The sequence below is a fragment of the Arachis hypogaea genome, chromosome 18 (assembly GCF_003086295.3).
Source record: "Arachis hypogaea cultivar Tifrunner chromosome 18, arahy.Tifrunner.gnm2.J5K5, whole genome shotgun sequence".
Taxonomy (NCBI): Eukaryota; Viridiplantae; Streptophyta; class Magnoliopsida; order Fabales; family Fabaceae; genus Arachis; species Arachis hypogaea.
This window is the reverse complement of record NC_092053.1, coordinates 97023298-97090178: the sequence shown is the minus strand read 5'-3', so window position 1 is coordinate 97090178 and position 66881 is coordinate 97023298. Positions and strand designations below refer to the sequence as shown.

Here is a 66881-nt window from a genome sequence, read left to right as displayed (position 1 = left end):
TCTATTGTTTATTTGCAATTCAACTGATAAACATAATTGACTTCCTGACTAAGATTTACAAGATAACCATAGATTACTTCAAACCAACAATCTCCGTGGGATTCGACCCTTACTCACGTGAGGTATTACTTGGACGACCTAGTGCACTTGCTGGTTAGTTGTACGAGTTGTGAAAAGTGTGATTCATAATTCGTGCACCAGTTATTTTTGTAATCCTCTTTCTTGGACCTTTGTCAGGTCTCTTTCAGAGATTACTTTTATAACCTTTTCTTTTGTAGGAGATCGACTTCATTAGGTCGATTTCTTTCTAGGCTATTTTTGTAATCCTCTTTCTTGGACCTTTGTCAGGTCTCTTTCAGGGATTACTTTTATAACCTTTTCTTTTTGTAGGAGATCGACTTCATTAGGTCGATCTCTTTCTAGGTTATTTTTGTAATCCTCTTTCTTGGACCTTTGTCAGGTCTCTTTCAGGGATTACTTTTATAACCTTTTCTTTTTGTAGGAGATCGACTTCATTAGGTCGATCTCTTTCTAGGTTATTTTTGTAATCCTCTTTCTTGGACCTTTGTCAGGTCTCTTTCAGGGATTACTTTTATAACCTTTTCTTTTTGTAGGAGATCGACTTCATTAGGTCGATCTCTTTCTAGGTTATTTTTGTAATCCTCTTTCTTGGACCTTTGTCAGGTCTCTTTCAGGGATTACTTTTATAACCTTTTTTTATTTTGGGCTGACTTTGTTAGGTCGAGCGCTTCTAAGTTAAAGTAATCCTCTTTAATAGGGTTGGCCAGACCTCTTTCCAGGGTTTACTTATAACTTGGGTTGACTTGGACCGACTTCTGGACGTCGGCCAGTCTTTAAGTTATTATTTTAGCTATCCGTAAGACCTCGTCAGGTTCTTTTTGGATTGCTTTCGATAACTTCTTACATTATTCTGTGTTCATCTTTGCCGATTTGTAGAAAGTGGTTGTCATCGTTAGATCGTCTTTTGGGTGAATCGCGTTTTCACCTTTATCGGACGGTTATCTTTATCGTGATCGTGCAGTGAAATTGTTTTTTCACTTTCTGCCGATCTGTTGCTTTATAATCGGACGATGAATACTTCAGATTAATGCGTCTTGAGATCTTATAGAATATCTAAATATATTTTATTCAAAGGAAAGTTCAAATATATACATGTGGGAATTTTTTCATCCCTTTAAGTTGGATAGTGTCTGGGTCTCAACTTGGTGCCTCATTAAAAAACCTTTTAAGGAAAAAGAGTGCATCCAATAATGAGATCTGTTACCTTCCTAACTATAGTACATTCTTAGGTTGCAAGCGTGCCATGATCTGGGAAGCTCTCATCCATCGAGATCAGACAGTCTGTAGTAGCCCTTCCCAAGTACTTCTACAACTCGGTAGGGTCCCTTCCAGTTTGCTGCCAGCTTTCCTTCTCCTGGTCGAGTTGTTCCAATATCATTTCGGATTAGGATGAGATCGTTTTCTGCGAAACTTCTCGGCACTACCCTTTGATTATATCTGGAAGCCATTCGGCGCTTTAGAGCTTCTTCCCTGATCCGAGCTCTCTCTTGGATTTCAGGTAGTAGGTCGAGCTCTTCCCTCTGAAGTTGGGAGTTTGCTCCCTCATTGAAATGAACTACTCTAGGCGATCCTTCCTCAATTTCTACTGGAATCATTGCCTCTATTCCGTATGCTAACCGGAAGGGGGATTCCTTCATGGTGGAATGTGGCGTCGTTCGATATGCCCATAGGACCTGTGGAAGCTCTTCTGCCCAAGCTCCCTTTGCATCTTGTAATCTCCGTTTTAACCCGGCCAATATGACTTTGTTGGCAGCTTCGGCCTGTCCATTGGCTTATGGATGTTCAACGGAGGTGTACTGATGCTTTATATTTAAGTTGGCTTCTAGTTTTCTGAAGCATGCATCTGTGAATTGAGTGCCATTGTCTGTGGTTATTGAATATAGAACCCCGAACCTTGTGACGATGTTTCTATATAGGAATTTTTGGCTTCTTTGAGCGGTGGCATTGGCTAGGGGCTCTGCCTCGATCCACTTTGTGAAATAGTCTACCCTTACTATGAGAAATTTAACTTGTCCTGACCCCTGGGGGAAGGGGCCGAGAAGGTCGAGCCCCCACCTTGCAAACGGCCAAGGCGAAGTTACGCTGATGAGCTCTTCTGGCGGGGCGATGTGAAAGTTGGCATGTTTCTGACATGGTGGACATGTCTTTACAAATTCTGTAGCTTCTTTCTGTATAGTTGGCCAATAAAACCCCGCCCGGAGTACTTTTTTGGCGAGAGCTCGTGCTCCGAGATGATTGCCAAAAATGCCGCCGTGTACTTCTTCTAACACTTCCTCTGTGTGGGAGGTCGGTACGCATTTTAGTAATGGTACTGAGATCCCTCTTTTGTACAGGATATTGTTTATAATGGTGTAGTACTGTGCTTCCCTTTTTAGCCTCTTTGCCTCCTTTTCTTCTGTGGGGAGTGTTCCTGCTTTGAGGTAGTTGATTATGGGGGTCATCCATCCTTGGTCCTGGCTTGTTATGGCTAGGACTTTTTCCTCTTCCGAGATTGACGGGTTCTGTAATATTTCCTGGATAAGGCTTCTATTGTTGCCCCCCTGGTTTGGTGCTGGCTAGTTTCGAGAGTGCGTCAGCTCGGGCATTTTGTTCGCGGGGTATGTGGCAGATCTTATATTCCCCGATTTGTCCGAGCTGTTCCTTGGTTTTATCCAAATACTTTTTCATGGTGGGATCTTTGGCTTGGTAGCTCCCTGTTATTTGTGATGTGACCACTTGTGAATCATTGTAGATGTTGAGTTTTTGAGCTCCAATCTCTTTAGCCAGCTTCAAACCAGCTAACAATGCTTCATATTCCGCCTGGTTATTTGAGGCCGGGAACCCGAACTTGAGGGAGAGCTCAACTTGGGTTCCTTGGTTGCTTTCTATTATCACGCCTGCGCCGCTTCCAGTTTTATTTGAAGAACCGTCCACATAAAGATTCCATTCTGTGGGGGTTTCCAGGGCATCTGTGAATTCTGCGATATAGTCGGCCATATACTGTGATTTGATGGCCGTTCGAGCTTCATATTAGAGGTCAAACTTTGATAACTCGACTGCCCATTATAGAATTCTGCCTGCTAAATTTGTTTTCTGCAATATTCCTTTTATGGGCTGATTTGTTCGGACCTTAATGGTGTGAGCTTGGAAGTACAGGCGGAGTCGTCGAGATGTTAGAATAAGAGTATAGGCGAATTTTTCTATTTTCTGGTAGTTCAGCTCGGATCCCTGTAGCGCTTTGCTAATGAAGTAGACGAGTTGCTGCCCACTTTCGTCTTCTCTGACTAGTGCTGAGGCTATCACCCGGTTTCCTACAGCGAGATATAATATGAGTGGTTCTCCTTCTCGTGGTCGAGAGAGGATAGGTGGCTGTCCTAAGAACTTCTTAAAGTCTTGGAAGGCTTGCTCACATTCTGTCGTCCATTCGAACTGCCTTCCCTTTCTTAAAGTAGCATAGAAGGGGAGAGATCTTATCGCAGCTCCTGCTAAGAATCGGGATAGGGCGGCCAATCTCCCATTGAGTTGCTGTACTTCTTTGACACAGGTTGGGCTCTTCATGTTGAGTATGGCCTGACATTTGTCTGGATTTGCTTCAATTCCTCTTTGTGTGAGCATGAAACCTAAGAATTTGCCTGCTTCTACTGCAAAGGTGCATTTCGCGGGGTTGAGTCGCATGTCATGCTTTCTTATGGTGTCGAACACTTGGGCCAGGTCAGACAATAGTGTCTCTTCACTTTGTGTTTTTATTAGCATGTCGTTCACGTAGACTTCCATGGTCTTTCCGATGTGATCCGAGAAGACTTTATTCATTAGCCTTTGGTAAGTAGCTCCTGCGTTCTTGAGACCGAAAGGCATCACAATGTAGCAGTAGTTTACTTTTGGTGTTAGGAACGAAGTCTTTTCTTGATCTGGTGGATACATGGGGATTTGATTGTATCCCGAGTATGCGTCCATAAACGAGAGATATTTATATCCGGAGGAAGCGTCTACCAGAGCGTCGATATTTGGGAGTGGGCATGGATCTTTTGGACAAGCCTTGTTGAGATCGGTGTAATCGGTGCACATTCGCCACTTCCCATTTGATTTTTTCACCAAGAAAACGTTGGCTAGCCATAGTGGATATTTGACTTCTCTTATGAATCTTGCTTCCAGTAGTGCCTGTACTTGTTCTTCCACAGCCTGGGATCGCTCTGGCCCAAGTTTTCTTCGTCTCTGCTGTACCGGCCGAGATCTTGGATAGATCGCTAACTTATGACACATTAGCTTAGGGTCTATGCCCGGCATGTCCGCGGCTTTCCACGCGAAGAGATCGACATTATCTCGTAAGAATTGTATTAGTAATTCCTTTGAATATCCTTTTATGATTGTACCGATATTAGTTATTTTTTCCGAGGTGTCCCCGATCTGGATCTTTTCTATCTCACCCTCTGGCTGGGGACAAAGTTCTTCTCGTCGTTGAACTCCGCCCAGCTCGATTGTGTGGAACTCTTCTCCTTTGCCTCTGAGGTTTAGGATTTCGTTGTAATAGCGACGTGCCATCTTTTGATCTGCTTTTATCATGGCTATCCCTTTTGGTGTTGGGAATTTCATACATAGGTGTGGGGTCGAGACTATTGTGCCGAGTTGGTTGAGTGTTGTCCGACCTATGAGAGCATTGTAAGCTGAACTTACATCGACCACAATGTAGTCTATTTTGAGGGTCCTGGATTGGTTCCCTTTTCCGAAGGTTGTATGTAGCGGTATGTATCCTAGTGGTCGAACCGGGGTGTCTCCTAATCCGAACAGACTGTTTGGATATGCTTGAAGTTCTTTTTCTTCTAAGCCGAGTTTATCAAAGACTGTTTTGAATAAGATGTCGGTAGAACTCCCTTGGTCTATTAAGGTGCGGTGTAGGTTAGCGTTTGCTAATATGATGGTGATGACCATGGGATCGTCGTGTCCTGCGATGATACCGGATGCGTCTTCTTTAGTGAATGTTATTGCCGAGATGTTGAGTGCTTCCTCCTCTCCTTCGACCTGATATACTTCTTTGAGATATCTTTTGCGAGAGGATTTGGAGATCCCACCTGCTATGAATCCGCCATGTATCATGTGGACATGTCTTTCTGGTGTCCGAGGTGATCGTTCTGTTCATTCGGTATCTTCATCCCTTCGTCTCTTTCTTTGATCATCATCTCGGGTGGCCAGGAATCGATCTAACTTTCCTTCTCTCACCAATTTTTCTATGATATTTTTTAAGTCGAAACATTCGTTTGTGGAGTGTCCTCGGACTCGATGGTATTCACAATATTCCTTCCGGTTTCCTCCTCCCTTTTTGCCTTTGAGTGGCCGTGCTGGGGGAATTTTTTCTGTATGGCAGACTTCTTTGTATATCTCGACCAGGGATGCCCTGAGAGGAGTGTAATTATGGTATTTTTTTATTTTCTCCCCTTGTCGATCTTCTTTTCTCTTGGAATCCTTGTCTCTGTCTCGGTAGGAGGCCCCTGATTTTGAGGTCTCTCCTAACCGAGCATTTTCTTCCATGTTGATGTATTTTTCTGCTCGTTCCTGTACTTTATCCAAGGAGGTCAGGTACTTTTTTGATATAGATTGGCTGAAAGGTCCTTCTCGTAGGCCGTTGATGAGTCCCATGATGGCGGCCTCTGTTGGTAAGCTTTGTATGTCCATGCACGTTTGGTTGAATCTTTCCATGTAGTTGCGGAGGCTCTCCCGATCTCCTTGCTTGATCCCTAGCAAGCTGGGGGCGTGCTTGGCTTTATCCTTCTGGATGGAGAATCTGGCCAGGAACTTTTTGGCCAGGTCGTCAAAGTTTGAGATAGACTTTGGAGGTAAGTTGTCGAACCATCTGATTGCTGTCTTCGTGAGAGTTGTTGGAAAAGCTTTGCAGCGAACGGCATCTGAGGCGTCGGTGAGGTACATTCTTCTTCTGAAATTGCTGAGATGATGGTTGGGATCTGTGGTGCCGTCATATAAAATCATATCCGGGAGTTTGAAGTCTTTTGGAATTTTGGTTTTCATGATTTCCCTGGTGAATGGATCTTGTTCTTTGCGTGAATTTTCCTCAGGAACAGTCCGAGGAGCTTTCGATTTGAGGTCGATTTCTAATTGCTGTAGTTTTTCTTCCAATTCGGGACGTCGCCGTACCTCTCTTTGTAGATCCTTTCCGATCTCTCGTTGTTGTTGGGTTTCTTTCTCAAGTTGCTTTAAGCGATCTTGAAGCGCTTCTATTGCTCCCGAATTTGATGAATTTTTGTTCCTGTTAGATTCCGGGGTATCTTTCAGTATAGTGTCCGCGTTTTTGTGCGGCGTTCTATCCTCGAGATCTAAATCGTGGTCGTTGTCATGGTCGTCCGCCATGGGATGACTTCCAGGTCCCCGGCAACGACACCAATGTTTCGAGGGTTACCTGAAACTGGAGGTCGATCTCGGACGAGATCTTCCGTACTGGTCGGAGATGTCGTGTCCGGCTGGCCGGTGGCAGCCGGAGCTGTTGTGTCCGACTTGCTGGACTTGCTGCACTGCTGATCCTTCGTCATCGGAGGGTGGGGGTACCTGCAAGAGACTCCGATGCTTAAGTTAGCACGGGTATTAAGCAGATTTTATGTAGAATCAGAGTATGAGTTATACCTGGGTGCTCCAGTGTATTTATAGTAGTTGTAAAGTGACCTTTCTAGATAAGATAAGTTAGTTATCTTATCTTATCTTTATCTTTGAGTTGAGGTCAGCTTATCTTCAAGAAAACCGCCCTTATCTCTATAGGCTTGGACGGCCTTTGGATTTGGGTCGTGTTCCTCTACTTGGGCCCTTTATGGGCTTTCCTGTCGATTTGGCCGAGTTCTTTAAGAAGAAGTCGGTCCGCTTGACCTGAAGAGGTCGGTCGCTTTGTCGTCAATCATCCCAGGTCGGATGTCTCGACCCAGGGTATGAACAATACTGTTTGATTTAAAGTGTAGAAATCGAACCTTACGATTTGCTTGAGAACAAAAATCGGATCCTTCAATAATCAATCCCTCTAATTTATAAATTTTGAAAAAAAGATCACAACAAAGTCAATAGAGTTGGATTGCACACGCTCTTTGTCCATAATAAAAAAATTTAGCCTATTTTTGCCGATTTGATGATATGTAATATGACAAGGCATTAAATTAAATTTCAAAACCTCATTATTAGTCCAAAGTATAAAGTGCTTCAGACGAAAAAAAAAAGGCTCAAATTGATCCTTGTTTCTGAGTTTTGTGAGACAACACCATCATTCTATCATATCTCGCATTGAGGGATAACAAAAACTTCTTACGTGAATTGTTAAGTTGATGATTTGTTCGTTAAGTATGTATTGGCAACTCTGAAGGGCTGACACGAAGCACTGTATCAATGGTTAGGGCCCATTAGATGCCAAAATGATTAAAACAAATATAACATTATTTGCTGATTGTTCCTTTCATTAAAATCTCTTTTTTCTTCATGTGCCATTACTTGAGTGAGTGATTAGTTTGAAAAATCCTAAAAAATGAGTAAGGGACGAGTTGAAGAAAATCGACGTGACGACCAGAGCTAGAGTGGAAATGTAGGATCTGCTGAGAGTGTGGGTAATTGCAATATAAGGTGATTTGTTGCCCCTATATGTAAATGTGGATCTCATGTTATTCTCTTCATGTTTAAAACAGAACAAACCCCAAATTAATTGATCTTTCATTGTCCATATTTTAAGGTATTGTGAAATTTTTGTTTCAATTTTTATTAAACGATTATGATGTCAATGTTAATAGTGTGTAACTATTGTTGTAGACTGGAAAAGTTCACTGCAATTTCTATACATAGCTTGATGAATATGTTGTCTCTATATATGAAAATTTCGATAATACTGCTCATATTGGTGGTCAAAGGAGATTCACAATCAAAATTATGTGCCAAAGGGACACATCATCAACTTAAAAATCCATTTAAGAAGCTTTCATCAGTCCTCAATATAACGATCCAATTTTCAGTATATCTAAATCATATTAGAAATTGAGTGCTACCAACTTGTCTTCCTAATTATTATCTATTATTTACTATATGAGTCTGATTCATTGTTAAAACGTAGTTATTTTACGAGGTACCTTTTTTTAAAAAACATTTAGATTGATAAACGGGATCATTCATAATCAATTCATAAATAATAATAGGTAAAATATATATCTTAAATAGTTAACAACATTCAGTTATTCAGTCTTTATTAGAGTATAGACCTCAATTAAAACACTCATAGAAATAGCTATATATATATATATATATATAAGGCCTTGACCTGTTCAAAAAGTTTCTAAGCTAGCACCCAAGCTAACCTAGACTCTATACTCACCAAATCTCTCTAAACTACAAAAGTGAAGAAAAGTACGTTTTAGGTCTTCAGAACTCGAGCTAGGTTGAACATCATCAAAAGGCGGAATGACGTCTACCTCTTCTTTGCACGATAATACTTCGTCATAGAACAACTCATTGGCACTCCATCAAGTAGCTACATATCAGGAACCTCGTACGGAGAATCTAAGTAAAAGTTCGTAGATAGACGGGGTGTAGATGTTGGTTGGTCTTATGGTATATACATATAAACAGAGAACGAAGTTTGTCCTAGACTTAGAAGACTACCCAGAAGGGGTAAGAATTGAGAAGTCCTTAGTAGAGTCAGGCTAATTAGTCATGTTAATCACTTCCGTCGTGTTTATCAATCAGTAATATACTTTACAATAAACAGAAAAACAAGAAAAGCAGATAGACAGAGAAAACAGAGAGATACAAGAAATACAAGAAAATAGAGAAACATAAGAAACATAATACAATCATAGAAAATGCATAACAGAGAATGATGTATGATGAATCTACATTTGATGATAAATTTTGGATTGATTTGAATGGATTTCATCATATAAACTCACATTTATTCATCCAAATAGCATACTTTTGTATTTTCTCTCTAATTATGCCCAATTGTAAAAACATGATATTTTGTGCTTATTTTAATCAATTTTATTCCACTTTCATTCCATTTGATACTTTGATGGTTTTGATAAGTGATTTCAGGTGTAATAGGTAGGAATGGCATGATAAGGGTGGAAGAGAAGCATGCAATTGGGAGAAAACATGAAGAAAACAAAGGAGAAGCATACAGTCAAGTGTGCGTACGCACAAGTCCCTGCGCGTGACTTCACTAAAAAGTCACGTGGCTCGCATTTTGGGAGGCTTTTTGGCCCATTTCTGAAGTTTCCGAAGCATATAAGGAGGGCTAGCAACACACAATAGATACCATACATTATAGAATTCACTTAGCTAGTTTTAGGGTAATTCCGATCAACAAAGGGAATTTCAAGTAAGATTACTGGATCAGCAAAGGGAAGAATCTAATTGATTCCAGGAATCTTTCAACAAAATATCTCAACAACAAGATCTAGTTGAGGGATACCTCCAAAACTTGTTGCACTGGAAAAATAAATATCATACAGCTGGAGAGACAAGGCTCTTGGATAGAGTTGAATATGATATAGACACTCAAGCAAAGCTCAACTACCTCACTTCTATCATGCCTGTATTGAATCGGGAGATCACACCATATCAACAGGTCAAGCAACTGGGAGAGGCACAAATAGCAAGAGCAAAAAGAAATGAGGAAAGAATGAAACAAAGATTAATGGAGGCCGGACTTTGGGATGAGAAAGAGCAGTCTGGAGAACAAGAGGAAGCAAGGAGGAAGAAGAAACAAGAGCCAAAGAATAAAGAAAAGAAAGGAGAGTCAAGCAAAGGGAAGGGCCACAAAACTAGAGGTGGTGAAGTTCCTTTCACAGCTTTAGTAAATAAAGAAGATGCATATCTGAAAAATGATGTGCCTTCTAAGTTTTCATGTTCTGCACTTTTATGTTTGGTTAAGTCTTCATGTTCTGTACTTTTATGATTAGTTGTTTGTTTGTGTGTCACTCATCTACTTAGAATGATTGCTTGTTTCAAGTCCTTTAAATTTCAATAAAAGGATTGTTATAAACAAAAACAAAGAAAAGTCTAGCCTAGGAGGAATAGATAATGAATATGGTGGTGTACAAATTGTGATTATGATTAGATTATGGCTTAAGAAATCAAAGAGACTAAGATGCTTGCTTGAGAACTGTTAGTTAGTTATGTTGAGACTCTAAAAATGTGATTATTAACAAGAGCAAAAACAGAGAAAAGAAACAAGAGGAAAACAAAATAAAGAAGCTAGGCATCAATGACTAAACTTTGAGTATGTGTCTGTGGTGTTTGTGTTCAAGGACATACTTGGGTTAGTAAATCTGCAGGGTGCTTCATCACTTGGTAACTTGAGTTAACAACTCGGGATTATCGATTGAAAACTCACTATCAAGAGTAGCCTTGCAACAAAATATTTAGTAACTCAAAGAGATCCTGGACACCACTATTCAAAGATAAATTCAAGTTACATGCCTGTGGTATGAATGTGTTGAGGAATGAGGCTTGAGCAAGTAAATCCGAAGGAGTGTTTGAACACCTAGCAACTTAAACCAACTGGTTTGAGATTGTTGATTGAAACCTTAAGATAAAAAGCCGCCTCAAGATAAGACACTATGCTCAATTGAAATAAGAAAGCTCTGAAAGAAGTAAGAAAATAAGTTGAGGATGATATAACACTGCAATTAGAAAGGAGTCTTACAGATTCAACCAAGTAGTGTTTGAACAAGTATCTTATGCAGAGAACTCATATAAGTTCAAGAGCCATGATTAATTGAATGAAACAAAGAGACCCCATTGAGTAGGATGATGCTAGATCCCTAAGCAGAGATTTCTTCTTTGTTGTTTCTGTCAATCCTTGCATTTCAGTTATTGTCAAAATTCCTTTATCTTTTGCTTGAAGACAAGCAACATTTCAAGTTTGGTGTTGTGATGCATTCGCATTTTAGCTAGATTAGCTAGTTAGTTTAGTTAATTTTAGTTCAATTTCATGCATTTTATTCAAAATAAACAAGCACTTAGATAGATTCTCTCATCATACTTTGATATGTTAAGAACTAAGTGAATTTTGCTCAATTTCATGCAAATAACTTAAAAAAAGTATGAATGAATGAGTGATCAAAAATCAATTGCACAAGAGACAGAGCTTTGATGTATTGTTATTGCTTTGTGACCAAGAACAGAGGGGGAGAACGCCTTTGGCGCTACGTTCTTCTCCAAGAATGCTCTGCAACCAGGAAAGCGTCTTTGGCGCTATGTTCTCCTCCAACAATGCTTTGCAACCAAGGAAAAGTGCCTATGGGGCTACATTCCCCTTCAAGAGCGCTATGAGTCTCCAAGAAGAGCACCCTTTGGCGCTCTGTTATTGCCAAAAGGCGCCTGCGATAGTTTTCGAAGTTGGGATTGAAAAATTTGCTGGTTACGCGTACACGTGGAAGTGAAAATTTTGAAGGTCGCGCACACGCATAGATAAAGCGTACGCGAGAAATGGACAATTCTTGAAGACCACGCGTACGTATGGACGAAGCGTACGCGTGGAAGACCGCCTTTGGCGCGAACACTGCGCTTTTCTAAAAAACGCTGAAGGCCATGCGTACGCATGGATAAAGCGTACGCGTCAGGGTGATGTTTTTGAAGATCACGCGCATGAATGGGAGAAGCGTACGCGTGGAAGAGTGCTTTTTGCACCAACGCTACACTTTTCTAAAAAGCGTTGAAGGCCACGCATACGCGTGGATGAAGCGTACGCGTGGAAGAGCGCTTTTTGCATCAACGCTATGCTTTTCTCAAAAGTGTTGAGGATCACGCGCACGCGTGGGTGACGCGTGGTGCGGAATTTACAACCACAAACTAACCGGCAAGTGCACCGGGTCGTACCAAGTAATACCTCAGGTGAGTGAGGGTCGATCCCACGAGGATTGATGGACTAAGCAACAATGGTTGATTAATTTACTTAGTTAAACAAACAGAAAGGAGTGTTTTGGTATTCAAAAGCATTAAACAATAATTCAGAAATTTAATAAAGCAAGCAGTAAACAGGTTGTGAAATATGTATGGAGAAACAGTTAAGGCTTCAGAGATATCTATCTTCCGGATTGACTTTTCTTACTAACTATTTTAATCATGCAAGATTCAATTCATGGAAAACTATATGTGACTAGACCCTAATTCCTTAGACCTTTCTAGTCTCCTCTAAAATTCATCAACCGCCAATTCCTTGGTCACTTAATTCCAATTAGAGGGTGAAGTTCAATTCTAGTTATATGCCACAAAAATCTTAATTACCCAAATATAAGAGGATTATATGTCACGTATCCCGTTAAGTCCAGATAATTAGAAATTTAGGAGAATATGTTTTCAAGCTGTTGTTCAAGTAAAGAGCTTTTCCAAGTTATACAAGAACTCAATTAGAAAAAGGGTCATACTTCTGTTCCACCCAAATTCATAAGATAAAGAACGAAAACAATTCTTGAAATATAAATCAGTACATGAATTAAAATAGAAAAATAATAGTATCAATCCATACAATAGACAGAGCTCCTAACCTTAATAGTGGAGGTTTAGTTGCTCATGATGCAGAGAGAAAAACTAGGATTCATGGTAAACTGTAAATTGGGCTGAGGTGGAATGAAAAGTGGAATAATGTTCCAATCCCCCAGAAGAGAAGTTTCTTTTCTCTTTTATATCTAATCCTAATTAATTTAAAATCTATTTTCTAAAACTAAAATAATATCTTTTCCTATTTTAAAATAAAAATAAAGTTTAAATCAGAATTAATTAACAATCAGTGTTTTCTGCATTTTCTGCACGTGGTGCATGTCACGCGTACGTGTCGATGGTCTTCTTCACGTGTCACACATACGCGTCAGGTACGCGCACGCGTCGCTGAGCAAATCTCCAAATCACGCGCACGCGTCAGGTATGCGCACGCGTCGCTCCTCGTTGGTCATCTCCTTTAATTCTTGTGCTGATTCCATTTGTGCAAGCTTCCTCTCCATCCTTTAAGCCATTCCTGCCCTGTATAGCCTTCTTCTCTTTTTCTGCGGAAGCTCCATCAAATCTAACCAAATGCTACCTAAAATAAATAGAATTGCACAAGACTCAAAGTAGTATCTATAGTGGCTAAAAGATAATTAATTCTTAATTAAACTCAATCAAATTAAATGCAAATTCACTAGGAAAATATAGGAAAGATGCTCACGCATCAACGCATACGCGTGACAAGTGCCAAAACGCCTGATGATGCGCACGCGTGGGTGACGCGTACGCGTGAATGCACGAGTGCTACGCCTTTCTAAAAAACGCTACGCCAGCCTGGGAGCAGAATTTTTCAGGAACTAAAAAGCCCACTTTGAAGAGTTTCTAAGTGCACCTGAAGAAGCAAGTACACTAGTATAAATAGATGGCATCTTGAATTAGTTGGGGCTTCTTCTGGATTTTCTTTTTCAGCTTCTTTTTCTTTTAGTTCTTTTTGTACTTTTGCACTTTACTTTCTACTAAGACTTTACATTGCTTTCAATTTTCATCTCCGTTTACAGTTTTCTTTTCTCTTACTCTTCTATGCTTAGTTTGATTTCCAACTTTGAATTTCTGTTTGTACTTGGAGCTATGAGTTACTAAACCCCATTTTCACTAGGGGGAGGAGCTCTGTTGGTTTCCAATGAATTAATATTCCTTCTTTTCTTCTCAATTCAAGTTGATTTATCTAAGAGGAAACTCTTGTTCTTCACAAATTCAATTACTATCAAGAGAGGGATTGAATCTATTTGAATTGTGTGATGAACTTGAGAAAGGAGTCATAGAATTTAGTTTTGGAGTTTGTCCTCTCATAATTCTCTTGATTGTTATATTCTGGGTTGGTATGTGAGATGTAACCACCCTGAATTGAAATCCTGGGAATTGTGTGGCATTTGGGATTAGCAATTGATCTTTACCTCTTCTCATGAGCAATTAGATCAAGAGATTGGCAATTGTTTGTGATAAGAAAAATTAAATCACCAAGAGATTGGGATCTAATTATTCACAATCCACCATAGATCTATTTACATGATTGAGAAGGAATTGTTCACCATTAATTCATGAGAAATCAACATCTCTGATCCCTAGTGATCTCACCCATCACAAGTCTTCATTTCACTTTCTTTTAAGTTCCTAATTACCCAACATCCAATTTACAATTCTAGCCATTTACATTTCAGCTCCTACTTTCCTGTAATTTAAGTTTCTGCTATTTACATTTCAGTTCTTACTTTCTTGCACTTTAAGTTTCTATTATTACATTCTCAGTCATTTAATTCATTCTCCTTTACTTTTAGTCATTTTAATTCCATGTCATTTATAATTCTGCACTTTACTTTTATGTTGAATATATCAAGAAACCACAAATTGTTTGCCTAACTAGAGTGCCATTTGACTAAAATTGCTTAATCCACCAATCTCCGTGGGATCGACCTCACTCTTGTGAGTCTTACTACTTGATACGATTCGGTATACTTGCCGGTCATTACGTGAAATTTAATTTTCTCGTATCATATTCGCACGGACAATAGTGGTGAGTATTGTAGACCATTTGATGAGTACTGCAAGCAATAAGGCATTAGACATGAAAAGACACCTCCTAAAACACCTTAGTTGAACAATTTGGCAAAAAGGATTAATAGAACACTAATTGAAAGAGTTAGGTGTATGCTTACTAAAGTTAAGCTACCTAAAGTCTTTTAGGGTGAAGCATTACTTACAATAGCTCATGTGATCAATGTAAGTCCTACAATCACTTTGGATAATGATGTTTCGAATCATGTTTCGTCGGGCAAAGATGTCTCATATGATCACTTAAGAGTTTTTGGATGCAAAGCATTTGTTCATGTTCCAAAGGATGAGAGGTCCAAGTTGGATGTGAAGACAAGGCAGTACATTTTTGTTGGGTATGGTCAAGATGAATTTGGTTACAGGCTTTTATGATCCAGTTGAAAAGAAACTTGTAAGAAGGCGTGATATAGAGTTTATTAAAGACCACACTATTGAAGATATTGACAAGGCAGAGAAGAGTCAATCATGAGAGAGCAGTGACTCCAGTTCAGCTACCTCTTTCACAAGAACTGACAGAGAATCAAGATCAGGAGCATGTGAAGCAAAATGAGCCTTTGGTTCTTGATGATCAGCAGATGGGAGATCCAGTTGATGCTCCAGCTAATAATGATGTTGATAATCAACCTGAAGATCCACCAGGTTTTCATCCTAGGAGGTCTATTACAGAGCAACGACCTTCAACGATGTATCCTCCTAATGAGTATGTGACATTTACTGATGGATATGTGACCTTGACTGATGAAAAAAAACCTGAATGTTATGAGGAAGCTATAGAAGGTGATGACAATAAGAAATAATTTGATGCAATGCAAGATGAAATGAAATCATTGCATGATAATCAAACGTTTGAACTTCTGAAGCTACCAAAAGGGAAGAAAGTTTTACAAAACAGGTGGGTTTATAAGTTGAAGTATGAAGAAAGTTCTCAATTTCCAAGGTACAAGCCTAGATTGGTGGTCAAGGGCTATAGGCAGAAAAAAGAAGTTGACTATAATAAAATCTTTTCACTGGTTGTGAGAATATCTTCTATTAGAACTATTTTGAGTCTAGTTACAAGTCTTGATTTAGAGATAGAGAAGATGGATGTGAAAACTGCTTTCCTTCATAGTGATCTTAAGGATGAAATTTACGTGAAACAATATGAAGGTTTCATGGTAAAAGGCAAGGAGGATCATGTTTGCAAATTGAAGAATAGTTTATATGGCTTGAAACTAGCTCCAAGAGAATGGTACAAGAAGTTCGAGTCTGTTATGGCAAAATAAGGCTACAAGAAGACTACTTCTGATCATTGTATATTTGTTAAACAGTTTGATGGTAATGATTTTATTATCCTTTTTATATATGTTGATGACATGCTTATTATTGGTTAGAATACTTCTAAAATTGACATGTTGAAGAAGCAACTTGCAATGTCATTTGCAATAAAGGACCTTGGGCCAATAAAAAAGATTCTTGGTATAAGAATTGAGCATGATAAAAAAGAGAAGAAACTTTGGCTATCATAGGATAAATACATAGAAGCCATGTTGCATATGATCCAAATGGAGAAAGCAAAGGTCATTAGTACTCTTTTTGCTACACATTTCAAATTGAGTTGTAAGTTAAGTCCATCAAGTGAAGAAGAGAAGAAAGACGTGAAAAAAGTTTCATATACATCAGTCATGGGTAGTTTAATGTATGTTATGGTGTGCGCAAAGCCGAATATAGCTCATGTTGTTGGTTGTGTTAACCATTTTGTTTCAAACCCAGGAAGAGAGCATTGGAATACTGTAAAATGGATAATGAGATATATTCATGGTACTTCTAGCATGAAGTTGTATTATGAAAGTAAGAAGCCTATTCTAGTTGGTTATACTGACTCAGACATGACAGGAGTTATTAATTCTAGAAGGTCCATTTCAGGCTTCTTGATCAACTTTGTAGGTGGAGTTGTGTCTTGACAATCTAGATTGCAAATATGTGTTGCTTTGCCCACTATTGAGGCCGAATTTATTGCTATTACCGAAGTGTGCAAAGAAATGCTTTGGATGAAGAAATTCTTGAAGGAACTCGGGTTTGCTCAAGAGATATATGTCTTGTTTTGTGATAGTCAAAGTATTATACATCTTATTTTGTGAGGTATCATTGGATACTTGATGTTTTGGATTATGAATTGTTGGAACTTGAAAAGGTTTATACATTATACTGATGAGAATGGTTCTGATATGATAACCAAGGCATACCAAAGTAAAAATTTGAAGTTTGTTGCTTAATCGCCGAACTGGCAGTTACCTCCACATAGTTGTGAGAGGAGATTTGTTGGGTTTTGGACTCCCTTTCTATGTGGAAAAAAAGTCCAGATGTTAGTATCAAAGCCCATGGTTGCTCTTTGCTAAGGGTTTGTTTGGATGTTGAAAAGAAAATGGAAGGAAAGAAAATAAGAAGAAAGAAAATAAGAGAAAAGAAAATGAAAAGAAAAGTTGAGTTATTTGTGTGTTGTTTGGATGAATAGAAAATAGATGGAAAGAAAATAGAGAGAAAATTTTCTTTTGTTTGAATGGAAAGAAAAGTGAGAAAAAAGAAAATCATAATAGTATAAAATTACATTAATACCCTTATCATAAAATAAAGTATAAGTATTTTTATTTATTCATATTTTATTATATTTTATAAATATTATAAAATATTATAATTTTATATATTTGATTTAAATTATTTATCTAATATATATAATATTTAAATATAAATTTTTATTATAATAATATATTAAAACTAAATTTATATTAATATTTGTTAATCATAATATAACTAAGGGTAGTATTGGAAATACAAAAATATAACACTTTTCTTCTTGTTTTCTTGTTTGTGATAGAAAGAAAATTTTTTTAGTGGGACCTACATAAAAATTTTCTTTCCTTTCTATTTTCTTTCATAACCAAACAAAGAAAATTATTATTTTTCATCCATTTTCTTTCCATCCAATTTCTTTCCACTCATTTTCTATCAAACCAAACATAGTGTAAGGGTAAAGTAGCTGAGGTGAGTTAGGGATGCAAGAGAGATAACACTAAATACTAAAGAGAAGAAAGAAAGCATTTTCGCACAAATACAAAGTTATCTCTGTAAATCTATCACTGCAGATTCATTAGCTATTGGATTGAACTCAAATTTGGATAATGTGTTCCAGAAACCTGGTTCTTTGTTTTCACCGTTCTGATCTTCAATTCAAAATTTGTAGTTAGAAATATTGGCCACGCAGAAGTATCTTTATTCTTGTGGTATTTTTATCTTCTTATTCTTGTTTTGTAAGCTTTGATGCTTGGATTGTTTGGCTTGTCATAACTCATATGCACGTTTTGTATAGTGAATTGTGACTTTCTTATACCTTATTTTGATCATAGTGAAACTATTTTCCTAGTCTTAGTGACTGATAGTTTTTACTTCTCATATTAAAGAGATTTTCTATCTTAAAAATTTTGATGTATTTTTGTCTTTATTTCTAATTTTTTTATACATTTTTTTGCTGCTATTGGTGTGCTATTGCTGTTGCTATTTATTTGTGAGTGAATATTATTTCTCCTCTAATTCCTGTAAGTAGAAAATTATGTAATTTATTTTTATTAAGATTTTGAAATTATGGTAACGATATAAAGCAACCAACTATCATTAGGTATTTGAAGAGAAATAGCAATAATGATATAGAAGATAATAATTACAATGTCAGCTAAAATCATCATTCCCTCTATGCAAAGACACTCGAGAAAATGGCAAACATACAAAGGCAAAGGGAGCTGTGAAAGGTATGAGATTGTAGAAGTCTTTGGATACAACGTAAGATGTTTCAGCTTGAAATAATCTGATGCAAGACTACTATGTGAAAAACCTTGCTTTATAATAATGTTATAGGATTACAGCAGAGCTTTGGAGAATATTACTTGGCATGGTTTTGGCTAGGGACAGGGGTTTCAAGCAAATTGTAATTGAGAGGGATTCACTATCAGCAATAAAGATGAGGACAAACCAAGATAAGAGCAGTCAGAACCATAATCCTATCATCAACAAATTAAGGAGCTAATGAACAGGAATTGGAGAACCCAATTCAAATATACATTGATAAGCTTGTCAATATTGGAATCGACAGCGTGCAAGACTTGAGCATTTGGCAGAAGTCACCACCTGCTGTTGCCATGGAGATGCCACATCATGGGAATTTTTTTCTTTTTTGTTTTGTTTTGTCAAGATGAAATTTTTTTTTTAATTTGGGTGATGTTTATTTTGATTTCGTTGGACCTTTCAGCCCTCTTATATGATTAAAAAGAAAATAGCCGAATACAATATAGATGGACTGTATTGTAGTAGTTACAATTTACGTGCTTCAATTTATATATTATTGGAAAATTTTCAAATATTACGTTCTAATAATTTTTGTCATCGATCTCAATCATAAAATTTATATATTTATATATAATTAAAATTAACGGTTAAAATTATTGGAAAAGTGGTATTAGTGGAATATATGAAACTTTTCCTATATCATGATTATTAAAAGTTAAAATTAAGAAGCATTAAAAGCTTATAGCATTTTAATCATAACTAATGTAAAATTATTGAAATCAAGATACAATTATTTTGAATAAAATGGTATGGAGACAAGATAAGTCCGTTATAACAAGTCAAATTAGTCCCTGAGTTGATAAACCATAATCCCAAATTCAACGATAAATAAGTTGCCCTCAACGCCTTCGGTGGGCATAGACCTTGGTAGGAGGTGTAATTGTTGGTTCACGGCGAGGATGGAGACAGGAAATGAAGGTCGTGGTGGTGGTTCGTGGCATCCATCGCACGACAATCATGGTTCTAGCGCTTCAATGCAAACGAGGAGGTTGAAGACACATCACGAATCATGTTTCTGTGGGTTGAAGATTGTGATTAAAAAATCCGGATCAGCAGAGAACCCGAATAGATTGTTCCATGCATGTTCAAGGTACCGGGTGAGTGATGCTGAAAAAATTTATGATTTTCATCTTGTTCTGTGTTGTTGGGTGTTTTTTTATTTTTTTGCTCTCTCCTTTCTAAAATTGCAGAAGGGCAATTACTGCAATTATTTTAACTGGGTTGATGATGATGTCTATGAAGAAGTGGGTGTATGTAGTACAAAGAAAGATGCAGGTAAATGGAGGTTGAAGGTGGCCTGGAGACTGGGCATCTTGGAAGCTAAAGTTAGAGCACAGAAACTGCTAATGATTTTTACGTTAGGGGTTGTTGTAATTAGTGTGATACTTTGTTGTTTGATATCTACTTCTAAGTAAATCCAATTATGTTATTTGAAGTTGGAAACAAGACTATGTTCATTATTATAAATTGTGAATTTTGCAAACAAGTCTCTGTCACTATTGATATAAGTTATGTTAAGCCATAAACAACAAAATAAGTAGTGAAACTCAGTAACCTTGGTAATAACTTGCCATTGAAGGCTAATTGTCACATTCCCTTAATAGATAAACACCATAGCAAAGTTATGAGGTTTTGATGACACCACAACACATTGTCCTAAAAGATAAATACCATACAAAAAAGAGAATGTTGTTCCATACAAAAAGATTCAACCACAACACATTTCTAACTAATCAATCATTTTTATCATTCTTCCTTGGGTGTTCGAAGCCTGGAGTAAGTACAAAAGTCATGAAGTTGGTCAGCCTCTTAGCAGTTGCAAAACTTGTTCTTTTGATGGTCTTAACAGAAACAGCCAGAAGTGCAGTTGCAGTAGGTTTAGGAGAGGTCCCAGTTTCTCACATTCTCTAATACAAAGCTCCATCAAGTTAGGCAGCAAACCTCCTTCAACAAAAGAAAATTTTGTTGGCTGTGCTCTATGGAAGAGGCTTTTAATGGAATGCAGCCAAGCCAGTCAGAATGAAGGGCAGTCCCAGTCATAGATTTAGCAATTCTAAAAAAGAAATATATATTGAATTTCCGGGTCTGAGTAATGAAAAACCTGTATAGAACAAAAATGAATTTATATTATAAGAGGAAGCATAGTGCTGCACAATGCTGTCAGATTATCAAGTAGAACATTGTTCTATTGCAATTATCCATATAAAATAGATGAAGTCAACATACATCCGGAGGCCTTTTAAAACAAGCACTGGTTTTCATTGAATGCTTGCATTGCCATATCTACAAATTTTCTTGCAATTTTAGACTCTGCATTTCAAACAGACACAAGTATAATTAGATGGAAACAATGAACAAGTAGGAGGTATTATTAAGTAACATCAACACAAAATTTTCTTATGTTACCTTTGATATCAGTGCACCCCAATTCTCAACTTGGCTCAGCCATGTATTAATATTGACTCTTGATTCTTCCCTATTATAAATGAAAACCAACATTTCATTTAGCACTAACAAACCATATAGTAACACATAATAGAATTTGATGAGGTCAAATGAGGAAGATCCAATGCAAGAGTATGCGGGGGAAAAAAATTTGTCAAATTGAATTAAAAATTGGAGCATCTTCAAAATCTATTACTTCTCTCGGAAGTACCCAAAATGACACAGATCTAAAATAAAAAAAAAATTGAAATCTGATGACATTAGTAAAGTAAGGTGTTACCTTCCTAATTACATTTGCCATAACTTTTGGATTGAATTTGTGGGTCTTTCATCTCTTCAAGAACCTTGGTTTAATTAATATGGATTAAAGAGAAAAAATTCAGACAAACAACACATAAGAGAATTCTATGAGATAAACAGAGTCCAAAAATGAATAAATAAAAAGCAAATTTTTATGAACTCAAATCTGACAGAAATAGAAAACTGAAATGGTGGACTAATGTATTTCATAAAGTACGAATGCACCTCCTCCATAACATGCTAACAGACAGAATCTTTGCATGTTGCAGAAATGGTGGAAAATCAGAATCCCTGAATTAGATCATGCCAGTCTGCAATCAACCATACAAATTTTAAGTGAAATCATAGCTAAAGCACAGATAAATGCTAAGAATGAAAAGATAAATTAAAAATTGAGGGAAAAAATTAGTTTGGCATATTAACAACGGAACGAGAAAGTATAGTACGAAGAATTAGCATTGTAATTGGAGGGCGTGCAGTGAGTTTGGGGAAGATAGGGGCAAAAACAATTACCTATCTCGAATTGAATCCATGGGTCGTTCATCTCTTCCAGCTTTGGACGATATTCTCCAGCTTTGAACACTCTTCAATCGTTAATTGTTGGAGGGAGGTGAGATGGTGAACGCCCTTGCAGTATAGCCTCTAGCGTCTCCAGATTTGAAAAGGCCCTTCGATGTTATCCACCTCTCTAGTTTCTGGCAATTATTGATCCAAAGAGTTGTCAAGCTCGGCAGGAAGCACTCCTCTCCAAAACAATCCAAACAAACCATTTCTGGGTTGGGCATTGTATCAAAACGACATTTTGCTTGTGTGCTACGCTGACAGTTAACGGCACACGCAAGTGACCGTTTGCCAACTCAGCGATGGAGATGACGGAAGGACGAAGGTGACCATGTCGTGTATTTTTTGGGATGATTTCGATTAATTTTATCTTTCGAAAACCAAAATGGAGATCAGAATATTTTTCAAAGACCAAAATAGAGATAAGAGTATCTTTCAAAAACGATTTTGACTATTAACTCAATTTGATTCACATTGGAAACAACTACATTCTGCTACTGAACACTAGGTGGCGCGTGGCACAGAATTCTCAAGAACATATCTTGCTGTAAGGGGAAAAGACTATTCGGATGGAACCGTCGTGCACATCGCAAAACTTTTTGAACAAGCTTTCTTTTATTACTTTTGAACAGAACAGAACAATGTAGCCATAAGGGCTGCTTTTGGTTGATGTATTAAAATAATAAAGACATAGACACAAATACACATGAGTATATAGACATAAAAGACACTCAATTTTTCATCTTATTTGGTAATTTAGACACAACAGAATATACAACTTAAAATTTTACTAAAATGTCAATTTTATTCCCATCATTCTTTTTTATCACTATTTTTATCCAATCTCTTCTTTTAGAGTTATCATCAACATCAATACCACTATAATCTTCAACCAAATATAAAAGCAACAATATGCCAATTTAAATTAAATTTAATAAAATCAACAAAAATTTTAATTTGTTGCATATCTATAAAATAAAATACACAGATAATTTTTTTAATAAAGGAATAATAGAAGAGGAAAAGATCAGAGACGTTCTTTCTGAAAAGGATGAACGACGTTGGTAGAGAGAGGATGTGGAGGGAAGCGCCGTCGAAGCTTGAAGCTGCCGGCGAATCTGGATGACGATGGATCTGGACTCCCGTAACCCGAACCCTTCGAGAGAGAAGGAGGTTGCAAAACCAGAACATTCATCTACATAATCCCATAACAAAACAAGATTTACAATATATATTCTGAAAAAATTTAAAAAATAAAAATAAAGAAGCACAAGAAGATAGAAACAAAACAATGGTAGTATAATGATACTCACATTAACATTAATCAAATTACAACAAATTTAGTATCAAAATTTAACATTCAAACTAAACTCAAATAACCAAATCTCTGTTCAAATATTATTATCTAAAAAAGAAAAAATCCTTGAGGTAAAGTTGAAATAGATAGAACAATGGGCACCTGCAGCACTCACATTAACGGCGAGTCCGAAACGGTGAGGGGGCAATGCGGTGAGAAGGCAAGAGGCAGAAGAGAGACAACACAATGGTGAAAGGAGAGGTTGAGTCAGAGTTCCAAGTGAGGGATGCGGCTAGCAATGGCGGCAAAGAGATTGAGAAAGGCCGGAGGCGAGACAGTGGTCGGACTTCTAAGAAAGAAAGAAAGAAAGAAGGAAGAAGATCTGGAAAGAAGAAGAATGGGGTTGAGGCACTGATAGAGGAGAAGAGAAGGGCCAAATGGTTTGGATAAATTTGGAATTTTCAAAAATACTAAGGATAAATTTGTCCAAAATTTTAGTTTAATTTGTCTCAGAATGAAAATTCGTGTCTCATGATTTGGGAGAGACACAAAATACATGTATTTTATGTACTCTTGTGTGTAACCGTGTCTCTCTCTTTTTTGTGTCTCACAAAACAAACAACACACATGTACTCCCATATCTATATCTTTGATGGACAGGAACACTAAACAAACACTACCTAAGGGCCTCTGTATTCACGAGGAATGTCGACAAAAAGCTTCTCTTCTCAATAGTCCGCTTTCATATTTCACTTTGAAAAGCCTTGGAAGAAGCTCAAAAGTCAAAATACGAGTTGAAACCTATTTTGGCCTCTAAAATTTTTGACCGGCCTCAGTTTCGACCCCCAAATTTATAGTTACCCAATTAACACCCCCAAATATTGGATTGTGCCCCACGCTTGCCCCCGTAGCTATCTCTGCTAACGGAAATCTGATGTGGCACGTTAAGTTGACAAAGTGTGTATCTACATGACACCCAACTTGTTAGAATGGATGTGTGATGAGTGAATGATGTAGCAAAAGTTGAATGAACTCAATTTGCAACCATCTTTTCCCAATATGTTCGAGACTTTGCTGGAGAAATTCAGTTCATTCAACTTTTGCCACGTCATTCACTCATCACACATCCATTATGGCAAGTTAAGTACCACGTGAATACACACTTTGTCAACTTAACGTGCTACATCAGATCTCCGTTAATGAAGATAGCTACAGGGGCAAACCTGAGACACAATCTAATATTTGAGGGTGTTAATTGGATAACTATAAATTTGGGGGTCGAAATTGAGGCCGATCGAAAATTTCAGGAGCCAAAATGGATTTCAACTCGTCAAAACACACTTCAAATTTATACTAATTTAATACGTTCATAAGAATACAATTTTGATTTGACAAAAAATAAATAATACAATTTTACCCAAAAAATAAAATAATATAATTCGTTTTGGGTTATCCAAAATATCCACCCAGCAACAATGATTAAATTCTCACACTAAAGTTTTCAAAAGAGCATGTGAATACTGTCAAGAAACATTTTCATAAACATAGTCAGGATTCAAAATTTAATTACAAAAAAGATAAAAAGAAAAGAAAAGTTTATCGAAGTAAAAAGAATTCCATGTACAGTAGTGCTAATCCAAACATTTCCCGCTTTAGTATTTGAGTACATTGTTTGACAAAATTCTTTGCTACTCCCATTAAGTAATTGTTAGCAGCTAATTCTGAATCAACAAATTATTATTCAGCTAGAGCTAACATCAACTCCTCTTTGCTTCAGATATTCCTTGGCCTCCACAATGTCCTAGATAGAAGCAAAATAAGCAACATTCTTAATCAACAAGCGCATTCATAATAACATTAACAATTGTAGGACTACTTAAAAAATCAGTTCTATTTGGAGACCAGAATTATATTCTAATCCTTCTGCCCCAAGCTTAACATTCCCATAAGTAAAAGGATCAATACGTAGATGAATCGACAACAAAACACCGAAAACATTAGAACCATCAAAATTACATGGTTAATACCAAAACCAGTAAAGAATCGAAGTGAATTACATTGGAGCCCAAGATACAGAACAACATGCGATAGCTGAGGAAGGAATATTTGACATTTTTTGTGGTTCTATTTTCAAGTGAACTTCTTGGATAGGGTAGTTTAGCAAATCTGTTATTATTACTTCCTTTTATTTTTTTATTTTTCTTTACATTTGTTTTAACTTCATTTTTGGAAGGATATCTTCTCCTTCAACAACCTTTTTAATCTCAACAATATCCAGTTTTACATTCTAAAAACAAACAAGAAAAGTATCCATGAAATGGAAACATTTTTCTATCCTGAAATTATTTCAATTCATAGTCGCATCCAAGCATATCTATATATATGCCAGGCACTATGAAATGCACATGCCATGACTAATAATAGAAGACATCAATCTGTAACCAACAGAAGGATAGAATGATACCTTTTGCAACAGCAGAGCTTCTTGAGGACAAGTTGGGAAATTCATTAGACCAACTCCAACCATTAACAGACCATAACATCCTAAAGACACAACAAAATAGACTGGTAGCTGTGCGGACAGAAATAAGGTATAGTCAGTATCATGCAAATTATCATACTAAAAAGACAATAACAATAATGAAGAAAGTAAATTGCCAATGGTATTGGTTCAGTGGGAAAAGATTTAAGCTTTTTGCTTGTAGGCATTAGGCAAACAAATTAACAAGGTCTGTTGCATGCTATGTTGCATTGGTAACGGAATGGTGCGGATTCGAGTACATAAAAAAAAACATTTTTTTTACAAAAAAGTGGAGTATTTATGCGTGAAAAAGTGTGTCTATACATATGATTCTAATGGCTATGAAACTTTGCCAACACTTAAAAAGTGTAGCTAAAATTTAGGTCATACTTTTATTATTTGGCATAACTTTTTAACTTGATCACACTAATGTTTTAGATTTTTCAAATTGAAAAGTGTTTCCAAACAGTAAGTGTGACCTTAATTTTAGCTACACTTTTAAAGTGTTGCCAAAGTTTCATAGCCACCATATATATATATTAAACGATACAAAAATCTAGCTAATTTTATACAATATAAAAACTAAAACTTTATATGATAAACGGAACACATACCAATTTTAACATAAAATAATATAGTGTATAGTGTTGCTCAAACTTTCATCTATAATTAGAAAGCTAAACTACTTAAAATGCACTAAACTAAAATTCATATGATGATAAAAGAGTTATCCTAATAATTTTTTCCTTTCCAAGGTCTGCATTCTCTTGTATATATTTACCCACTCAATCTGGACTAACCACATATTTGCTAAATACAGGAAAATCCTAAACCATATTGCAGAAAATGGAGGGGGAAAAAGAGAATTAAACAAATTAAAATACTTTAAAAGGAAAAGCAAGAGGGTTTTACGGCGTTCAGCAGTGTGTGACTAGGAATGATCAGCTCGAGGTTGTCCGCAAGACACAACAGAGATGACAAGTGGCAACTCACCATGGATCCACCACTTCTGAAAATGCTGATCAAGCTTGCTCACATCACCGTCGGGCCGCTGCTGTTTTGTTGCCATCGATGATTGGAGGACAAGAATGGTGGTGGGTAAGTGAGATCATGGTACCTAGAAGTGTTCACGCGGACCAGAAGCGTATACGTACCAGACTACCAGATACGGATACTTTGGCAATTTTGCCATACCAGTGCAACACAGCTTGCATGTGACCCTTGCCCAAAATTTTCGGAAACCCAAAAAAGAAAACTAAAAAGATAAACAAAGAATCAAGCATATAATGACATAACTACTTACCAGCCAAGTATGACTACGTGGAATTACAGATGATTGTAAGAGGCCAATCCATAATGCAGTGATGGCCACCACCAATGAGAAAATCTTCACAATGTGCTTCATTTATCAATCTGAAAATTGATAGTCTATAAATATTATCAAATGCTTATTACATAGGATATTATGAGGATGTTTGGATGCTCTCTTAGGTGGCTAAAGATAAAAACACACAATTTCTTTGGGAGCTCCATTGCAACAAAAGTAAAAATAAAAAAATAAACAAAAATAAAAAAATCGAAGAACATCCCCTCCATTATCATGAATCCCGTTAATGGTGGTGGCAAGTGGCAAAAGGATAAATTAAGACAACAGATAGAAAAATAGTGGAAGAGAACAATCTAACCAGATAGAGCTTGGAAAAGACCTTGTCAAGTTGAAAACAAATGAAAGTTAATCTGCAACTGTCGCTTATCAAATGTATTAAACTGCTAAAATGGATATATAGCCTAATCTGTGCATGCAATTGCAATTACAATTAACAAATAGGCACATAATAGTGCAGAACAAATTACTACCACCAGCTAAGGTAAAACAAGAATCAATAGTAACTAGAATCAATAAGAGAAAAAGATCCTCTTGCACTACTCGATCAATATTAATTATTTTTCCACTTCCATCAGACGGGATCTTCATGAAGTTCATTTCATTGTTTACAATGACTCAAAGCCCATGCGCAATTTTCCCAGCATCACTTGGAAGTTTAAGCCACTAGTCCCATACCTCAAAACACTTGTTAACCAAATCAAAGCAACCATGCAATCATTCCACCACACATCAATGCAATTGAAAGAAGAGCTCTCATGGAAATCATAATGAGACTGTGTGTGGCCCTTTCCCAGACCCTATGTAACACGGGATGCTTTGAACTATGTGATGATTTGGTACCGTAGCAGAAGTAACAGATTACAGTGTATTCAAAATCCTTATACAGCCTAATTAACAACCAGTGTATTTACTAATCTCTTTTTTAACCTACCTTCTTCCACCATAAAAAGCATATAACATTTTAAAATCATTTCCAAGGACCCCAGCCATGGCTTGGAATCAAGAATAACGAAAATTCAGATCATGAATGAGTTAATTTGATTAAATCTTCCATCAGATGGGATTTCCAGAAATTTATTTCATAATTCAGAATGACTCAAAGCCCATGCGCAATTTTCCCAACATCACCTGGAAGTTTCAGATTCAATCAATCATACAGAACTAATCAAACATAGCTTTAATCGAATTACTAACGAACTAATTCCTAACTTAAGAAAACACGCATCACATGAATTTAACAGGAATTCAATTCCATCGAGATCTAAACTGAAAATTGGCAATATACACCTTCATCAACAAGAACACTCATAACACATCACAAAACCAAATAATTCCATGAACACAATAGTCAAAGCAAGCAATTAAACTACATTACCGGTGGGGAAAAAAACATTGATAGGCAATAACAATAGAGGAAAAGAAATGGCAGAGACAGAGACGAACAATGATGGGGCGGAGGAATGGAATGGCAGCAGAGCACCAAAGACAACGGTTAAGAATGATGTACAGATCGACATAGACAGGATGAGAGAGAGAGAGAGAGAGAGAGAATGTGGGCAAAGGCAGTCAGGCAGCAAGGCAACAAAGACAGTAGGGATGGCAATGGTATCCCATGGGGGCAGGGACCCTCCCCCGTCCCCATTTAGCAAATTGCCCACATCCCCAATCCATCCTCGTCATGGTCCCCATTTATCCCCCCACGAGGAGGCATCCATGGATATTAAACTTTAAAAAATAAAAATAAAAAGTAAACAAAACCACGATAAAATTCCTTACAATTCAACTAAAATGTCTCAAATTAAACATAATTCAAACACATTCAACATAATAACATAAACAATAAATCTCCAACATACAAATTAAAATAAAATGAAATAGAAAAGTTTCCAAGAAAACAACATAACAAATCTTGGTCGACAATCATAGCTTGGTGAAACACATGATTGTATGGCCCAGTTTCAATTAATTTTCAAAATCAGCTTTTTACATTCTCAATTTCTCATAGTTGAGTCACAAAATGCAATTTGTAAGATGTAGTCAAGTCAGGAAGCTTTTGCAGAAAGAGATCAGTGTGATGGATTGAGGACCACAATTAATAAATGAACTACAAAACAGGGCAATCACTCCTAATTCAATCATTCACACCAACTTTACCCTCATTCTTACATGCATACACCAAAAACAGCAAACTCAGTCATTATTAATAAAATTATAAGATCTATTAACATCGTATAAAAACCCCAACTACCAACAACACTCAGAAACTAAAATTTTTCACATTAACAACATAATAACAACACAAAGGTGCAGTAACAGTTTCAGGAGAAGAGGAAGATGAACCTGGAAGGTCTCTGCCGGCGAGAACAGGTTCAGCGACGCAAGGGAGACGGGAGACCTTCCACGGCGAAGGGAAAGGATGGCGACGGCGCTGGTTGATGGGAGGCCTTCCGCACGGGAGACCTTCAGCGACGGTGGCTCACGGAAACAACGGGAAGGCGACGGCGAAGCTTGCACGGGAGACATTCAGACTTCGGCGACAGACGATGGCGACGGCATGGTTGGTGTTGGCGACGGAAACAGGGGGGAGGGCCAGAGCGTGGTTGGAGAGAGGGAGGGGTAGATGAGAGTGTCGCGCTGCCGTTTGAGAGAGAGGTTCAAAATTAGGGATCTTTCACATCTTATACGAGCAGCATTTAAGGAGTTAAATCTCAAAGTAGTTTCTGAACTTGCACTCGAGCCTCAAAGTGATCCTTGAAGTTAATAATTACGCAAATTCGTCCCAAAATTGTCCTCCAGGACTCATAGTAGTCCCTAAAATAATTTCCGTCCATCCTTGCCATTAGAGAGGACTAAAACGACGTCCATTTCCTTCAGATGTATGATAGCTTCTTCAGACCTCCCCACAATGCAAAAACCCTTCATGATGCTGGTGTTTGTGGTAACATTGTCTTTTAAACCATTCAATCACATCCTAGTCATCATCTTCATGGCCTCGCCCACATTCCCACCCAAGCAAAGGCCTTCAATCAACGTATTGTAAGTCAAGACATTTGGATGACAACCCTGTTTTACCATCTCCATACACTCCAAAGCTTCGCGTAACTCACCTTTCTTTGAATATCAATCAATCAAAGTAGTATAAGTCACCACATCCGGCTTGCAACTCTGACCCCTTACTTCCACCATTCTATCAAAAACCCTCTTGGCACCCTCCATATCACCGTTCTTGCAAAACCCGTGAATCAAAGTGTTGTAAGTAACCGAATTGGGCGCACAAAACATTTCACGAACACCTTGAGTGCACTGTGGACCATGCCAATTTTGCAAAAGCCCCTAATCATGGTGGTATAAGTGAACACGTCGAGCTCAAACACACCCTCCTCCACAACCTGGTCAAAGATAGACTTTGACAAATTGATCCGATTGGCTCTTACAAGAACAACCAAGACAGCGTTACAGAATAACAAGCATCGGCCATGTGAAAAGCTCTTGGCTTTGTGGAACCAGTGAATGGTGCGCCTGATATCGCCACGATTGCCGAGAGCAATGATGAATTTGCAAATGAAGGAGTCGGAGAGGTTGTTGGAGCGGTGGAGGAGGTGGTGGGCAGGGGAGAAGAGAGAGTGAGAGAGAAGGGAGTTGGTTATGGCGGCGTAACAGTGGCGCATGTGAGAGTAGTTGTTAGGGTTGGGTTGGGGTTGGAGGCCCAGTTGAAGAATAGTGCGTGGTTGGGGAGGGGGACCCAAAAGGGATTTTTTAAATACAAAACTACGTCATTTCAGTTCTTTCCAATGGCAAGGATGGACGGAAATTATTTTAGGGACTACTATGAGTCCCGGTGGACAATTTCGGAGACAAATTTGAGTAATTATTAACTTCATAGATCACTTTGATGCGGAGTGCAAGTTTAGGACTACTTTGAGATTTAACTCGGCATTTAAGGAATTTCACTTTAGTGGGAATTTCGTGGGTTCTGATAGGGCGGGAACCTCAGTTCCCATTTTCATTTAAGCTGCATTTTTAACAAGGTTCTGAAAATCGGACCGGTCATCAAATCGCTCTAGCTACTAGTTCATTGGTTTACTGGTCCAACCGGTCTAACCAGTGGTTCAACCAGAAGAACCGTTTTAAAATAAAATACTAAATAAATTATAAATAGACATCCTAAAATATAATTATAGTATAATATAAATATTAAAATATTTTCCAAATTTAAAACACTACATAAAATGTCTTTAGCCAAATCTATATGATCTTATCAAAATACAAACTCAAGTTAAATAGTAAAAAGAAAAATCAAATATTAAATACCAACATAAAGATTTATCAATCATCAAAATCCGCAAGAACTTGTTGCAAACCACACTAACAGCAGCTCTCAAAGGATAAACCCAATCAAAAACACCATTAACAAGAGACTTAAACAGAGCATAAAGTAACCACACTAAACCTGAAATCAATAAAGATAAACAAAAATAAAAAATTTCAATAATAATTTGATTTCTATTTTTTGCAACAGCAAGAAAATTTCAACAAAAATTTTAGAAATTGAAAAAATAGCAGCAGCACAAAATCAATGAGCAAAAGCACAAGATTTTCAGTAATTATTTGATTTTCATATTTAGCAGCAGCAACCAAATTTCAATAAAAACTTTCAGAAATTAAAAACTCAGCAGCAGCACAAAATCAATGAGTAGCAGCACAAATTTTGAATAATGATTTCATTTCCATTAATCGATTCACAAATTTTGCTCCAACCAGCAGTAAAATTAGCACTATCACCAACAGACAAATAGATTGAAAAGCAGTTTACTTTATTCCCTTTTGGATGTATAGGAATCCGCCTAAAATTCAAATCCTAAGCGCATATATATATATAAAAGAATGTACCAAAGAGAAGGCCTATTGCACAATACATATATACGAGTTGGTTGCAAGCAATTTCCATGAACGCAGTGCCACTAACCTTCGACGGAGAGACGGACGGCGAGCGGCAAGACGGCGACGAGCTGCTCCAAGCCTCGAACAGAGAAGCCAGGGACGATGGAGATGACGTGCCGAGCTACAGCCAACAAGAGAGGGCTTGGGTTCGCTAAAGGGCGAAGGAGGAAGCCACGGACGGCGGCGACAACACGGACGGCGGCGTCACTGCGGCAGAACCGTTGAGGAGGAAGCTAGGGTTTTGGGCTTCAGATGGGGGTGAGCGAGAGTGTCCGAGTCTGAGTGTGAGATTCGTTAGTGACCGCGGGGGGGGGTTGGTTGGGGGAAGGGGTGGGTGATTGACCGGGTACATTTTACCTTTTTTTAAAAAAAATCAAAACGGGAGCGTTTATACATTAGCCGCCCCGTTTTCGGTCCGGTCCAATCGGCCGATTTCTAGCCAGTTCAACGGTTTTAAAATGGTTTGTGACTGAGTAGTTATAGACAGCGAATTGGACCTTTTTTTGGGGTCTCTATTGAATCGATTCGACCGGTCGGTCCGATTTTTAGAACCATAATTTTTAAGAATAGAACAAGATAAGATACTAAAAACAACACACAAATGATAATGACATAAAATTTTTTGTTCTTATATTTTATTTGGTAATAAATTAAAATAAATTATAAAAATAAAATTTATTCTCAATCTTCATTCAAAAAATTTGAGATGAAAAATATAATAATAAAAATTAACAAGAATAATAAAAAAATAAAAAATAAATTGTGTCTTTTGTTAGTGTCTCAATGTCCTTTCTGTTAGGATGGACATAAAATACACTAATTCAGTGTCTCATCTATCAAACACGATTTTGTGTTTGTGTCCCTGTCTTAGTGTCTCGTCCCGGTAAACAAACGCAGCCTATTTACGGAACAAAGTCCTATTTTGAAAAAAAATTTTGGATTTCTAGTTGTTTTCATTGTGAATAATCCTCGCGATATCCGTGGGTTTAGGGTTTTTTTTTTTTTTTTTGCTATTCCTAAAGCTGCGTTATTTTACAACACGGGATACTGAGACATTTACTTAATTTTACCCAAGTCACAGTCTAATCATAAATAAATCACTTTGGTTGGGTTCTATAGAAAGTGATAATTATGCTATAAAGTCTTGCTTTTGCTATGATTCTGGGAGTTTCCCTTAACCAAATCACTGTCTATGAGTCGTCGGCTCATTCTTTAACAAGCACACAGTTAGAGTCTCGGGCTGGATTTCTTTTACTGCTTGGAAGCTTACAATTTTATGTTCTATTTTACCCTTTAATGGGGTTCACCCTTCCTTTACGGTACTATTTTACTATCGATCATCTAGGAATATTTAGCGTTGCAATGTGATCCTTGCTGTTTTACACGGAATTTCATGTGTCCCATGCTACTCGGGTTAGAGCGTAAGCTAGTGATCTTTTCGGTTACTGGACTTTCGCCATCCAGAATGCAGCACTCCACCATTTTACCTAACAACACGATGCTTGTATAACTCTCCCAGAATCCCGTTTTCATGATTTAGACGAACCTAAAATAATATTTGGCAAATAAGATATGGAAAGAGACATTATGTTGAATTAAATTAACTATTTGTGACTTATTTTTTACTTTTACGGTATTCTCGACCTCTACTGAGAACTTGTGGTTTGGTTCTCACCCCAAAATTTTTTCACTCTTTTAGTGACACAAGTTTGAAGACGTAATATGAAGCCGCGAGGATTAGTAGGCTTTCTTTATGATTTCAATTGCTTTCATTGAGTCCCCTCACTCTTGTCCCTTAAAATTTTATTTTAGGTTTAATTACTCTGTTGGTCCCTGTAATTTCACCAAATTTTTAATTAGGTCTCTATACTTTTTTTCCTTTCAATTGGGTCCATACACTACTTTAATTTTGTAATTAAGTCCTTTCTAGTATCAAAATATTAGAGTTAACTGAATATTTCTTCACAAATTGAAGGTATTTATAATTAAAAACTTAATTAAATATTTGATCGCATGTATTTTGATAAAAATATTATGTTAATTTTATCATTTAACATGAAAAGGACGTGATTACAAAATTAAAAGTAGTATAGGGATCCAATTGAAAAAAAATAGGGACCTAATTAAAAATTTAGTGAAACTATAGGGACCAATAGAGTAATTAAACCTTTATTTTACATAGAGGGGTAAGTATGATATGTTGTATTTGAGTTTTATTTGATTTCTTTTGTATAAGACTTATTACTAATAGTATTTATTTGATTATTATTACTTATAAATCTTTGATATATGTCTTTAAAGAATAAAAACAAAATTTTTTGATATTTTCTTAAAACTAAAATGCAATATCGATATAAAGACTCATTAATTAAGTAGTTAATATTAGAAAATATTACGTAATATTTTTTCTAGTAAAAATGCCATGACTTAAGCAAAATATTTTGCTGTAAAGAACATTACAAATGTTCTTGTATATTTATGCTATGTTATTTATTTTAATTGAGGTAGTTTAGGTTATTGGATAGTCCAATTATTTCTAAAGTTTTCAATTGACTGTAGACAAAAAGTGCAAAAATAATTGCAAATACAATTTGAATTTGTCGAAAGCGACGTATAAGATATAACTATCAATTGATATAGAAAAGTCTATACATAGGTTTTTAGATTAACAATGCAGGGAGTTCAATTTTTTGAAAAATACTTAAAAACACAAAATACTCTCGGCCCTTTTGACATTACAAAGTAGAAAATGAGAATCTTATTAAGTGATTCTTTTAAATTCAAACACTTGTAATCTACTTTTTCAATTTTTCTTAATAATTTTTTTTTGCTTTTAAATGTTCTTTTGTTTTACGTTTATCTTTCCTTCTCCATCCTTCTTTTAATTTTCTGTTTTTTTTTTTTATTTCTGCAGCTTTAGTTTTGCTTTCGACACTTTGCATTTTTCTTGGATAAAGTACTAAATTGGTCCTTATATTTGGGCGTAATCCTGTTTTGGTCCTTAAAGTTTAAAGTGTCATATTTGAATCCAAAAAAAAATTATTTAGCTTCAATGTAATCCTACCGTGAGGTCAAAGTTAAATAATTAACAGAATGTTCTACATGACAGCAGTACAAGAACAAGGTCGATAATCTGGAGAACAAGTACAAACTCCAGAGACACAAAATTGACCGTGGATGCATCAATACATTTATTTATCATTTTTCTTACAATTTAAATGAAATATTTTTTTTTATAAAACTACGGAGAATGATAAATAAATGTATTGATGCATCCACTGTTGATTTTGTGCTTTTGGAGCTTGTACTTATTCTCTAGCTTATCTACCTTGTTCTTGTACTGCTATCATGTAGGATATTCCGTTAATTATGTAACTTTGACCTTACGATAGAACTACAATGAAACTAAATAAAACTTTTTTAAATTCAAATAGGACACTTTAAACCTTAAAGACGAAAATACGATTACGCCCAAACATAAGGACCAATTTAGTATTTTACCCTATTTTCTTTTATCTTCTAATTTTATCTCTTTAATTTTCTTTTAACACTACAATTAAAACATTGAGATTCCTATATTTTTTGTTAAAAATAGAACAAAAGTTTGAGTAAAATAGAATGTATATAATTATAATATAAAAATATATATAGTGTTTTTACTCTCTCTCCCTTTCTCTCGATTTATGAGTGTTTAAAATTACAACAAAGTAATGCAGGATTTGAACTGTTTTCTTTTAAAGGAAGAATATTTAGATCATATTCAAAAGTATGATAATTAAACTATAAATATATAGAGTTTGTTCTCTCTTTTATGAGAATGAGAACTTATATTCAAACTTAAATTATATAAAGTAGAAAAAAAATAATATAGAATTTTCAAAAAGATAATAACTCTAGAGTTAACTACTACTATAGAAAATGAAGATGATATAAGAGCAAAGTTTATCAAGATATCTTTGTTCTAAAAAATGATATAAGGAGTTGTATTAACAAATAGCAAGCATCAGATATAGAGCTCCACTACCTTTCTTGCTTCTTGGAAATTTCTTTTGAGCATTAAAGAAATTGGCTTGTATAGATGTAGATCAAAACATAATGTTTTGTCAAAATTAAGTAGGTAGCAAATGAATTTTTATTATCTTAGTGCAAGAGAACCATTTTTAGTATCTCGAAATAAAAAGGATAGAACACTAAGATAAAGGATAGAACATTGTTCTTGCACTACAAAAATAATTACTTTTAGCAGCCATTTATTTTGTTTTTAGCGGCAATAAAAATAGTCGCTAATACATTTACCGGCAATTTGACATTAGTTGTCTTATGCTTTGTCGCTAAAAGGTTTTAGTGGCCATTATAACATTTGCCGGTAAAGACTGTTTTAATGGCTGCAAAAAGTATATAACTTTTAGCGGCCATTTTCTTGGCAATTTATATGACCACTAAAAGTAATTCTAAGATTGGAACATTGTTCACTTTTAGTTGCCATTACTATTGACGCTAAAATCTTAAAGACTATTTTTTTTAATTATACTCACTTTATTAGAACTAACAACCTATATTTTTTTCTACAATGATGATGATGATGATGATGATGATGATGATGATGATGATGATGATGATGATGATTTGCATTTGAATTTTGACCAGAAAAATTTGAAATAAGCTTTTTATTAAAATACTCCTTTTGACAAACTAGAATATTAAAAGCAGTATTTGTCAATACATAATAGAGGTTTCTTTGTCATTTCATTGACTTTGAATACGTTTTGCAGAAAATAAAAAAAACCTAAAATATGCTCAATTCTTTTAGGCCAATGCTGTAGCAAAGCCACCAACTATGAGTCCCACAGCAGTTGCAGTGATGCCAATTCCTATAACAGCATCTGCATATATAACAGATTGAAATTTAAGTTCAGTTAATGTTCCAATGCTTTAAAATTCATAAAACTATAAACACCATCCAAATATAAATTAAATTTGAAAAACAAGATTCATACAATGTCAAAAGAAATAGGCGGAGGGTGCACACTCAAAACTTATCCCCCCCTTATCTTCCGCTCAAGAATCCACCAAGATGAAAACCCACTCCATACAGAGTCGTGTAATTACTTTCCCGGATCGAGTAGGGACGAATTAGGTATCTGTAGATATGTTATGTTGCTATTCCTATTTTTAAGTTTACGAAAGAAATCCTTGAAGCAATGGTTGAGTTATATCTGGGTGAAGTAAACTAATAGTTAGATCTACCACTCGACTTTTTATTCATTCCCTTATACCAAATGCCACAAAATTCATAAATTTCAATGTCTATTAAACAACAAAATGAATAGATATGCACCAACATGTTAGCCAGTTAACGAAGGAAATAATTGGTTCCCTTACAAGTTTTGGAAAAATGAAAAAAGAAAAGGTGTTTGAGATTCAGTTTATTACTTTACAAGGTGTTTAACTATTTTTGCTTATATTTTGAATTAAGGTATAAACTTTTGTTTCAATAATTTAAAGGGAATAAGAACAAAAATCATTGACCCCTTTTTTATGTGTTGCCAAAACACTGAAACAACATATCTGAAATATAATTTTTCATTCACCGTGTTCACATTTCAAAAACTTCACCAGCTACACTCGGTTTAAGTCTCTCTATTTATCAAATTACAATTCAAATCCTATACAATTCCACTCACTTTTACAATATCTAAGTCTATAACATCCAGCACCATAAAAGCTGCCCAAATTCCTCTCATGCTCATTGTTGCAAGTCACAATTCATAATTTCACATGCTCACATACACTATCAGCACATTGTCCAGAACCATATTCCTAATTTCAATAAAGCCACCTAAAAACGAATGACAACTGTCCCTATACCGTAATTTATACCCTTAATACATGCCACTTCAAATTTAATTCAAACACCACTCCCTTACATAGGCATGTTTAGAATTTATACATATACACGTAGTAAAAGAATTTTATGGATGGAGAAGTTTTATATAATGATTTATAAACATATATTAAAGGAAAGCAAACAAAAAAAGAAAAGTAATCTTAATGAGCAGCTGGTATAATATTATGTACGATATTAGTTAATTAGTGGTGGATTCAAATAATAATAGATAAAGATATAATCTTTCAAGAAAATAAACTATTAGCATCGAACCTGATTTCAAGTGCTAGATGGTGCTAACTCATGACCACTATTAGCATCAAGAACTTAATAAATGCAGTAATATCAAATAAAAAAAATAGTTCACAAGAAAAAATTTCAAATTTCAAAAATTACCTGCATAAAAGAATTTTCATTGAAATCTTGAGTCATAGATGAACCTGTTGAAACAAACTTACATAAAACTTGTCGCATAAAAAATAATTCAGCAAACATTTTATTTTGATTTTCTTTCATCAACTTCATTTCTTCTTCATTTTTCTCCTTTAGCACCTTTATTTCTTGTTGTAATTTTTGAGCAACCTCATTAGCTAAAGCATCTGAAGCAAATTTACCATAAGATAATTTATTACCCCACAATAAAGAAGATGTTGGACCAAGTCCTAAACTACGTACGTAACCACTTCTATCACTTCCCAATACTTGAGAATAAACATCTCCTTCCCAAGCAACACCATTAATAGATTCTTCATTAGATAGCTCGCCATTGTTCAACTTCTCTTCAATTAGTTTCTATATAGAAAAAACTAAATGTTACAATTGAGTGAAGCTAAAAAGGAGGATACATGTATATTCCTATTTTAGAACTAAATGCATGATTTAGTTCCTTTATACTTTTCAATCACAACAAGAAGAAGATACAAATTCATACATTTTACCATTGTTTTTGCAGACTCCTCATCCAATGGTCTACCATCCTTACGCCTTTTATGAATTTTGAGAAAAATCTCTACTCGTGAAGGTTCGATTCCATCCTTGGCCTAACAAAATGACAAAGTCAAAAGAGAAGTGTAAATGTGTAAATGTTCAAAAAGAAAAAATTTTTAGTGTTCTCATATTATATATACTGTGCTGCGTTGTTAATGGTTCCAGAAAAAAAAAAAAACAGTGCATTATTTTATAAAATATCTGAAATAAAAATTACGCATAAGTACCAGTTCATCCATCAATGTTGCAATGCTTTTGGATCCTCCCGTGTGAGGCATTTTTTGCTTTGTCCTATTGATCCTATTTGCTTGGGTACGTTTCCATCATAACACATTATGGATTAGTAAAATACACTATTACACACACATGCCATTATTTCTCTATTTTTCTATTTTCTATTTCTATACAGTTTCAGTAAAATAGTAAGTTCTACTTCTCCATGCATGTTCATGGAATCTACTTTGGCCTAAGTAATTTGCTACAGTTATGGCAGAATTATAATAAAAAATAAGAAAATACTAATACAACAAATGAAGACAACCCTTATCAGATTCAGTAATAATATTTATCTTATATTTACATGTTAGTTTAGGCTTTCAAAGTACATTTGCTTTATCAGAGAACTAATATGAGATAAGACCAATCCATTGATCTTTTGTGATTCGTTCCAATTTATTCTTTAATAAAACATCTTTGGTTTTGTACTGTCTCAAATATATACCCTTTAAGTCACATTCATAATCTTTCCATTTCTTCCTAATTGATCTTTTTACAAATTCCTCACCACGTATTGGGATAAAAAACTTCTTCTATAAAATGTTCAAGCAATTTCTTAATAAATCAAATTAAATTAAATTAGAATCCATTAAAAATAATAAATTCTTACCCTCATAATTTTCAACAACTTATTTTTCTCCTCTTTATCATAACATCTCCAGTCATCTATGTTTAAAGGCATTATTGAAGGAGTTCTAGCTAGAATACCAAAAAAACTAGCAAGTTTTCTGCCTTCTTTTCTTATAACTTGGTTGCGGTTATTAAATTACACATCAATTGTCTTTCCATGAGGTATGTTCCAAATTTTTTTCAACAATGTAAGTCCTCTAACCCTCTTTGTCTCTGGATGACCTAACAAAAAAATGTAATTATTCAGTGAAAAGAAATATGAAAATATAATAATATCATATTTAAAGTAATAATAATATCACCTAATTCTTTATCTTGCTCAGAATTTATACTATTAGAAATATTGGGAGTTTGAGACAAATCCTCATCATTCAATAGTTGCTCCATAAAAGGCAGCACTTCATCAGCATAATTTTTCTCTTCAACAAATCTGACACGATTCTTTTTAGGCACTCTTAAATCTGTACTTGAGACAGCACTCTCAAGATCATTATCCTCATTAAGTTTGTCTTTTGCTTGCCATTGAAGCACTAATTTCTTGCAATCTCTTTCTCTTCCTTTTTCTACAGGTGAAGCCCTCTTCTTCTGAATTCCTTGTAGCTTCCCCATCAATTTCATGACTTCTCTTTCTCTTATGTTTCTCCTTTTTATTTGACTCTAAATTATTTCTCAAACAGTTTCCTTCAATATTTGACTTTTTATAGTTCTTCTTTGATGCATCCATATCCTACAAAGTCAATAGAAATTAAAGTATAAAACCTTTACATTTAACAAAATAAAAAAAAAACAGATTACGAAAAAGAGAAAAAATTATCAAAAAACATAACCCAAGGATTCTAACCTGAGTTTCCAAAGCTTCCATGTAATAGCAGGACAAGGGTAAAGTGAATCAAGTTATATTATACCAGCTTTGTCAGAGAAATCAGATTCTTACTAACATGAATGTCATTTCACGATAGAGAAAAGAAAAAGGTAAAATAACATATAAACTCCCTAGGTCAACATTAATGAACAGAATAAGTAACAAATCTTAAGACATAAAAGATCCTTCCAACTCAGGTCAAAATTCAAAACATCAAAGTAAGTGCTGCATCTGCTTCTCCATGCGTGTACCAACACCTCCCCAAACGAGCATGTGCAGAAAAATGCAAGTCACTTGGTACCATTGTTATTAAAACCGGACCGAATTGGCCGGTTCGACCGAAAAATCGGTGAACCAGATCCTAGACCGATCTGGTCCGATGATCAGATTGCATAAGGCAACGAACCGGTCAAAGTTCGTCAAACTCGATAAGACTGGTTCGACCGAACCGCTTGAATTTCAAATTTTTTTCAAAATGTGAAAGATCGGATTCGAACCCCCTCATGAAGGAGAAAAATGATACTCACAACCACTAAGCTGTTAAGCTTGTTCTTAATATAGATGCAAATTAATATATATATATATATATATATATATATATATATATATATATATATCTTTTAGCAAACAATTTACTTCTATTTAATTTATTTTTAATTTTAATTATAAACTCATTCATTCTTAAATTAATTATATTTTTGTTTAACAATAATTATAAACTTACTTATTTTTTTATAATTATATAATATCTATTAATATTATTTTTCAATAAATACTTGTAGTATATAATAGTATAATAGATATAAACTAATTAATAAATTATTAAAATTCGAAAATAATAGTTATTTTAATATAAAAACAAAATAAAAATATTTATGATAGAGTAAAATTAACAAAATACTTATTGTTCCAGTTTCATATTATTTTAGAATAGCTAGATATTTTTAAAATGTTAGTGAAAATATGTATTTTAAATTTTTGACTATGTTTTGTTTTTTATTTACATAGGATCGGGTCAATCGGTTCAACCAATGACCCACCGGTTGAACCAATAACCCAGTGACCCAGTGACCTAATCGGTTCGATCACCGGTTCGATTCTGACAACTATGGTTGGTACACCTCTCTAAATAAAAAATATAAAATTAATAAATAAAAATAAGAAAAATGCAGAAAATGAGAATGCAAAATGTAAGAGTTCTCAAAATATTACCTAACTTACTCAAAATTGTCATCAGTTTGATTTGGTGAATGTCCATAATCAATTACTATTCCATTAACCCCACTTCTAACCCAATCATTATTCTCATCCTCAAAGTGACGAATTTCTTCTAACAAAATTAAGTCACCATTATCATTTTGCATTAATTGCTCAAACTGCATGATTTTCTTTTCTCCCATATTATATATGTCTCGAGAACTAATTAGCCTAGGGATAAACCATTCATGATCATGAGGATCTTTCACAAATATCACTTGTTGAGCTTGGTTTGTAAATACAAAAGATTCATCACTCTCTTGATCACCGGTATGTATTAAGCGTGAAAAGTTCACTAATGTGAAACTCAAGTAATCTTTCTTAACTCCTCTACCTTTGGTTATGTCAACCCAGTCACTTTAAACAAGACAACCTTAAATTCTTCAAAGTAATTTAACTCTATAATATCAGTCAATCTTCCATAATAATTGATATTTCCCAACTTGGGAGCATTATCACTTGCACTTGCATAGCTAATCACCTTTGAGACAACCATGACACCAGAATTTTGTGTTGCCTTAGACTCTTCATGCTTCTTTGTTCGAAATCAATACCCATTGTTCAAATCAAAACCTTTGAATCGTTTTGCAATGTAACTTGGACCTCGTAAAAGGGTTCTTATATCACTTTGCGTACCAAATGTGATATCCAACTTGTTAATCTAATCAGAAAATAATATAGAAGCTATAAACTTTTGAGAAAGTAACATGATATTAACTAAAAAGTAATAATTAAATCCTTTACTTACTTCATCCTTGAACCATTCATGAAATGAAATAAAATGCAAGCGATCAAGTTGATGTGGAGAAAGGCGGCGCTTGCGATGTGTTCTCTTAATCTCACTAACATGTTCACTGTACATGTGACCCATATATATGTCACTAATAATGTTATATATGGTAAACAATAAAGAGAGCTAGATGATCACTTACTTTCTATAATCTTCAACCACTTTAGAAGCACAATTAAAGAGCACATATCAATGGGTTTGCAACCATGCTTTATCATCTATTAGAAATGCTTCTTCTTTGTCAAATGGCTTCCCAATAGAAGGAAAAAAAGCATCTTTCTTGATCAGCCTCATGCTCAATCTCCATTTTATTTTTTGTTGACCAATAAGATCTTGAACTCCCACCTTCCATATATAGTGAGCAAAATACCAAACATTCATTTGAAATATATCCCTCTACAATAGAACCTTCTGGACATGCTTGATTTCAAACATACGATTTTAAAGTGCATAAATACCTATAACATAAGTTAATATTATTCTACTATATATGAAAATGGACTGAACCTGTAATTTAAATCTAATATATATAATTATTCACACCTTTCTATTGGATAAATCCAGCTATATTGGACCGGACCTGCAATTTTAGTTTCAGTTGCTAAATGAATAACCAAATGTACCATAATTGTGAAAAATGATAGGAGGAAGAGCTTCTCCATGTCACACAATATTAAGGTAATCTTCTCCTCAAGTAGTGTTAATTTTTTCACTTCAAGATTTTTAATGTATATCCCTCGAAAGAATGTGCACAATTCGATCAAAACAAAGCTCATCTTTTTACCTATTGTTCCTCGTAAAGCAAGTGGAAGAAGTTCTTGCATTATAACATGGCAATCATGAGATTTTAGCCCTAATATTTTCTATTTCCGAATGCAACGAGAGACATTAGATGCATAGCCATGTGGAAGCTTAACATTTTCTAGTATTTCATAAAACAACTTCTTTTTAGCAGAAGACATTGAGAAATAAGAAGGAGGGAGAAATGTCTTTCCATTAGCTCGTTGTTGAGGCCATAAGCTAGGCCTTATGTTCCCCTAAATCTGTCTTTTAGAAACAGAAAATAAATATTATAAAACCAAATTTAAGTTCACAAGTAAAATTGAAATGGAACAAATTCTGCTTTAACACTAGTGAGGTTTTGACAGAATGAAAAATGAAGTTCATCACTCCATGGGAAATATCAGGAGCTTAGCAACTAGTAAAAAATACAATATAGTAATAGCTAGCATGTTCTCCATATTTCATAGGAGTATGATATCAGGTCAAAGAAAAACTTAACTTCGTAACTGAAGAATTAATTACAAAAATACTTCATAAACTAATATTGGACACTGGATATTGATAAACTGAAGAATCTAGCAGCTATCAATAGACCAATCGGTACAGTATCGCTATTTGCCACATGCACTAAAGAGAGACATAAATAAAACCTGAAAGTTTATTTCGGCATTTTATTGAACACAAAACTGGCAGCCCATAAATCAATACATACTTAGTAGACTTACTAATTTTCAGATTAATGATTGTACAAAATTTAGGCGAGCCACTATATCAAAATATAGACAATAGATACTATATAACTACTCGATGACTGGATAAGTTTCAAACCTGAATCTAGCTTCGGAGTTGACCCAGCTTGAATTCCTGGTAATCAAACCAAATTAGAATGACATATTATAGGTTACAGCACTTCTAAAAAGAAAAGCAACAATAAAAATTACCTGTTCCTGTAAAGCCTCTCTCAGATGAGATACAAGGCTAGCTCTAGATGATTCTATAGCTGTTAGTTGCTCAATGAAGTCCCTAAGTATGACATTATGTCCCTGGAGTTCATCTACTACTGCAGATCCACGGAATTGCCGTACTCATTAAAGATTAAATAAGTAAGGAATATCCAAATAAGATGAAATCAACAAGACTCCCATTAAACACATTACCTAATAGTCTACTTACATTACAACTAATACACAAGCTGCTTGGATGAAAGTGTAATATCAAATAAATACAGGGAGTGTATTAAATAAAATAAAATAAATTAAAAAAGATGAAAATAATAATAATAAAAAAATATTTTCTAGTTGTTCAGACTTCAGATCCTTTGTTTCTATAAGGCAGTCACTTGAACAAAATCCATTTGATCCTAAACGATTGTCTAATTTTAATTACGCACATGAATTGAAAAAATAATAACAAATCTTATGGTTTTATATATAGATTAAAACACTCCAACCAAGCTCGTAAGTTAAAAACACACATCAAAGACACATTAATTAGGCATCATCCAAATTGCAGATTCCTTTATCATCTCACATCTTAAATTGAAAATAAAAATAAACCAAACGACAGTTCAATTGACGACACATAGCTTCAGTTGCATGAACAAGAATTAGCATTAATAGCAGAAAACTAAATTCGAAGCTTAAGAACTGGAACCGCAAGATCTAAAACAGTTAAAATAATGAGTAATGCAAACGCGAAGATCTAACTTGTAAGAGAATGAAATGAAGGAGTTGTAAGAGAGAGCACAATAAATTGAAGCTGCGAACGAGTCGACTCGGCGATATCTGAAGGAGCAGATCGGAGCTGCAAGAAGGATCTGAGTCAAAGAGCGAGTTCGTGAGCCCTAAATCGAAAATGAGAGAGAAAGATAGAAAGCGATAGGTATGAGCCTTTCTCTTCTCTGAACAACATAGAAAGTGATAGAAGGATCTGAGTCAAAGAGCACAATTACTTGATCTGAACTGCGGCGGCGAGGGCGGCAGTGACCGCTACAGCGAGCTTCGGCGGTGAGGTTAGGCTCTCTCTTTTCTGAGACCTCTTTCTTTGGTTTCTCTGAATCTCTTATTTCTTTAGTTTAGATACAAAATTATTTTAATAAAAATAATACTAGCCATAATTTTATGGCCACTAAAAATATTTTATTAAAAAGGTAGTGATAGTAATAATAATAATTGTCATTACAATATAATTTTAATAAGAATAATACAGACCATAATTTTATAACCATTAAAATTTTTTCATTAAAAAATATTTTAATGATATAATACTAGTCATAACTCTATGGCCACTAAAAATTTTTTACAAACAAAATTTTTTTTGTATTTATTAGTGACAATAAAGACAATTACCATTATAAGATATAGTAGTAATGACAAATATATAATTGCCGCAAAAACATAACTTAAATTAAGGAATTAATGGCTATTATGTTATTGCCACTAAAAGTTTGTCACTAAAACATATTTTTTTGTAGTGTTGAAATATTATAGCTATTATCCTATAAAAAAATATAATACACAATGGAACTCAATCAAAATAAAAGTTTTTCTTTTTAGGACTATAAAAATATAGTTTCTAATAATAAAAAACTCTACATAAATTATTAGAAAAGTATGGTAATAAAATAGACTAAATCTCTACCGTGATCTCTGAGATTCACATTTTTTTTCATTTTAGTTTCTTAGATTTAAAATCCACTATACTGGTCTCCAAGATCCAACTCTAGGCACCATATTGGTCCATAAATCCTTTCTTACACCAAATAAGTGAACAAAATACTGTGCTACCTTTGACTTGTCACCCTGGACACAGGGCTAAACAGCGTCGTTTCGTTTTGTCATTTAAAAAAAACAAAAACAAAAATATAAAAAAGAATTTATATGATGCGCAAATCGTTTTATCTTTTCTTATTTTCAAAACGACCTCATTTTTTTCTATTTAAGTGCCAAAATAAAACGATGCTATTTAGCCAAATAATTCCAAGAAAAATCGAAAAGGAGGATACAAATTAAAATAGCAACAAAATTTTTAAATATTTCTGTAAGGAAAAAACAACATAATCACTTGAAATATACTGGAACCAATATAAAAATAATAATAAAAAATATAGAAATTAATTCACATGGTAAAAAACCTAATCCTATTTTAAACCCAGCAAAAAATATCATCCATTTTTAAACTATCATAGAGACTTTAAGAAGAAAACTTACCCCAAATCTAAAAAATCAAAGATAGGTACTAAAATGGGACTACTTGAAAAAAAATTAAAAAATATCAAGCCAAAAACAATAGCATTTACAACTAAACATTATCAAATAGAACAACGCCAAAAAATAGACAATATATTAGGGAAAAAAAATTTAAACATCATTACTTACCTACTATAACCTAACATAGTCCAAAAATTTAACCGCTAAGAAGAGAAGAAAAAATAGTCATGAAAAATGGATAATCACCCACAAAAAAGAGGACACAATTAAATAGAGTGAAAAAATTTTTACATAAAAAAAATAAAATTAAAAAAAAACCCAAAATATAAGCAGATCAAAATGGAAGAGATATATTCTTTGTTTTAGAAAGAATGCAAAAGTTCTAATCTAAACAAAAAACCATGTCTATTAGCACCAGAGACAAAAATAATTCCAAAAAGTTTATACTATTCAAACATAAACAAATCATATAAATGCAAACCTTAAAAATCTCCATGCAAAAACATCAGATTTGCACTAAGAAAAAGATGCTTCTTAATGTTCACTGCTAATAGGATCAGAATATGAAACTAAATTCTGTTCTACAATCATGTACAATATCAATATTAGATGTCACTGAATTTTGTTTTTTCTTTAGAAAAAGTAAAAAATTTATGGTTAAAACTAAACATAAGATGATAACATCAATATTGTAACCAAAGTTTCATGTAAAACACGGTATTAGAATATTAGTCAAGCTCACCCATATCATCTGAAAGCATTACATGCGCAGGTATATAGCCTTGGCTTTAAACTTTGTACTATTTTTACAACCCATTTGCAATTAAAAATTTCAAGGACATTTGTTGTATACTCTAAAAATATGAAGAAAGGAATGACTTAAAGATAATGAAAATGGATAAGAACGCTAAAAATTTCATGCATTTCCAGCATCAGGTAAATTCGGAGTCTGACTTTAAGTAATTTTTTTAAGGTTAATACTCAAATTAGTCTCTAAAAGATCACGCGATCTTTATTTTTGTCCCCAAATGATTTTTTTAATCAAATTAGTTCCTGAAAGATAAAATATAAGTCAAATTAGTCATTCCGTCAGTTGAATGATGAGGTGTCACGTGAAGTGCCACGTGGCATGCCACGTGGCAGGTCAGTTGACATGTAAAAAAGTTTTTTATAGTCAAAATAGTCCTTGAAAATTTAGACGTAAGTCATTTTCATCCCTCAAATTTTAAAAATTAGTCAAATTAGTTCTTATATAATTTTTTTATAATATTAAATTTAAAATATTTTTTGATACTACTAATTTTAATATTATTTTTTAAACTTTAATAAATAAAATTCTCTTTACATAAAATAATAAAAATAATTAAATTTTTATAAAGTTATTTTGTCATTTGTATTTTAAAATTTTACATTTTCAAATTGTAATTTTTTATGTGAATTTTTTTATATTATTTAAATGAGTTTATCAAATTATTGTTGATTATATATTTAAAAATTCAATATTTTTAAATTTTACTAAATAATATAGTAATTATTTTAAATTTTAAATCTTTTAAATTTTTTAAAATTATAATTTTTATTATTGTTTAATTTATATAGTAAAACTCAATAATTGAAAACTGATTTATGGAATCACTTTTTGAATCTTAATATTCTAATATAATTTTTTAAATATTTCATTTAAAACAAAAAGAATTTTATTTTAATACGAAACATATCTATTTATATAATGTACTAGTGTGGAGTAGCCTATGTTATGCATAGGTATAATGTTTTCTATTTTATTTTATCTTATTGATTTGTGAAATTAAAATAGAAAACATAAAGGTTCACAAAGGTTAGGATATAAATAAGTGAATATATGGTTCACAAAGGGATTCAGAACTAGAATTCGTTCAGCATCTCATTAGTTTTATTTTATTTTCTTCTTTATCATGAGTAACTAAACCTCTTTAGTTAAAGGTTAGGAACTATGTTTAATTTTTCATCGATTGGTAATCTAACTATTTCTTTCATTTTGATTTATGCATTTATATTTTTTTAAGATTGAGTCTCGTTCTTCATCTTTAATGGTTGAAAATATTATAATCCTGTCTTGGATTTTATTATTACTTTAAAAAATTTAATATCAAAATTAGTGTAAAATTCTTTCTCATAATTTTCAACTTGACTAAGAATAGTATTTTAAAAGTTGTACGGCGTTGAATCAAAATTGTGGTTAACCTCATTGCTTAGTTAGTTGACCAAAGAGAAATTGAATAGCCAAAAAATTAGAATTTAATTATATATGATTTATCGTAATATTTTTGCATGAATCAAAGTGAAAAAACATGATAATTTTTTTTTCTAAAAGTTAAACATCTCTAAAACCTTTAACATTCTTTAATCACTTTTTTTTTCTTCAATTTCATAAGCATTTATTCATTCACACTAACATTCTCCTTCACTGTTGTTTATTATTTGAAGATTCATATTCTTCCTTTTGCAAATGTCCGATCTTCTAATTAGAAGTTACTTAATTCAATCCTTTAATCTTTGTTGGAATGATATTCACTCACCATGATATTATTTGGAACGATTTAATGCATTTGCCAATATTCGAACATATTAAATTTTTGACTCATCATATATATATATATATATATTCTTGGATTATTAAATTTTAGTCATGATGGTTATTTCTTTATATGTTAATAAATTTTTTAGTGCAACTATTAATATTTTATTGGATTGTTTTTGTACATTAATAATTTAAAATTATACATAAATTAAGTCACTCTTTATTATTGTTTACAATAATTTTAAATAATTGATTAAAATAATTGTCATATCTTAAATTATTTTGTATAAATATTTTATTTAATGTCAATAAATTTTTTTATTACAACTAATAGTCTTTTAAAAAAATTTAATTTTTGTGTATTAATAATTGAAAAATACTATTTATAATTAGCAGTATTTTTTAATTTAATTATTGAATTTTTTTAGTTATACTGGGAGCTAATAAAATTAAAGTTATAAACTGAAAAAAATAAATTTCATATTAAAAACTTTAAAAATATCATATCCAAGTTTAATAGACGTAATAAATAAATTGAGGTAATCATTCAAATTTTTCTAAAACTAATCTAACCAAATACAAATACTAGAATTAAACTATTTAAATAATATTTAAGCGATTTAAATCTAGACTTTAGGAACACATAAATTAGAGTAATTTTCATAAGGATAACTAACTGAAATAATGTCATCAGTTTGACCATTTAGAATCTGTGTAAATTCAAACAATCCTCTTGTTAAATAAGCTTTATCAATTGCTATCCATCTAATACGATAAGGTATAGAATAGCCACACTAAGAAATCAAATTGACCTTTTTTCTCATCAATGACATTACATTAATGCACCAGAAGGGAGATAATTTCTGAAAAAAATCACAATACGTTAGAAAAATATTTTTTAATAAAAAAATTTCAAAAGATGGAATTTTAAACACGATATTAATCTTTTAAATTGTATTTCCAAGGCTAACACAATTATTTAAAAATTGAACCTAAGTTAAAGAAACTCAATCTCATTATATGCTCTATTTTAAAGATTTTCTAGCAGACATAGAAAGTATGAAGAGGATAGAATTTGAACTTAGCCTATAAAACTCCTTAAAAACAATTGCTTATTGAAAAACCTAACTTCACCCACATTGTAAGCTCCGAAAAAATTTAACTAGTAAATTGATTAATTAAAGACTGTGTTAATTGGGATTAAGGCATTCGAAATATGTAAAAATATTAGAATCTATAATTTAAAAATTTAACGGTAAAATTTGAATTAAGAAAATTAAATTGAGCGCAAAAATATAATTATTTTGGAAAAAACGTGTACTGGCATTAAAATTATCTGTATCGGCTTAAATTTGTTCAGTACTGCGAGTGAGAAAAATTAAAAATGTAAAAATAATAAAGAAAAATATTTAGAATGGAACCTAAGCACTTATCTTAAAGGTTTTGGTCCAAAGTTGGGCCACACTTGGGCCCAAGTCCAAGTATATAACACCCCACCCTTAATGAATTTTCAGCACTCCCCTTTCCCATTTGAGAGAGAGCAATGTTGGAGAAGAGAGGGAAGAGAGAAACCATGCCCTAACCCTATTATTCATCACCATCTTCATTTGCTTATAACTTTTACTCTAGAGCTTCGATCGCCGCATCGTTTACGGCCACGCAAAGTTTATCTCCTCCTCTTCAATTCTATCCAATTATTTTGGTAAGTAACTCAAAATTCTAGTTCCAGTTTCTTATTCAAACTTGATTTCGTGTTTTGAGTTTGGGTATTGAGAATTTTTGGTGATTTTGATGTTATAAGAGTTCTTTAACTTGTGTTCTTGGTGATTTTCATCACAAATTTTAGTGGATAAAGGTAAGGACCTCCTTTTTCCTCTTGGTTCATTAATTTATATGAGCCTTAGTTTTAACATTGTGCCAAGTTGTATGATACGATGTTAGATTGAGTAATTCAAAGTTTGACTTGGTGAAGTTTTGGAGTTTGAACTTGGACATTGGTGTGAGCCAATTTGAGAGAAATTAAAAAAAAGTTTAGAAGTTTGAAATTTGCAACATTAAGTTATGAGTTTCAGTTTCGGATAAATACCATGTAATGTGACATGAAATCCTAAGCTAATGGACCTAGGATTATTGTTGAATTGTTGTGGTTGATTTTTTGGTGTAGTAAAAATTATGATATGTTGGATATCGATTGTTAGTTGTTGTTATGAATTGTGAATCTAATTGTTGTTGAGTTTGGATATGAGATTGTGGAATTATTTCTTATTATGGCAAGTGATACGAAAATTGGGTCGGAGGTCATGATAGGGTGAGGAATCCCTTTCTTGGTAAGTTGAGGTAAGTGATAGTGTGGTTATGTTGTGATTGATGAATTGATGATGTTGAATTGGATAATTGATCTAATTTGGTTGTGGATTGTAAATGTATGAATGTGTATGCTAAAGGTTTAATCGGTTGATTAGGTGTTGGAATGGTTGGAAAGGGTAGAGAATTTGACATATGTATGTTGAGTATGTTTAGCAAAGATTTTAAACTGAATTGGATTGAGGAATTGGTCAAATGGAACATTTGTGGAATTTGGTAAAAATAAATTTTTAGCCAATTTCGATGGGCCATAACTTGGTGTTTGAAGTTCAAATTTGAACAAAATTTATCTTAAATTAAAGCTAGTGGAAAGATCTTTAAAATCATCTAAGAATGAGGGAAAACAAACTTTTGTAGAGAAAGTTATGAATGATTAAAAATTGGAGTTTAAAAACTAAAATCTGAATGTTGCAGAAAACCATACGCATGAGGAGTATTACAGAATTGAAAGAGTTTCGTGTGCATACCATGCGTATGCACAAAAGTCAAATCATGCGTACGCATAACCCATGTGTTCGCACGACTTGCATTTCAGAATTGAACAATTTTCGTGCGCGTTTCTGCGCGTACGCACAAAAGTGAATTCGTGCATATGCACAACTGTCCTATATTTTAGAAAATATTAATTTTAACTATTTTTGCCTATCCAATCTACCTTTTCACCTCTGTAACCCCCTGTTTAAGGTCCGGAAACTAGTTTTTAGGCTCTGGAATGAGTGAGAGTATATTGAAGGCATTAAATTGAATTATTCCCGAATAGACGCTTGGTTAAATTGGATGACATAGTTGTGAGGATGGTGATTCATTCTGCTCGCGGTGAAGACAGTGGTATTATTCCGCTCACGAGTTAATGGAGTTGATAAATGATAAAAAATGAACCTAAGCTTGATAAATTGATAATCAATTGGCGCTGAGGAGGTTGAGAATTCCCTTCGGTTATACGTTTATACATACATATATATGGAGATTATGAATTGATTATAATTGAAGTGTGACGGACACTATGTAACACCCTACTACACAGAACGCTTGAGTCGTAAAGCAGAAGTGGCGAGGTATTACGATATATATGTATAATAATTAAAAGAATATAATATACGAGGAGTCTTGAAGGATGGGTAAAGCAAGATCGTGAAAATTAAAAGCACAACGCTCAGAAATAATGTTTACTAGCGTAAGAAGAGCGAAGAGATACCTATATATACATGTAAGGGGAGAAGGTCAATAAATACAAAATATTCAAGCTCCGGGCTCAACCTGCGAAGTTAAGACTTGCCAGAGTATATATATATAATCCCAAGTCTCCCAAAATTACTTAAAATAAACACCTAGTTCTCCATGAAACCTTTATGAGGTACAAAAGTAAAACATGCACTAGGGAGAAGTCTAAACGTACATATACATAATAAAACACAATAGACAAAGTCCCAGCTTCACTTGCAACATGAAACTCTAGACGCTCACCGAGGCGCATCTCGACCTGCATATGAAAAACAACAATATTATATGGGATGAGAACCGAGGGTTCTCAGTATGGTTAAGGTGCCCACATACATAACATATAAGGTCCCGGAAAAGCCAGAAGTGATCCTAGAACTCCGAAACTCAAATTATAAATCTCAAAACTATAATTTTAAACCACAAGTAAGGTAGGTCATCTAAGGATATTAAAGTTCTAACTCAATCATAACTTATCCTCTTGGTTTCTCACCTCCCTCCAACCCTCTTGAACTCTGGTGCACAGACAAACAAAACAGACAAGACAAGCACATACAGAAAGCATATACAACAAGTAGGCAATTAGCAATTAACATGAATAAATAATTAAGCAAGCCAAGACAATGCACACTCAAACAAAATATACAAATACACATGATGCATGCCTACCCTACGGCTGATGAGTCTCATTTGTCGGTTATATATCCGAACCCGACATCTCCTTGTAGCTAACTGTGGACAGAACACCACAACATGGAACATGTATTACTCGTCTCCCCATGCCGGTGTTTCACCCAATCCAGAATAGGTATTACTCGTCTACTCAGGTAGATGGCTCAAACCATAACCCGGGTAGGAATTACTTGTCTATCCACAGGCCATGACTCGGATAGGAATTACTCGTCTACCCATAAAATCACATCTCGAATAGGAATTACTCGTCTATCCTCAAAATCTCATCTTGGATAGGAATTACTCATTTATCTACAAAAGCATAACTCGGATAGGGATTACTCGTCTATCTTCCAAAATATTATCCATAATCTCAACATTCAAAAATATATTTATACATAATTTCTCATCAAACTCCATAAGCTACTTCTCAAGCTCATACTCACCACTTCACCGCCTTTCTTCACTTCCAATTTACCTCACATTCCTAGTGCAAATCCCCTTCATCGTACTACTATAACTCAATTTTGGGGTCTTAGATAGTAAAAATAGAGGTTTAGAGGTTCAAAACCATGTTTAAATCATAAAACATAAGTTGTTGAAAAAACAGGGTGTGTGTGCGCACACCGCTCGTGCGTACGCATAAGCCAAAACACAGCCCATGTTCGGTGCGTGCGCACATGCACCAGCACTTTCAAAAATTCTGTAACTTAACTAAATCAGTTTTCTGCACCCGTTTTTTGAAGTCCATAACTTCCTCTACAAAATTTTGATTTGCACAAACTTTATACCGTTTTAAAGTCCTTGAAATTATCTTTAATTTGAAAATAGTTTCATTCAAAACCAAAATTTGAGGCTCAAGTTATAGACCGCCAAATTTCGTTCAAAATCGTGTTTTTCATAAAAAACACCATCCTTTATTTTTACCACATTTTCCAACTCAAACTAACATTCCAGGTTTTTAACTAACCCAAAACAAGCTAAATTCAATCTCGGCCCTTCTCATACATTTCACAACCCACCAATATACTTACTCATCAACTTCAACCCCAAGAATTCATAACCAAACATAATTCCATACTCAAACATTAAAATAGCATCATTATTCATTCAATACATTATCTCATCAACCTTCCACCACACTTATATCATTAATCAACACAACAATAATCCACATTCAACCAACACAACATAACTTATAATCAATTTTATAATCAATCCTCAACATTCACATTCTCAATCCCAACAATCCAAAATCACACAATATATTTTAATTCACTCATTAATCATCAACATGTCAACAACCATTATTATTCGATACTCATCAAACACATAATCCATCACATACCAACTCAATCACCCTTCATACCCAATTCATATACCACTTATGCATTTCAACAATAATCCATTCGACTTACCCGGTCCACGGCCTCTGGCCCAATGTCCTCGTCAATCATCTTTCATAACTCTACCATATTCACATACATATATTAATTCTCAAATTCATAGTACACATATACATATTAGTTCCTTAATAACCTCAAAAACTAAACATTCAATCCAAACTTATCCTATGGCCATCTAGCCTAAGTTTTCACGACACATTACATATTATATACGAGAAACCAAAACCATATCTTGGCCGATTCCTCGTAAAACCCAAAGACACCTCAAGGTCAACGTTCTTCAAGAGTCCACAATTCTAAAGCCACTCCGAACTGAATTTTCAGCCACCAAGGTCAAACAACCAAGCTCCCAACATTATCAATATACTCCAATTCAATATTATTCAATTTAATTCCACAACATAACACTTTAATCAACATTCAAGCTTTCTAATTCACTAAACAACAAGAAGTTTGGGATCCTCATCTTACTCATGCCTCAACTAAACAAAATTCGCTAATTTCTGCGAGCTAATTCGAACCTAAGACACTAAAATTATATAAATTATCAATTCCAACTCCCCTCAAATTCGAAACTGAGAAGGGAATATTTGGGTAAAAAAATGAATTCCTAATCAAATTATTCTATGGGTTTTGTAGAGGGTTCTGAGATGAACGCGTAGCTGCTGACAGCTTGTCAATTGGAGCTCCAGATTGAAAGTTACGATGAAATGAAATTGGACCAAGGGTTTGGCTATGGCTTCTTCTCCCCTCACCCATTTCAGCGTGTTTCCATCTTCAATTGAGGGAAGAAGGGCTGATGCCCTTCATTTATATGTAAATAGCTGGGCCTTGGGCCCATTTTGGGCCCGATTTACTTGGTTCGGCCCAATTTTGGGCCGGAATCTTTAAAATTAGTGTCAAAATTCTTATTTTAAGTAGCTCTATCTCATTAAATTATAAAATTTAATTTTCTAATTTCTTTAAATAATAATTTATTTATTGGTGAATTATTTACTAATTTTGCAGATTTTGCACACTATATCCCAAGAGTGTTGCTCTAAATAACGGATGGGGTTATGCAAAATTATAAGTTAGGATTGTGATTATGATGGAATTAAATTGGCTTGAGGCTTAGATCAAAAGCGAGGGATTATGTGAGGCTCAGGATGAAAGCTAAGATTGAAAAGTGTGACAGGCACTATATCCCAAGAGTGTGGTGGAAACTATATCTTGAAATGAATAGGCGAGTTGAGGTTGAGCATTGTAACACCCTACGACACAGATCTTTACGCCTAGGTTGTAAATCAAAGGTGGTGAGGTCATAGGTCTGTCTCAAAAACTGGAGGTCTTCTGTCGATCATCCATTTGAAAATCACGATTCTCACAACTTAGTCATGTGTTACGAATGAATGCTACATACCTGTATTATGCAAGGCAGTTAAGAATTTAGCTATGAGTTGACAATTACCTCGGCTTTGAGAATCAGATTCAGTTGCATTCTGGTTTTTCCTTGTGTGCACAGTTCCAAGACATATGCCCTGGTTCCCTGCACTTGTAACACACGCCTAGTCCGGCCCTGCACGGCTTGTCTTGATGATACCTTTTGCATCTCGGGCACTTCAAATTATCTGGTTGAGTCCTCGCCTCCTTTTCCTTGTCAGATTGCTGGCGGTTGTTGTTTCTTCCGTCATTGTTCTTGTCCTGAAGATGTGGGGGAACATAATCCTTTCTTTTAAAATTCTGGCTCTTTGGTGTAATATTATTTCCCTTCTTACTGGTGTAGGATTCCTGACAATCACTCCTTGCCACCACAATCCTTCTTGAGCTTTCTCCCGTTACTTGACCTGTGTTAACTAACTCCGAATAACTCACAATCTCCATTGGTACCACTGCATTGGGAATATTATTTCCACCCTCATGTTCATTATCACCATCATCACCATTTCCAACTTATTGTCCCATTCTATCCACTACTCGGTTGGTCGCAATAGCCACAACATTAATGGCAGCAGCCACATTCGTTATCGCATTTATGAATTCGGTCAGACTACCTGCCGGTACAGTTATCTCATTACCTCTCTGTCTTCAACCACGACCTTGTCCATGAGACGCCATCTGGTTCCTGTTCATACTAAATAATTGATATCAAGGTGATCAATCTCAATATCTTAAGTTTTGTCCTTCAAAGTCTCAAATGTATATTCATGAACTTTATGCTATATATATCAGTCAGATATCCTACATAGCACATAACACGACTCAGAATATGCTCAGAAACATAGTCAGTTCATCTCTCAAGCTCTACAGGAACAAACTGCTTTGATACCATAATGTAACACCCTACCACACAGATCTTTACGCCTAGGTCATAAATTAAAGGTGGTGAGACGCTACAACCTCTAAAAGCAAAATATATACGTATAAATATAGCAAGGATATTATAGCTAGGAGCGTTGAAGGAAAAAGATAAGCAAAACCAAGACCAGAAAAAACGTCATATTTGAAAAGCGTTAGGATAGAAAGCTTATACAGAAAAGCAAATCAGAACATGCATATAACTAGAGTTCCAAAAGATAGCTACATATTCAAGTCCTAGACTTGACCTGTGAAGTAAAGGCCAGCCAGAATATATATATATATATATATATACCCAACAGACATACCAAAAGACAAAGTATAAATCCTAATTTTCCGAAGTCAACCTCTAAGAGGGACAAAAATAAGTTTTTAAACAAAAGCAGAGAAAATACATATAAAACTAAGTACATAATATAAAAAGCCCAAAATACAAGTCTTCGCTTCCCAGAAAGCAAACCCAACACGTTTAGTGAGGCGTATCACATCCTACATCTGAAAAACAACAAATACGTATGGAATGAGAACCGGAGGTTTTCAGTATATAGTAAAGGTGCCCATATAGATAATATATAAAGTCCCGGAAAAGCCAGAGGCGATCCTAGAACGCCGATACTCAGATTTAAAACTTAAAGATTAACACTGAAATCCATAAGAAGGGTAGTTGTCTAAGACTCTTAGTTCTAACTCAACATTGACTTAATTCTAACTTATACCCTCAGTTTCTCGCCTTCCTCCAATCTTCTAAAACTCTAGTGCACAGACAAGTGATACAGACAAAGCAAACACAAGTAGGATACAGATATAGCAGGTAGCAAATATACCAGGTAAGCATAATAATCACATAGGCACACTCAATTAATGCACAATCAAACAAAACACACATATGTATATAATGTATGCCTGCCTTATGGTTGATGAGTCTCATCTGTCGGTTATAAAGCCAACCTGACATGTCTGGTAGCTAACCCAGACATCGTCCTCTTGAAAATTAGTGAGCGGTACAGTACTACAATTCTCACCTGATGAGCGGTAAACCATCTCGATCCCCACCATCTATGGGTAGTTAACCACTTCAATCCCCACAGACGTTTTCAATTGGAAAATAGCACGCACGTGGGCGGTTGATGTAGTAGAAACCGTCGGTTAGGAATTTCTTCTCGGTTATAGGATATAACTTCGTTGCAAGTATAGTTTCAAACCGACAAATAACACTCAATCAAAGTTTAGTTTTTGGTTGTCACAAGTCCAACCCAATAAAGATAACCGAGAGTATTAGTCCCGGGTCGTTCTTCCTAGGAATTGCAATTGAGTGCCTAATTATTGGTTATGAAGTTCAAGGGGGTTGGGTTAATAAAAGGGCAAGAAAATAAATGACAAGAAAAGTAAAGCAAACAATTAAAGAAAGCAATTAATAAAGAGAGACATTCATGGCAAAGATTGAGAATATAGGCTTTCTATCCTAGTCATCAATCATAATACAATAATTAACAAGAGCTAATCCTATTTAGTCATCTCCAACATAGGAAGAAGGTATAATGTTATCTTCACTTGAGAGAAAGACAAATAAGACTAGTTAATCTCAATCCAAAAGTCCTAATCAACTCACTAATTGGATTAGCAAGAGATTAGAGTCAATGGAAATAATATTAACTAACAACTCTAGATCACCAACATAAGTTGGGTATCAATGACTCTAGATTGCCTAATTTCTCTTTGCAAGCTGATGATGAGATTTTTCAAGACATTCATGCGACTTCATATTCCACGCGTGCGTGTTTGTCACGTGTGCGTGTCCGTCACGCGTGCGCGTCTGTCACACGTATGCGTCGGTGAATGCACTCCAAATCCTTGATTCTCCACTTTGCATGCTTTTCTCTTCATTCCTTTGATCCATTCCTAGCATTTTCAATATGAATTCACTAGCAAACACATCAAGGCATCTAGTGGAATCAAAGGTGAATTAAAATTAACTAATTAAGGGCCTAAAAAGCATGTTTTCACACTTAAGCACAAATTAGGAGAAAATCATGAAACCATGCTATTTCATTGAATAAATGTGGGAAAAGGTGATAAAATCCCCTAAATTAAGCATAAAATGCACCACGAAATAGTGGTGCATTACAAGCCAAGAATGCTAAAAAACTACTCTAACATCCTACCAAGCATTTTGTCAAATACTTGGAAGGCATAAGATAAAAGCATGGTAAATTGCAAGGAAGAATAAAATCTACAACTACCCAATGCAAGAAAAGTAAGATTAACAACTCAATTAAACAATAAAGGAACATAAAACATAAATTGCATTAAATGAAAAGGGAAATCAACAAGAGTACTCATAAACATAAAAGAGGCTTAAAGGAGAAATTAACAAGAAAACTTAAGAGAACAAAGATATAGGAACAAGAAATTGTAAAGAAAACAAGATGAAAACAAGAAATTAAACCTAGATCTAAGAGAGATTAACCTAATTCTAACGTATTTCAAGAGAGAAAAGGGAGCTTCTCTCTCTAGAAACTACCTAAAGCATCATCCTAACCTAAACTAATTGCTCCCCCCTCGTCCAATCTTCAATTCTGTATGAAATAGCCTCAGAAATGAGTTGGATTTGGGCCTGGAAAGCTCAGAAATCACCCCCAGTGAATTCACTTTAATGAGGTCACGTGATCAGCGTCACACGTGCGTGTGTTCGACGCGTTCGTGTCCCTGGCAAATTCCCTCCTCACGCGTACGCGTGGGTAACGCGTGCGCATGGCTTGAATGTCCTCTTCACACGTACGCGTGGCCTTCAATTCTCCAAATGCTCATTTCTTCATGAATTCTCCACTTTGCATGCTTTTCTCTTCACCTCTTCCATCCAATACTTGCCTTATGAATATAAAATCACTCAACAAACATATCAAGGTATCGAATGGAATTAAAGTGAATTAAATTTAGCTATTTTAAGGCCTAAAAAGCATGTTTTCACACTTAAGCACAAATTTAGGGAGAATTACAAAACCATGATGTTTCATTGAATAAATGTGGAATAAGTTGATAAAATCCCCTAAATTAAGCACAAGATAAACCACAAAATTGGGGTTTATCAAACCTCTCCACACTTAAACCAAGCATGTCCTCACGCTAAACCAAGAAAGAGACAAAGGGTATCACATTTTTCAATGCAAATAAACTATCTATATGCAATCTATCTAAATGAATGCATCTACTTAGTCAAAATAAATTAATTTCCAAGAAAACATATGTGAACATGAGGGCTAAGGCAATAGTAACCAAGTTAAATCCACAATTGAATTGAGTTATTAAAAATAATTTACAAACTTGCAAGAAAAGAGATAATCATGGGTGGCAACATGTAATTGAGCAATTGAACTTTCACCGGATGTGTATTCACTCTAGTAACTTAAGTGTATAGGGTTGATTCACTCAATTCTCTTCTAATCATTCTTTCTAAGATTTGTTTTTCATATAACAATCAATAATTATTCAATGCATGCATACATTTATCATGAGGACTGATGGCCGGAATTCACTCCCTATATAAAAAATAATGAATCCGTTCTTTTGGCAAGCGCACCAAAAATATCGTCAAGTAATAACCCACTAGGAGTGGGATCGTATCCACAGAGATTGGTAGATTTGAGCAATTTTAATCAATGGGTGAATTAGTCAAGCTGAGCAATAAAGATTGTAATTGCAGAATTGTAAATGAGCAGAAATGTAAATGACTCAAAAGTAAAGAGAAGCAGTAGAGTACAGAAAAGTAAATGGCAAGAATGTAAAGTGCAGAAACATAAATGACTTAATTATAAATGGGAATGGGGAATAACAGAATGTAAAGAAAGCTATAAAGAATGTGGAAGATGAGAATAGGGGAAATTCATTGAGATCAAGAGATATTGTTCTCTTTGGATTAAATCCAGCTCATCTCATCTTCAATCATGCAACTCATTGACCTCTTGGCAATCATGATTGATTGAACCCCAATCCCTTGGTGATTCAATCTCTCAGATCTTGATCAATAGCCAATTCGTTGGTCTAATTGCTTATGAAGAGTATGCTTGGTCTCTGATTATACCACACATCCTCATAGATCCAAGTAGAGGGTGAATTATATGTCACCATATCCAATCACCAAAACCCAGATCTACTCAAGTGTGAGAAGGGATTTCAAGCATGGTTTCATGTTTCCTTTTCCAAGGTTCCCATGAAACCCATTTTGCATTCAACCTCTTTCCCAAGATGATTGAACACTAGCATGAAGAACGAAATTCCTTCTAGCAAATCAAAGAGAAGAAGAAATTCACTATCATTAATCCATCAAGTACAACAGAGCTTCCTCTCTCAATGAGAGGGAATTTAGCTACTCATAGCCTAAGAGAAAAGTACAAGAGATGGAAGAAGATGATGTGAAAAGTAAATCTAACTATACTTTAACAAAATTACTACTTAAAAACCCCTTCTCAGTACTTTCAGGGGTTATATATACTACTCCTAGCACTAGAATTAAGAAAATACAAAAGAGAAAAGAAAATTACAGCTAGAGGAAAAGAGAAACTCCAAAAATGTGACTATCCAGGCTTGGCGTGTGACTGGCGCTTGAGTGGCGTGCCACGCCTAGCCACTAAGTTTGGCTTGGCGCGCCACGCCCAGCTCTTCAAGTGGCACACCCCATGCATCAAGCTCCCTGGCGTGCCATGCCTTCGAACCTAAGTGGCACACCCATGGTCTATATGAACTTGGTTAGCCTGGCGTGCCACGCCTTCGAGCCTAAGTGGCACGCCCAGGCCTTTTTAAAGCTTGGTTAGCCTGTCGTGCCACGCCTTCGATCCCAAGTGGCACGCACAGGCTCTTCCTTTTTGTTCTTGTTCCCTGAACAATTGAACTAGCGTGGCATGCCCAAGGTCTGCCGTGCCACACCCATTGTGGTTGCTTCATCTTCCTTTCTAGATTTTACTACTAGCGTGCCACGCTGATAAACCCCAATTTTGTGATTTATCTTGTGCTTAATTTGGGAAATTTTATCACCTTTTCCCACATTTATTCAATGAAATAGCATGGTTTTGAAATTCTCCCTTAATTTGTGCTTAAATGTGAAAACATGTTTTTTTAGGCCTTAAAATAGCTAAATTCAATTCACTTTAATTTCATTCAATGCCTTGATGTATTTGTTGAGTGATTTCAGATTCATAGGGAAAGTATTGGATGGAAGAAGTGAGGAGAAAAGCATGCAAAGTGGGAGAACTCATGAAGAAATGAAAGAATCGTAAAACTGTCAAGTCCGACCTCTTCACACTCAATCGACCATAACTTGAGTTACAGAGGTGCAAATGAGGCAGTTCTAGTTGCGTTGGAAAGCTAACATCTGGGGCTTCGAAATGATATAAAGTTTGCCATATTTTGTTTCGCGTATAGGGGCGTGCACGCACTATGTACACGTGCACGCCGATGTTGCTCGTGGCCCACTAAAGTGAAATCGCCCCCAGCGATTTCTGAAGCACTTTGGGCCCAACCCAACTCATTTATAATGCTATTTCATGCAGAATTCAAGCTTGGGTAAAGGGGGAGCAATTGTTTTGTAACTTAGCATCATGTAGGTTAGTTTCTAGAGAGAGAAGCTCCCTCTTCTCTCTAGAATTTGGGTTCTTAGGTTAATTTCATCTTAGATCTAGTTTCAATTTCATGTTCTCATCTTGTTTTCTTTACAATTTCATGCTTCTACTCTTGATTCTCTTAGTTTCTAGTGTTAATTCTACTTTTATGTCTCTTTTGTGACGATGAATTCTTGTTGGATTTGGATCTTTTCTTTAATGCAATTTAATGTTTGATGTCTTTTATTGTGAATTTGAGTTGTTGATCTTGTGTCCTTTCAATTTGTAGTTGGTAGATTTTACTATTTCTTGTCATTTATTATGCTTTCTTTTTATGCCTTCCAAGTATTTGACAAAATGCTTGGTTGGATGTTAGAGTAGATTTTGAGCATTCTTGGCTTGGAAAGAGTAATTAGGCAATCTTGAGTCATGAAAACCCAAATTATGTTGGTAATCTAGAGTTGTTAGTTAATATCATTTTCAATGATGCTAATCTTTTGCTAATCCGATTAGTAAGTTGATTAGGACTTTTGATTTGAGATTAACTAGTCTTGTTTGACTTTCTCTCATGGAAGATAACTTATACATTTTTCCAATGTTGGAGATGACGAAATAAGATAAATTCTTATTATTATTATAATATGATTGATTAGTCTTGTTTGACTTTCTCCCTATGTGTTGGAGTTGACTAAATAAGATGAATTAATCATTGCATGACTAGAATAGAAAGCCTATGATCTCAACCCTTGCCATGAATATCTCTCTTTATTACTTGCTTTCTTTAGTTACTTGTTTGATTTACTTTCCTTGTCATTTACTTTCTTGCCCCTTATCAATCAAAACCCCCTTGCATTTTCATAGCCAATAATTGAGCACTTCATTGTAATTCTTTGTGAGACGATCCAGAGTCTAAATACTTCAGTTAATTCTTATTTGGGGTTTGTTACTTGTGACAACTCAAATTTTTGATGTGGAAATTGTTTGTTGGTTTGGAGCTATGCTTACAACGAAGTAATTCTTTCTATAAGAAGAAAATCTAAACCATCGAGCGAATCTTCATTATTAAATTAATGGCGTCGTTACCGGGGAGTTGCAATGGTATTGTGTTATTGGTTATTGTATATATGTGAATATTGTAAATAGGTTTACTTTTTGCTTCTTTGTTAGTTTTTGCTAGTTTTAGGATTTAATTTTCTTGCTTCTTATTTGATTTTGTTTTCATTTTCTCTTGCTATCATGAATTCTCACTTTGGCTATGAGTGTGATTACAACTATGTTGTAGGAAATGGGAACTTCAATGAAGATGTACATCAAGGATGGGATAACCAAAGGTAGGAGGAGCCATATGCATATGATCAATCCTCTTGGCAACAACCTCCACCAATGCACTATGAGGAAGAGCTATTCTATGATGCATACCAATCCAATGGTTATGGTGAATCCCCTTGTGACTTCCAAGAACCACCACCATACACCTATGAGTCATATCCTCAACATAGCCATCAACCACACTCACAAGCCACTTTTCACCAACCATCTTCATATGACCCTAATCCATATCTATCCTACCAACAACCATATGAGCCATATGAACCACACATAGAGTCACCACCATTCCAACATCAACATTTTCAAGAGCCACCCCCTCGATACTATTACCAAGATGAACCACCTCCAATACATGAAAACTTTCAACCACAAGATGAACTCTACTTTCCATCACAACCTCCTATGGAAGAATACTCATGTCCTTCAATCCAAGAGTCATATGATCCTACTCGTGATATCCAAGAGGAACAAGAGTCAAGGGATTGTCTCAAGAAAGCATTGGATCAATTTCAAGCAACCATGGAGTGTGTTGTGCAACAAATGAAAAGAATGGGAAATATTGAACCACCACAACTCTACCTAAAAGAACCACCTTCCGACTGTAATACCTTTTCCTCAAACAATGAACCCTCTCTTCCACCATCACTCCCCGATAAAGCCTTTATGCTAGAATTAAGGGATCTTGAATCTCACATCTTAAGGCAACATGAGGAGGATGAAAAGAAATTTGAGGAGTTAAGAGCAAAAACGGCTATCATGGTAGAAGCCATTGGCAACATAGTCTCATCCCGCCTAAGCCTATGCGATCAAGGTACTTCCATTGTGAAATGTGGAGAAGCAACCAAGGAGCTTAGTGAGGGAGTGAACTTGAAGCTCCAAGGTGAAGAAGAGGAGTTAAAGCAAGAAATGCAACAAGAGGAGGAGGTAGAGATTATTGAACAAGAAGAAGAAGTGGTTGAAGACTTAGGAGATGCGGAACCACCTTGGGAGTCTAGGATTGGAGAAAACCCCTCCAAGATGATTGAATTTGATGCTAAGGAGGAATGTGCACAACCTCCAAGGCATATCCCTTATGAAGAATTGGATGGGATAGAGCAAGAATTGAGTCCCCTTGGTAATGAAGATCAAGCGTCAAGTCTTAGTGGTGAAAAATCCTTTGAGCATGAAGAACCTTCTCCCGTTGGGTTTGAAAGCATTGTGGAAGTAAATTTTTCTCACCCTCCCAATTATGACTTGAGTAAGGGAAAAGGCTTAGATAATATTGTTGAACAAAGGATCACATTTGAGAAAACTTGTGAAGAGGTGGAGATCCTTAAAAAAAGGAGGATGGGAATTGAATACGCTTTGTCAAGATCCTTAGGAGCTTCTTTGCCTAGGTTACCATCTACTCCTACATTTGAGTGGGTAAAATTCATTTCTATTACCTTTATTATCCCACTCGAATATGGCTTGCTTAAAACGGATGGTCAACTTAGGATGCTTTGTGGGATGAAGCGTAAAAGAAAGATGTTTCGTGGTTGGCATTGTAAGTCTAGGCTCATTATGGTTGAAGCTTCAAGGAGTAAAGGTTGGACTAGTGCTCAATTGGATGGGTCTAGGAGGATAGTTTGGTGCTTCCATGAGAATTCATCTCTCTTGCCACCCGGAGGAAACTACCATGATCAACTCAAGGACGGGTGTGAAAACAAAGTGTGGGATCCCGGATCGCACAAAGAAGATCAACTTTGGGAGCCTATGGTTTGTGAAGAACTCCATCAAAGCTTGGAGTTACTAACTTTGAATGATGAAGCACAATGGAAATCCAAGCATTGGTGGATGTTCAAGGATGGATTCAAGCACAAGCCACCTTGATGAAGAGCTCCCCATAAGTCCAACTTAAGGACAATAAACAAAAGTGCTAGGTGGGAGACACCCCACCATGGTAACATCTTTCCCTTTTCCTCTTTGTAAATGTTGGTAATTTAGGTTCAATTTCATGTTTTGATTGCTTAGTTGAGTTTATCTGGGAGTCTAGTAGGTTAAATAAGGTTTTATGATGTTTTGGTAGTTGTTTGGAGGTTTGGAATGCTTGGTTTGGTGCAAAAACATAGAAAAATTTTGAAAAAACAGAGCACCACCCACGCGCACGCGCACTTTACCCGTACGCGTGAATCAAGCACTTTCGGCCATCCACGCAGACGTGCCATGTACGCGTACATGTGGATTGAGTTTTTCCACTTCCCATACATTCACCCGAGAGTTGTGCCTGAAGTGTGCCAACTTTGTGCCCCAGGGCACGCGAACACGTACCTTGCGCGTCCGCGTCGACTCTCTGCTTTGCCATGCACGCGTACGCGCGCTGTACGCGTACGCGTCGCTTCCATTTTCATCAATCCACGCTTACGCACACATGACGCGCACGCGTGGATTGCCCTGTTTCACTCACCTTCTTTTCTTCTCCTCTTTCCATTTCTTTCCTTCTTCTCTTCTCTTTCCACCCTTCAATCATCATCCGACACTACCAAACATCATATAACACCATTTCTTTTAGTTAGTTAGTTAGTTTAATTTTTGTTTTCCATTATAAGTGTTGGATTACTAATCTTGTTTACCATTTACTGCTGTTTATTACTAATGGGATGTTAGTTTAACATCATTGTCGTTATTGTCATTGTTGGATTCCTTTGTTGAGGTTGCAATTTATTACTTGGTTTAGAATTTTTCATGTTTAACACTTTTGAATACCAAGTACTTATTACATTACCTTCATGCATCTTACCTCTTTGAATTTCATGTT

General features: G+C 35.0%; 1 protein-coding gene and 3 long non-coding RNA genes across 8 annotated transcripts; 2 read left to right on the top strand and 2 right to left on the bottom strand.

Annotated features, from left to right (window-relative positions):
* Nucleotides 1–18279: 18279 nt before the first annotated feature.
* On the top strand, nt 18280–18936 carry LOC140181674 (uncharacterized). The gene is made up of 2 exons (XR_011876716.1): nt 18280–18401; nt 18508–18936. It is a non-coding gene; the product is annotated as an uncharacterized lncRNA (long non-coding RNA).
* Nucleotides 18937–18978: 42 nt separating this feature from the next.
* Nucleotides 18979–19978, top strand: LOC112770773 (uncharacterized). Its single transcript, XR_011876715.1, has 2 exons — nt 18979–19592; nt 19686–19978. It is a non-coding gene; the product is annotated as an uncharacterized lncRNA (long non-coding RNA).
* Nucleotides 19979–20033: 55 nt separating this feature from the next.
* On the bottom strand, nt 20034–22485 carry LOC140181673 (uncharacterized). Its single transcript, XR_011876714.1, has 6 exons — nt 21754–22485; nt 21466–21551; nt 21221–21284; nt 20902–20971; nt 20722–20805; nt 20034–20596 (listed from the first exon to the last, which is right to left on the bottom strand). It is a non-coding gene; the product is annotated as an uncharacterized lncRNA (long non-coding RNA).
* A 2131-nt stretch (nt 22486–24616) lies between these two features.
* Nucleotides 24617–32396, bottom strand: LOC112770774 (dolichol-phosphate mannose synthase subunit 3). 5 transcript variants are annotated; one of them, XM_025815174.2, is made up of 5 exons: nt 31973–32292; nt 29347–29640; nt 26923–27032; nt 25563–25670; nt 24617–24899 (listed from the first exon to the last, which is right to left on the bottom strand). In XM_025815174.2, exons 3-5 carry the CDS (start codon nt 27022–27024, stop codon nt 24840–24842), a joined length of 270 nt encoding a protein of 89 aa, XP_025670959.1. In that variant the 5' UTR covers nt 27025–27032; nt 29347–29640; nt 31973–32292; the 3' UTR covers nt 24617–24839. The 5 variants fall into 5 exon arrangements, with proteins under 5 accessions (XP_025670959.1, XP_072081983.1, XP_025670960.1 ...); XM_072225882.1 differs by having other exon boundaries at nt 26613–27032; nt 31973–32283; XM_025815175.2 differs by lacking the exon at nt 29347–29640 and having other exon boundaries at nt 31973–32396.
* Nucleotides 32397–66881: the final 34485 nt, after the last annotated feature.

What these genes read in the sequence shown, in the direction of transcription:
- LOC112770774 (XM_025815175.2), bottom strand. Translation starts at nt 27,024, where the DNA reads ATGAAGCACATTGTGAAGATTTTCTCATTGGTGGTGGCCATCACTGCA. An exon ending in CACGTAGTCATACTTGGCTG is followed by an intron (nt 25,671 to 26,922) that starts GTAAGTAGTTAT and finishes CTGTCCGCACAG; the next exon opens with CTACCAGTCTATTTTGTTGT. An exon ending in AAGCTCTGCTGTTGCAAAAG is followed by an intron (nt 24,900 to 25,562) that starts GTATCATTCTAT and finishes GCTTCTATCTAG; the next exon opens with GACATTGTGGAGGCCAAGGA.